Source organism: Suncus etruscus, chromosome 12, assembly GCF_024139225.1.
Source record: "Suncus etruscus isolate mSunEtr1 chromosome 12, mSunEtr1.pri.cur, whole genome shotgun sequence".
NCBI classification, from domain to species: Eukaryota; Metazoa; Chordata; class Mammalia; order Eulipotyphla; family Soricidae; genus Suncus; species Suncus etruscus.
The window spans coordinates 28,513,116-28,585,204 of NC_064859.1; the positions used below are offsets into that span (position 1 = coordinate 28,513,116).

The 72,089-nt window shown below is 37.2% G+C and overlaps 1 protein-coding gene and 1 pseudogene across 1 annotated transcript; one reads left to right on the forward strand and one right to left on the reverse strand.

Moving 5' to 3' along the window:
* Window positions 1–19,556: 19,556 nt before the first annotated feature.
* Window positions 19,557–20,227, reverse strand: LOC126024690 (retinol-binding protein 1-like). The gene has a single exon (XM_049785134.1). It carries the CDS (start codon window positions 20,186–20,188, stop codon window positions 19,775–19,777), a length of 414 nt encoding a protein of 137 aa, XP_049641091.1. The 5' UTR covers window positions 20,189–20,227; the 3' UTR covers window positions 19,557–19,774.
* A 15,619-nt stretch (window positions 20,228–35,846) lies between these two features.
* LOC126024132 (grpE protein homolog 1, mitochondrial-like) lies at window positions 35,847–36,528 on the forward strand (annotated as a pseudogene).
* The last annotated feature ends 35,561 nt before the right edge of the window (window positions 36,529–72,089 follow it).

Here is a 72,089-nt window from a genome sequence, read left to right on the forward strand (position 1 = left end):
AAATAAGAGAGATCTAAACTGGAAAGGAGTAAGTCAAATTATTTCTATTTGCCCATAACATGCATTGAAGACACACAAGATTCTAAGAAAAGCTTTTAGAAACAAATACAGCAAAGTGACTAGTTACAAGTCAATACACAAAAAATCAGAAAATATAACAAAAAAATCAAAATCAAAATATAAAATATAAAAATCAAAATATAACAAGATGTTATATATATTATATACAAATGATGAATCAAAGGAGAAAGAGGTAATAGAATCTACCCTATTTTAAATAGTGTTCAAAAACCTTTGTTCACAAGATTGTATAGAGATGGTAGACATGTGAACTCTGTCTTCTCTGCTGTCCTGTGCCCTGGACATTTTTTTTAACATCCCTGAGCAGATCGTTCCCTGAGGGCAATTCTTCAGAGGTGAGCTGTGCCCATCCATAAAGAGCAGAGCCAGAGCAGCTTCCCTGTGCAAGTTCTAGCCAATGAACCACACCATAACATATAGGAAAAAACCACACTTCAAGCATGATTAGACTCAGAAAAGTTATAAGGGACAAAAATGGACATGTCATAAAAATCAAGGGATATCAAAGTCAATGACAACAGAATCGATACCCAAACTACAACAAGCTGTACAAGTTGGAACAAGTTACAAAGGAGGAAAATATGGGATGCATGTTGAAAATAGGGTGAAGGGAGGACAGCACTGGTGTTGAGATTGCCCCTCATTTATTGTCACTATGTACCTTAAATATTATTGTAAAATATTTTTAATTTACTTTGGCCACAATAAAATTAAAAAAATATCAGGGGATATATAAACAGGAATCTACTACATGCTGGCCAATAATATATATCTCCATAAAATTAAGAGAATAGAAAACTTAAAGACTACCTTCTCAGATTACAATGCACTGAAATTAGAAGTGAACTACAAGGACACAGAAAAAAATTACAAATCTTTCACAGTAATATTTAAGGTACATAGTTCAATTTGAATTGGGGTATTCCCACTACCAGTGTTGTCCTCCCTCCACCCCTGTTCTCTGCATCTCCCTCCTTTACCTGCCTCCTCCCCCCACTGCTAGTATAACTGGTCCCCTCTGTGTATAGCTTGTTGAAGATTAGGCATCAATTCTGTTGTCGTTGATGTTGGGATTGGTGTTTAAGTTTGATCCTTTCTTATTTCTACTCAATGTTTATACGACTGTTTGATTCTGGTACATCCATCCCCCCCCCCCCGATTTCTAAGGCAGAACAAGATCATTCAAGTTATGTGGTTCTATTTGAAAAAATAGAAAAGAACAAAAAACAAACAACAATAACAAAAACCAGGAGTCATCTGTCTAGAGGTAGAACATTTGCCTTGCACGCACTTACCTAGGATGGGCAGCGATTCAATCCCCTAGTGTCCCATATGGCCACCCAAGCCAGGAGCAATTTCCGACTGCATAGCCAGGAGTAACCCCAGAAGAAAGAAGAAGAAGAAGAAGAAGAAGAAGAAGAAGAAGAAGAAGAAGAAGAAGAAGAAGAAGAAGAAGAAGAAGAAGAAGAAGAAGAAGAAGAAGAAGAAGAAGAAGAAGAAGAAAAAGAAGAAGAAGAAGAAGAGGAAGAAGAAGAAAAGAAGAAGAAGAAGAAGGAGAAGAAGGAGAAGAAGGAGAAGGAGAAGAAAGAAAAAGAAGAAAGGAGAAGAAGAAGAAGAAGAAGAAGAAGAAGAAGAAGAAGAAGAAGAAGAAGAAGAAGAAGAAGAAGAAGAAGAAGAAGAAGAAGAAGAAGAAAAGAAGGAGGAGGAGGAGGAGAAGAAGAAGAAGAAGAAGAAGAAGAAGAAGAAGAAGAAGAAGAAGAAGAAGAATGAGAAGGAGAAGAAGGAGAAGGAAAAGGAAGGGAAAGAGAAGGAGGAGGAGGAGAAGAACATAACCAAAAAAAAACCCACAAAAATAAAAACCAACAACAAAACAAAATAAGCAAACAAACAAAAAAAAATCCAAAAATATCAAACAATAGACCAAAACCAGCAACTACAAAAAAGCGCCACAGCAACAAATACAATAACCAAACAATAACCACGAGAATGAAAGAAAAAAAGAAAAGAACAGAGGAAGAAATGTTGATATGGCACGGATTTTTTTGTTTTTGTTTTTGCATAGGCACAGTAAATAATTGGGAAATTAGAAAGGGAATTCCCTTGGCCTAAAAGATACAGGGTTTCTCTGCCCTTGAAACATACTACATATGGAACAACTACAGTCTCTTTACAAGCTCCTTTTCACATCCCAAGGACTTTTTATGGTTCCAGGGAACTTTCTACTTAGTGGTGGATGATAGAATCAGGCCTCTAACTAGAGATCTTGGTATTTTCAAAAGTTATAAGATGAAGCCTAGGATAACGTCTTTCTTTATGGTTCTAGCAGTTCTGTTCCATCACTTTTGTTGTTGTAATCAGTCTTCTATAATTGGTGGTTTTGGTTTTTGCACATATGCTAGGAAGTAACCTAGGATAGTCTTTCATTATATTTCCAGAGAATCTGATCTGTTGGAATTATCAAAGTCAGACTACTATGAGGAAATTATTTAGCTTTGCAAGCACACATCAGGAAGGAAAAAGGGACCTACATAAATAACTTAATGACACACCTTGTAAAATTAGAAAATGATCAACAAAAAATAAAAAATGAAGTGAAAATCTGAAAAACAATCTGAAAGATGAACAAAATCAAAAGCTGGATCTTTGAAAAAATAAACAAGATTTATAAAGCTCTAGCAAAACTCACAAAGAAAATGAGAGAGAGAGAGGTTTAATAAACCGGATTAAAGATGAAAATGGGGAGATCACTACAGATACTGCAGAGCTTCAAAAGGATAATCAGAGGCTACTTTGAAAAACTCTATGCCACAAAACTTGAGAACCTGAAAGAAATTGATAATTTTTTTTGACTCTTCTAATCTTCCATGATTAAACCAGGATGATATAGCATATCTAAACAGACCCATCGCTACTGAGGAAGTTAAAATGGTAATTAAAAGTCTTCCCAAATACAAAAGCCCTAGCCCAGATGTATTCACCATCAAATTTTTTCAAACCTTTCAAGAGGAACTACTATCAATACTTGCCAGGCTCTTTCATGAAATTGAAGAAACAGGAACACTCCCAAATAGTTTTTATGAAGCTAACACCACTCTGATAGCAAAACCAGACAGAGATGTTGCAAAAAAAAAAAAGAAAACTATAGACAAATATTCCTGATGAACACAGATACAAAGATCCTCAACAAAATCCTGGCAAATATGATCCAACGCCTAATCAAGAATGTCATACTCAATGATCAAGTGATTTCATTCCAGGAATGCAAGGATAGTTTAACATATGTAAGTCAGGGTTGGAGAGATAGCACAGGAGTAGGGCATTTGCTTTGCCAGGGGCCCACCCAGGACCAATAGTGGTTCAAGTCCCAGCATGCATATGGTCCCCCATGCCTGCCAGGAGCGATTTCTGAGCACAGAGCCAGGAGAAAGCCCTGAGAGCTGCCAGGTGTGACCCAACCTTCCCTCCAAACAAAAAAAACTCCAATCCCCCAAACATATATAAATCAATCAAAATAATACACAGTATTAATAAAAAGAAAAATAAAAACATATTATCATAACAATAAATGGAGAGAAAGCATTTGATATGGTCCAACAACCATTTTTGATAAAAACTCATCTAGAAGGAAATGGAAGGAACTTTTTTCAATATAGTCAAGGTCATCTACCACAAGCCAATGGTAAATATTATTCTCAATGGAAATAAACTAAAGCCGTTTCTCTAAAATCTGGGATAAGACAAGGCTGCCTTGTTTCACCATTTCTATTCAATAGAGTGCTGGAAGTTCTTGCCATATAGATTAGGCAAGAAAAAGATATCAAGGGCATCCAGAGAGGAAAGGAAGTAGTCAAGCTCTCACTGTTTGCAGATGACATGATACTATATTTAGAAAAACCTGGGGCCAGAGAGATAGCATGGAGGTAAAGCGTTTGCCTTGCATGCAGAAGGTCAGTGGTTCAAATCCTGGCATCCCATATGGTCCCCTGAGCCTGCCAGGAGCAATTTCTGAGCATAGAGGTAACAGTAAGCCCTAAGCGCTGCCAGGTGTGACCCAAAAATTAAAAAAAAAAAACCCTAAAGACTCTACCAAAAAGCTTCTAGAAACACTAAATTTATATAGCAATGTGACATGCTACAAAATTAATATGCAAAAATTAATGGCCTTCTAATACAGCAATAATTATAGAGAAGAAATGGAGATTAAAAAACATGTGAGAATTCACATCAGTGTCACATAAATTCAAATATCTTGGAGTCAACTTAACTAAAGATGTGAAGGACTTATACAAAGGAAACTAAAAAACCTGTTTCAAAAAATAAAAGAGGACATACGGAAAAGGAGACACAAACCCTGATCATGGATTAGGAGGATTAACATAATTAAAATTGCAATACTCCCCAAAGCATTGTACGAAGTTAATGCAATTCCTCTAATAATACCTATGACATTCGTCAAAGAAGTGGATCAAACATTCCAGAAATTCAATTGGAAAAATAAACACCCACGAATAGGTAGACAAATAAATAGAATATTATATAGAAAATAGAATATGAGAGTCATCACTTCCCCTTTCTTTAAATTGTATTACAAAGCAATAATTATTAAAACAGCATGGTACTGTAATAAAAACAGACCCTCAGATTAAAAGAATAGACTTGAGTATTCATAGAATGCTCCTCAGATATGCAATCAATTAATCTTTGATAAAGGGTCAAGAAATGCAAAATGGAGCAAGGAAAGCATCTTCAATAAATGAGTGGTGTTGGGACAACTGGGCAGCCACATGCAAAAAAGTGAACTCAGACCTCCATATAACACCATGCACAATGGTCAAATCCAAATGGAATAAAGATCTTGATATTAGACCCCAAACTATAAGGTATATATAACAACACATATTTAAAACACTCCATGACATTGAGACTAAAGGCATCTTTAAGGATGAAACATCACTCTCCAAATAAGTGGAAGCAGAGATAAACAGATGGGACTAGTTTGACCTGAGAAGCGTCTACACCTCCAATAAAATAGTGACTAGGATACAAAAGCCTTCCGCAGAATGAAATAAATGATTCAGTCCATACCAATCATCTCAGGGACTAATATCTAAGATATACATGGTACTGATAGAACGTAACTGGATAAACACATCTAACCCCATCAACAAATGGGGAGAAGAAATGAAGAGACACTTCCTAAAAGAGAAATACAAATGGCCAAAAAGACACATGAAAAAAATGCTCACTAATCATCAGGGAGATGCAAATCAAAGCAATGATGAGGTACCATTTCACTCCACAGAGACTGGCACACATCACAAACAACAAGAACAAAAACAAGTAGTGCTAGCAGGCATGTAGGGAGAAAGGAACTCTCATTCATTGCTGGTGAGAATGCCATCTAGTCTAGCTTTATGAAAAACAGTATGGAGATTGCTCAAAAATACTGGAAATTGAGCTCTCCTATGATCTAGCTATACCACTCTTAGGGATATACCTTGGGAACACAATACAAAACACAATACAAAAGTGCCTTCTGCAAACCTGTATTAATTGCAGCACTATTTATAATAGCAAGACTCTGCAAACAACCAAGATGCTCTTCAACAGTTGAATGGCTAAAGAAACTATGGTACATATACACAATAAAATATTACACAACTGTCAGGAGAGATGAAGTCATGAAATTTTCTTATACATACTGTACATGTAATCTATTATGCTGAGTGAAATAAGTCAGAGGCAGAGAGATTGACATAGATTGTCTCACTCATATGTGAGATTTAAGAAATAGTAGAGATGAGGGCTGGAAGAACCTGCTCACAATATGAAGCTCACCACAAAGAGTGGTGAGTTTAGTTAGAGAAATAAGTACACTGACATCGATCATCACAATGGTAGTGAATGAGAGAAACAGAATGCCTGTCTTGATTACAGGCAAGGGGTGCGGGAGGCGGGGGAGATGGAGGGCATTGGTGGTGGGAATGTTGCACTGGTGAATGTGGTGTTCTTTTTTATGACTAAAACACAACTACAAACATGTTTGTAATTATGGTGCTTAAATAAAGATATTATTTAAAAAAACCAAAAGTATGTATTCACACCATTATTTATTGCAATAATCAGCACAATTAGCTAAGATTTGAAATAGACTTAGATGTTCAAATAAAATTAAGTGGATCGTGAAGATACAGCACATTTATGTACAGACATGTATGTGCATACATATAAATGAAAGGTGCATATGTACACACATGTATATATTTATGCATGCAAGTTATGTGTATATGCACATATCCAATATATAGTGTATATACATCACATATATAGTATATGCAGTGTGTATATACACTACATTGTATATGTGCATGTTTACATGTATGTATATAAATAATACACCACTGTAAGGAATGATAAAATAATTTTTTGCAATATGGATTGAAGTAGAAGATAGATGTAGAAATAGAGATATTATGTTAAATGATAGCAGCAGCAGAAGAAGGATAAGCACTGGATGATATTATTTATGTCTGGTATTTAGAAAAACTAAAGGGGGACTGCAATAGGTTAAAGGTAGCATTCTTAGAACACCCAGAGGAGAGAAATGGAATGGAGAGGAGGAGGAGAAGTGACAGGTGAGAAATAATACAGGGGCAGAGTCAAGGGTATTCAGGTGCATCCTTGCGAAATATCTTGTATTGTAAATATCCAAACCACAGAGTCAGAAATACCAAAGTCTTGAGACCCAAACTTTATTGTCAAGTATAAAAAGGTGCCTTTCAAGCTTGCTGACTGGGGAAGTTAGGGGAGGGAACCTGGGAACATTGGTGAAGTGATTTGACACTGGTGGTGGGATGGATGCTGGAACATTGTATGTCTAAAATTAAGCTATGAATAATTTTATAAATAGTGCTGCCTTAATAAAAAATAATGCCATACATTTGAATCATTTTTAGAGCTCACTTTTTAAAATTTTAATTTATCTTATGATAGTAGATGTATATTTAGCATACACTATAAATAGAAAAGTATGTGATTAGAAATTTAAGAAAAAATATGGTTCCATGTGTTTGATGAAGGTTAAACAGAGCTATCCAGTTCAGCCCTATAAGTCACAGCTGCCTTTACACATACTGACATTTTAGATACAAATAGAAATGATGTGTCATTTCTCAATCATGTTAGAGTAAGGGGCATAGCTTTGCTCCCTGTTCAAATAGTTTGAAGAGAGATCTTGGGTTAGGCAAATTTAATTGTCACAGTGACTTTGCTTTAAAATGTTGCTTATTCTCACTTCATCACCTCATCTGTTGTCTAACTCCAACACATAATATTCAGGCTGGAGCTTCACTCTTTCTGTAAACACTGAGTTATTGACAGTAGTCATGACTCATTTTATGAAAGAAGTGATGGTGGTACTGCTGTGCATCACAATAAGTTTAATGAGGAATGGCAGATCTTTGAGAGACTGAAAGACTCAGTATTCAGACAGTAAAAAAAAATGCCAAATTAACAGTGAAAAAAAAAAAACTCTCATCTTAATTATTTGTCTTGGCCAGCCCTCCAAATATAAGTGACAACTAATTCAAAATAGGTAGGCTGGCCTTGGTTTAGATATTCTGAATAAAAGCCACAGTAGCTGAGAGAAGGAAGGAGTATCAAGGAAAGCACACAGTGTTTCAAAATAATAAATGAAGAATTAGGAAGAGTAATTGTTTAATGTCCAAGTTGAACCTAAATCAAATCTGAAGTGGAAAATTACATACATGAGAAATATTTCGACTGAAGCAATAACTTTCTAAACTTTTGCTAGTGATTTATCTATGATATATTATTTTTACATGGCTAAGAGAAAATAAAATCTAATTGCAAATTTATTAAGAAGATTAGCAATGTTTCAGGTGTATATGAGACATAATGCACATAACAAATGCATAAAATGCCTGACAGTAACTGCAGGAACCAAGATATCTACTGTCTACATTTTTCTTTATTGAAGGATTTCACAGAATTTAAAATATGAGGGAATATAAGGAAGGTTTCAGTTAGACTTACCCTTTCTTAAAAAAATAAATAGGGCAGATGATCAGATTTCCCGAAATGTCCTTTAAACAGACTGATCCTCTTGTCCAAGAAGATTTATCCTATAATACTGCCATTATGGTGAATTAGAGCTAAGAAGGGCATGTTTTTCTGGTTTCTCTAGTCTGAAAACCTCTCTGCACTTACCATCCTGTACCCATGACTGCATTTTGAGTGTTGTTTTTCTCAACAATTCTTTCAGAATTACCTTCTTCTGTTTAACTCTCTGACTCTTCAGTTCTCATGCCATCCTTAAAAACTTTTTTTAAAGCATATCTTCTACCCCTATGTATGCTATTTTAATACTCAGAGGATGTCATACCTCGAGTCCATCTGACCCTGCAATGTGAAGTGAATAGGGTGGACATTGGATGATTTTTATATTCTGTTCTCCTCGCTTTCCCTCTGTAGCTCAAACCCAGGGCATCATCCATGTGAAGTCAGTGGTCTGCCCCTGAGCTACAACTCATTGCCACTTTTTAGGTTGCTTTTAGTGACAAAACTGGGGGCTGTGAGTTTGAGCTATCATCATCATCCTGTTTTGATGCTCTCCAACAATTACTCTGCAAATGGATGAAAAAACTTTCTTGTGAAGCTTCTACGTTTTTTGTAACCAAAATTTTTAAAAAATATTTTTTTATTTAAGCACCAAAGTTACAAACATTTTTGTAATTCGGTTTCAGCCACAAAATACATACCCTCCTTCACCAGTATAACTTCCCCATCACCATTGTTCCCCCATTTCCTATCTCCCCCACTCCTTGCCTGTCTTTGAGACAGGCATTATATTTCTCTTTCTATTGTTGTCATGGTAACTGTTAATGGAATTATTTCTCTAATGCACTTACCACTCTTGGACTGGTCCTTCCAACCCTCATCTCTATTGTCTCTGGGTGTTATTATTATACTGTCTTTATTTTTCTTAAATCCTACATATGAGTGAAACTATTCTGTGCTTATCTCTTTTCCTCTGACTCAACATAATAGTCTCCAAATCCATCCTTGTATAAGCAATTTTTTTCCCTAACAGCTGCATAGTATTCCATTGTATAGATGTAACACTGTTTCTTTTTTTTTTTTTTTTTTTTTTTGGTTTTTTGGGCCACACCCGTTTGACGCTCAGGGGTTACTCCTGGCTATGTGCTCAGAAATCGCCCCTGGCTTGGGGGGACCATATGGGACGCCGGGGGATCGAACCGCGGTCCTTCCTTGGCTAGCGCTTGCAAGGCAGACACCTTACCTCCAGCGCCACCTACCCGGCCCCTGTAACACTGTTTCTTTAGCATTCATTTGTCGTTGGGCATCTGAATTGTTTCCAGATTCTGGCTATTGCAAATAGTACTGCTATGAACATAGAAGTGCAGAGGGCATTATTGTATTGTGTTTTTGTGGTCCTAAGATATATCCCTAGGAACTTCTTTCATGGTTTATCAATCTTTGTTTTTTTATGGGTTTTCTAAAACTTGTAAGTTGTCTGTGTTCAGAGTCAATACTATAAGATTAACCCTTATGCATATCTGGCTTATATTGATTAGGTTGTTTCAACTATATGCTTAAAGGCAGAAATAAAATCATGCTCAACTCCTTTATTTACTAGGATTTAAATATCTTTTGGATAAATAGAAAATGCTTAATTAAAATAGAGCAGTGCTTCTCCATTATTTTCTGTCATGCTCCCCTAGGAAGAAGAAAACATTTTTCACGTCCTCCGCACAACTGTAAATATCTGTAAAGTATCTTTATTAAAAAAACTTTAACCTGCAAATCAAAATATATAAAAAAAGTTTGAGCTGATTTTTTTAATCAGAGGTGATGTCTGGATTAATGGCTACAATGAGCATATTTTGCAATGCATAGCTCTTCGAAGCGGGGTTTGAAGCAGGACACAGCAACTCTCAGCTCCAAAGACATACAGAGACATAAACACAGGGCTTAGCTTGTTATGACAGTGTTTGCCGAGGTCAGACGCGCCCCCCTTTATGGAGCCTCACGCCCCCCCCCCCCGGGAGGCACGCCTCACTATTTGAGAACCACAGATATAGAGTAATAGTTGTCACCTTGAATTGATGTATTGATTATAGTAAAAGTTTGAAGTATCATTTATTTTCTCTACATTAAATTTTTATCTCAGCTTTGTGAGTTTGCATGAGTACATATAAAACATATTTGTTCAGTCAATGCACTTATTGAATACTTATCATTTGTGGCTATTGGTGGGAAATAACAGAATGTGATAATATCATGGTTTACTTTGTTTTGGGTAATTGAAGAAATAAAGATAAATAAAGAACAATTCAGGATGAGAAGCTAACTTAAGCAGAACCGAGATGATATGTTGTGCCTAGATATGACAAAGACATCTAGATGGTGACTAGATATTGATTTAGAAAATAACTAAGTATGATTTGGATGTGGATTTCTGGGGGACATTTGCCTGGAGATGGCAGTTAGAGTCCTTGGTCTAATTAAGTTTTCTAGAGAAGATAAGAAGAAAGGACTAAACAGTATTATATGATAAGTGATGTGAGAGGTGACATTTTAGGAGGTGACCTCAAGAAACATATTTAATGTATAAAAAACAACTATTGTATAGAATTGAGAAAGTGTGGGCCTTTGGAGAAATGTGGGGTAACAGCTGAAATTAATTTTTGTTCTTTATTTTTTGAATGCTTTAAACTACAACTTTATGAGATTGGGGACAAATTAATCAAAGAAGAAAGACTAATTTAGAATTGTATGGCTACCAAGGAAGTAGACAAATGAGAACTTTAGGATCCTGAATGACCACATACCTGAAGCTCAGAGTGAGGGTTTCACACCTTTTTCTTTCCTTTTGAAGTAGCATGAAATGAATGAATTGGTCCTACATCCATCTACAAGTTAATGGGTAGCCATCAGTGAAGTTTTTAGCACACTGAAACATAGATTTTAAAAAATGTATTAAATATTCTTTATAATAAATTAGTCCTGAAAAATTCTATGAGCAAGGGATTTCAGATATGTGATACTACTGAGTGATCTTTAGATGACTCAGTTTAGGCACAAAAATAACACAGATCCATGTATCCCCAGGTAGTTATTGGTAGGAGTTATTAAGAATCTTGCATAGCTAAGAAACAGGAAATCAGGATTCTAGCCTCTGTGTCTGTATTGTGGATCTTGATAATATTTCTTTGATTACTCAATTGATAACTGAGGCTGTTACTTTTAAAAGGTTTTTGTTGCTGTTTATTGTTTAAATAGCTCTATTTTAGGACTTGAATTCCTGTATTATAATTATGTTATATGCCTGGCAGTATGGACAATTAAGATAAATTCTGTGAATACCCCATAGACTCCAATCATTTTAATCTATTTAAGTTAAATAAACATGAAAGAATAAAATAAAAACTTTCTATTAGTCTTAAAATTTTCACATGGAGGCCGGAGAGATAGTACAGTGGGTTATATTCTTTTTTATTTTATTTTATTTTTTTTATTTATCTTTTGGGGCGGGTCACACCTGGCAGCGCTCAGGGTTACTCCTGACTCTATGCTCAGAAATAACTCCTGGTAGACTTGGGGGACTATATGGGATGCTGGGATTCGAACCACCATCCATCTGCATGCAAGTCAAACATCCTAACTCCATGCTATCTCTCTGGCCCATGTTAGAAAGCCTGAAAAATTTGCAAGTGAATATCTTTGTTCAGAGGATGTACTAAGTATTTACCATTTGTCATCACCTGAGAATTAAATCACTCTTTCTTTTTCTGCATTCAGTAAATAATGGTTCACATGTGGAAAATTGTAGGTGGCACTTTGCTGATGATTTCTGTTTTTGTTTTTGTTTTTTTTTTTACCAGAGCATTTTCTTTTGGAGGAATAGAGACCACATAGCATTAAAGGGTCTAGCTCCATTAGTTATATAACATGCTCATAAAGAGTAGACATGTATGACTTCAGAAGACCTAGAATTCCTTTCAGGTCATGATATGATTATAATCTAGAAAAGGCCTAGTATCTAATCATTTGGACTTGAACTGTTGGTTTTGGTTTTGGTTTCTAAACTCCTGACCAAAAGCAATTATTTCCTAGTGTCAGAAACAAATGAACCATAGAAGAGCAGCTGTAGAACTTGTTGTAAGAAAAGATGATAATTACTAAGTTTGACATGCATATGACAATAGTCCTTTACTAATCAACAGCTTCACTTCTAAAACAGTCATTGAAAACATGTTGGGCAGCAGGTTCTCAGTTCTTCATGCCAATGGGAGAGAGTGTAATGTAGAAAATCCAGCACAACAGATAATCCCCAAATCATTGTTGTTTGGCCTCAGGAGGTATCATATTTTTAATTTTTTAAACTTTTTGGCAGCAGACTCATATCCTTTAATTAGATCCTATGCATGCTATTGTCAATATGAGCATGACTTTTCTGAATAGACACTTATTGCTGGCAGGAAAGGCGACCCTGAGCAATAGGAGAAATTCATTTGGGGATTAAAAATTACCAGGAAATAATTTTGACATGGATAATCCTCATGTTAATAATTGAGCATTAATTAGCATTTTGGAAATTGTATCTATGACATGGACAGTATATAAAGAGGAAGATTTTTTTTCATTTCTTACAGAAAGCATTGTTCCATGAATGAAAAATTCCAAAATAAACTAAAAGTCTAACTGAAAAGAAGTAGCCTGAAGACCATATTTAAAACTTTTTTAGGGGCCAGAGTAATAGCACAGCAATAGTGTGCTTATCTCCTCTAGAAAACTTAATAATAGCATGCATTTGCCTTGCATGCGGCCAACCCTAGACAGACCCCGGCTCAATTTCTGGCATTTCATATGGAGCCTGCCAGGAGCAATTTCTGAGCATAGAGCCAGGAGTAATCCCTGAGCGCTGCTTGGTATGACCCAAATACCCTACCACCGCCAAAAACAAACAAAAGACCCCAACAACTGAATTTTAAGTAAAATAGAATATCTTAATCAAGTTTGTTGTAAAGATCTTAGATTGTCAAGGAGTTGAAGTTCAATTGTTTTATGTAGTATATTGTAGCATTAAATAATTAAAGGTGGAGCTGGATAGAGGTGGATGGATAGAGGGATTTTTCTCTCCCATCCCAGGCCACGTGGCTCCGCAACCCCCATTCAGCTTTTGGGTCCCAGGCTTAGGTGAAATGCGGAATCACTCATCCAGAGACAGGCATCAGGAAGCATCAACTTTATTCATGCCCTAACCACCACATGTGAGGCCTCTATCATAACCTTTTAAACATTTGCTATTCTTAGCTAGCCCTTCATCTTAACTCCTATCAGCCATCTTCCCTTTGACCTCCATGCTGGCCAAAGACCAAAAGGGCAAAAGGCCTAATCCCCTGGGTCAAAGGCCTTATATAACCTTTCAAGACCACTCCCCAGAATGGGAGGGTCTCAGGTAGGTACACCTAAATCCAGGGTGGAGTTACAGTATATTAGCTATTTATACAGACACATATCTTTACTTTATCTAAAGATCTTTCTAGTTTCCTCCAAAAATATCTAGTCATTATTTTACAGAATACCTGTGTTTATATACCTAACGTGGCATTTGAACAATTTAATGATGAGAAAATGGAAAATGGTGTTATCTCTGTTTTTCCTTCTTTTACTTCATAAAATGGTAACACAGAGCTATATCTTGTAGTGAATTACAAGAATCAGAGAAAGTGCATGTAAAATCCTTGGTATTCTTGAATCATGAGCAACCATCTTTAATAACTAAGTCTTAAACTTATTAAAATTATCCTCAGTTTGATTAATAATGTATAAGATGATATTTATTTGTATATTAATATAATATAATATAATATTGATTAATAATATTTAATGATAATGTATCCCACAGGCACTATTTCCTTATGGTGCTGTTCAATGTAGAACAAAATAGATAATCAAAAAAGCAAGCTCTTTGAGTATATGAATTGCACGTAGAGAATTTGCTCTTAATCAAATAGACCCAGTAATAAAATTGTGAGTTAGGACAATTTTGGTGAAGAAAGTTTTTATGTTAGGGCAGGAAATGAAATTTTCAGACGGTCCTCTGAAAATTTATTTAAGAAAATGTTAACTTTCTATCCATTCCACAAAGACAAAGAATGGTTGTGACATTTGGATATCTTCTTGTCTTTGTCTTTTGTTTTTATCCTGGCTATTCCTAAGAAGACATCCACTGGAACTTGATTGCTTGAATGCTAAGTTCACTAAATACTAAATATTTTAATTGTTCACTCAACATTTATTTGGAGTAGTGAAAAATAGTTCCTTCCACATGATACTTTTTCTTAAGTATTTGTTAAAATGACTGATGAAAGTGAAACACTAAGCAAAACATGTATGACTATAGAATCTTTGTTCTGTAAGGATCAAAGGAATCTTAGAGATCATTGGTGACATTATGAATTGCCTTAAGAACAAGAGATAAGCCAAGCCAAGAAAGACAAATACTACACAATACCACTTAAATGTGGTATCAGTGTCCTTACCCATTTGAAGAAACTTGGAGAAATACCTGATTAGAAAAACATGTAACTAAATGACAGCTTAGCAATTATCAAGTCTTCCCTTTTCATATACAAGTAAGGAAACTGAGGCAAAGAAAAGTGTAGACATTATAATCAAGACTAAAGCCTGGAGAAAAGACATTGGATACACTGATGTTGAAAAAGTGTAGGTACTCAACACATGCTGTAAAATCTATTAAAACTGACTCATTCAGTTTGGATGAGGTAAGTGTTGACATTAGACAATTTGGTGGGCACCATTTATTTTCCTATTTATTAAAATGTCAGAAAGAGTACTGATGGCAACTCCTCAAAAGGTTGCAGGTGGTGATCTTCAAAGAATAATTCTCATTTCTTGAAGAGAATAAAAATTCTAGTATTCTAGGTTAAAGATACAACCAAATTTGAGATGAATGCTCTTAGGCTATTAAAACAGAAACAGTTCGTAAATACACATATATGGAATATTCACATAAATTTATAAAATATATATAATAAACCACAATTTAAAGCAACAGAATATTAAACTAGGAAAAGATTGATTTTTAAGAAATTCACACTTTAGTGAATTCTCCAGTGCTTTTTAAATAATATACTTCTCAAGTTACGTATTGTGCATGTTCCATGGAAGACAATGTTGCCTCTCAAGCTTTAAGAAAAATCCAAAATTGTTTATATACTCTTGGTTAACTTGCCTTATTAACATAAGTATATAGAGACCATATTTTGATGCAGTGAGATTGTGTTTCTTATGACACCACAAAAACATATTGTAGGTAAAAATCACTCGGGTCAGCTGAGTTGGTTCTGATCTTGCTGGCTGTGCATATGTTTTTGTCTAAGTTACATATTTTATGTAAAATTGAGACCATTTGGTGAATAGTTCAAGTCTCACATGAATATTTGTTTAATAATAAGAATATTTTGATTGTAACAGAGTAATTCTCAATTTACCCCAAATCTTCCTCTTACTCTGTCAATGCAGAACATCAAATAAACAAAGTTTATATAAGGGCTATTATCAAAAGAAAAAAATTAAAGCAGTTAAGAAAACGACATAGTGGTTTGACATAGGCATCAAAAGCAGTTCCTGTACTTGAGTCCTTTATCAGGGTCAGCATTGAGCAGATGTGTGCTGTCCACCCTGCTCTTAGGCTCTTCAATGAATTATTCCACTTGAGATGGCATTTTAAAAGAGCAGGAAAATAGAAGTCAAGAAAACCACAACATCTGGAACAGGAGGAAACATTTCACTGGAAAGAACTTGACAAAACTCTGAAAACAAAGTTCTAGACTTTACTAATTTATTTTGGCTGCAAAGCCAAGCTCAATGCAAAGCTCAAAGAGGATTTGTCTGAGTCTCCTTTCAAAGAAATAAAAAGCCAACCCGCACTAAAATTAATGCATCGACTGCATAAACAGTGGAGATAGTTATCTGATACTTAGGGAATAGAGCCTCACTAGGACTTTTTGTTATTTATGGGATTATTATTGGAGGAAACAGAAGCAATTAGATATCCCCTTACTTTCAGAACAGGGGAAGGAAAAAAGGTGTCAAACATAGTTTTTCAATTTGGTCTCTTGATCATTCCATTCTCACTACATCTTAAAATCCAAATATACATATACCCTTGTGCCCCACTCATTGGTCTCAGCTGTTCCTTTGATTATTTCTCTTTTATCCTACGAAAACTCCATGGATTTTGAATAATGTATGGCACAACAAAAAAAAAACCTTAAAATGTACCTTTAAAAATAAAGTGCACATATATGATCAAAAAAAGCGATGTGCATCCATGTGTTTGTATGTATGTACATAGTAGGAAAAGATAGAAAAAGAACTTTAAAAAGGAAACAGTTTATTGTAAAACAAACAAAAAACGTCATCATTGTTTTGTCTGTTTAGTTTTTGTAGAGCCAGTCTGAAGAAGGATGCCCCACTGGACAAGTTTTTTTAGGAGTCAAATTAGGATTGTCAGAGATACATTCCTGGTTAGATGTTTGAGTAAAATACAAATTCAGGTCAATGATGATTCAGATTTAACTGTATATCAATGTCTAAAATTATGTGATGTTGACAGTGGTCAAAATGCATACTCCTATGTCAGATGGCAGAGACATCAGTGTTTTTATCAGGACACCATATGGTGTGACTTTGATGGTAGATTAGGCTACAGAGATTGTCCCTAGTATCTCTGTTTTCTAGCCTTCTCCAAATTGTCTAGATTACCCCAAATCCATTTAGTAAAAATTTTTTCTAAGACAGGCAGAGGAAGTTTCTATTACTTATAATTTATTATGCTGAAGGGCAGTCTTTAATCCCTTAATCAGAGAAACCTTTCTATTTCAGTGAGTAGTGCTCTGCCTTTTGTTTTGTACATGTTTATAAACCAGTGTATTTTATATTGCCATGGATGGGGCTGATAGTGGTAGTGAAGAGTTTTTGATACTTCTATTTTGATGTCAATATGCATTTGGGAGTTCTGTTTCCCACTTCTTCAACAGTACTCAGGTATATTTGTAACTTATCTTAGATTTTGCAAATGTCCAAAATAGATTTCCACTTGAAGAATGTGCTATGTGATAATGATGATAAAAATTATTTGAGTTTGATTTCATACTGAGTGCCTGCTATTTATTGGGTCTCTTACTGCTGTTCACAGAGGTCAGCCCATTTGTTCTTTATAAAATGTGAATGCAGTCACTATTGCTTCACACAATCCTTACAATATTATACAAGGTAGACTTGGTTACTATTTCCATTCTGCAGATGTGTAAATCCAGGTTTAGAAACATTGAATTACTTGTCTCAGTTCATAAGTAGGAGATTGTAGTTAGAGAACCTCTACACAAGTTAGATGACTTCACACATTTCTTTCCAAATCTGCTTCACTGCAAAATTTGCTTGACATATCAGTATTCTTACTTGCTTTTACATGACTGACTAGTTAATACAGATTGTTCACTGTAATCCTTCTCTGTACAGATGCTGCTTTAATGCTGATATATAATGAAGAAATGAAAGGCACTTTCTTTTATTGTATTTTTGGTTGTAGGGGGCACACCTGGCTGTTTCAGAGTTTATTCCTAGCTCTATGCTCAGCGATCACTCCTGGTAAAGCCTAGAGGAACACATACAATGCTGGAAATCGAGACTGTTCAGCTAATCCTTACCACTGAACTGTCTCTGCTCCTGAGCATACTTTATTAATTTGAGTCCCAACAATGAAATAACATGCTTCAAATTGTGCTTATAGATCACACAATATTCCAACAAATAATCTTACTTAATGCCGTAAATTGATTACAAAAATTATAAAATATACAATATTATATGGAACTTAGCAAAAAGTTAAGAAAGCGAAGAGAAGTACATGGAGAAATTTGTAAGGTAAAATAAGTTTTAAGAAATTTCTTGAATGTAAATCTTGTGCTTGAAGGCAAACCAAGACTTAAGCTGCGTTTCACTACCATGTTATTAGTTTATATAAATGGTTTAAATTTTGCAGACAAATTTTCAAATATGAGGTGAATTTTTATTTATTGATTCTTATTTAAACTGGTATCTGGGGCCTCAGAGAGAGTACAGCAGGTAGGACACTTGCAAGTCGCTGACTTGGCTTTGAATACCAACATCACATATGGTCTCATGAACCTGACAGAAAAAATATTCAAGCAGAGAGCCTTAGAATAGCAGAATGTGCTCCAAACCTAAATAATAGTAATAGTAGTAACTATTATAATTAAAAAAAACTGATGCAAGTATTTTTTTCAATGAGGACTGATAAGATAGTTTTAATAATAAGTCTTCCAGAGCCATGGCTTTCTGGGATCAACTATTCAACCATAATCTGCAGTATTTTGCAGGCTGATGGGTGCCATGGTAAACATAATTTTTTTTGTATTTTAGATAGAATAAAAGAAAGAGAGAAATGAAAAAACGGGGTAAGACTGAGGTGGTCTCACTTTGAAGCAAGCTTCCTGGAAGACGTGTGATAGGAACCTTTTCTAGAGCCTAGAGCAACCAATCACCTTGCAAACACTCATATTCTGGCAACTTTGATGTCTTGCAATTAATGTATTAAGGTTCTCTTGTATGAGTGTAAATAGAATATAAGATATGGTTGAAGTTTTGTGTGCTACAATTTCCAAAAGTATAATCCAAGTATTTCAGAATAAAGGAATTTCTTGCTAAAGCACAGATGGCAAAATGTTGGCCTTGTCTCCATTTTTTCCCTTCAAAATTGCTTTATTTTCCTCCAAATAATTAAACACGAATTACTGAGACTAGTCAGAAGGTGGTATGTGTCACAAACCTCCTTTTTCTTTCTTTCCTCATAATGAGTTGGCATTTTCTTCATGAAAATATTTGAAAATCATGTTTTTCTGGCTTTGAGATATGAATCAAAATGTGAACATATCAGTGTGACAGAAGCGCACTGGTGAATTGGTAAAGAGTGTTGGTTTCAAGGGTAACTGTAAGGTATCTCTTCCCCGGATGCCCTAAACTTTCTGTTGAAATGTTAATCCCTCCTGGTTGGTCAGATTTGCCCACACCTGGAATGGGCGGGTGATTTGGAATAAAGAATAAGAGAGTCTGCCTGGGGAGGGAGGGGAGGGTAAGAAAAAAAGGTGGAGAGCCAGAGGAAAAGGAGCAAGAAGCCGCTAGACAAAAGGCTTAGCATAGAAGCCATGTGAGGAAATGCACATGGTGGATAGGGTTATACAATAAACCGAGCTGACTCTGATGAAAGTTTAACTGACTTCTGTGAATTAATTTCTTTGTCATTACCTTGCAATCTTCAGACCCACTGTTGGAGTGGCTACGGGCGCCAAGCCGAGAGAGTCCTCACCCAACATGTGGACTTTATTTTTTTTTTAATTTATAGTTTTTATTGGGCTGCTTTGTTTAAAGGGAAGGAAAAAAAATCCAAGAATCAGCCTCTAGTAACAGGGCGGACTGAGGAGGGCAGGAGTTGGGGTTGGGCTGGGTAATTATCTCATGCAGCACAAACAAGGGTGTTGGGGGGATTCTGGCCTACGTGTCCATGCCGCTTACTGCTGGATAAGCAGGTGCCCAGGCCTCAGTGCACCTTCTTGAACACTTGCTTGCAGACCACACCCTGCACTCTCATTTCCAGGTGCAGCTCATCCCCCTCGATCCACTGCGTCCAGCCACGTCCCTCCTTCTCGCCTTTCTGCACGCACTCCTGCTTGTCCCCTTCCCCTTCCCAGCTCACCGTGGTCATGCACTTGCGGTCATCGATGCCGGTCAGGTCCTCCTCAAACTCCGTCCCGACCTGGAAGTCCATGATATAGTTGCGGAAAGTGCTCAGTGTGCGGATGATCATGTGCTCACCCTCCTGCACGATCTCTTTGTCTGGCTTCAGCAAGTTGGCGATTTTGCGCAAAGCCACGTTGACATCGAGCGCGCGCAGGTACTCCTCGAAATTCTCGTTGCTCTGCATCTTCCAGTACCCGGAGAAGTCGACCGGCATTTCGGGGTGCTCCTGGACAGGACGGGACGGGACGGGACGCGACGGGGCCAACATGTGGACTTTAGACTTTTTATTTATTTATTTATTTATTTATTTTTGGTTTTGGGGTCACACCCGTTGGTGCTCAGGGGTTACTCCTGACTCTATACTCAAAAATCACTCCTGGCAGGCTCAGGGGACCATATTGGATGCTGGGATTCGAACCACTGTCTTGCATGCAAGGCAAAAGCCTTACCTCCATGCTCTCTCTCCGGACCTTATATTTTATTTTGAATTAACAGGTAAGCTCTGGAGAGTGACCCCTGATGCTTGTCCCATCAGCAGTTTCCTCCTTTGGCATAAAAGTAGCAGCCAAGAAGTACAAAAGCCATTTTGAGCATCAATCCAGGTACCAGCCAACTTTGCATACATAGTTTTACTTAGATTCAAACTAAGACATTCCCAAAGGAAATACTTAATGGTGATGATTCTACTGTCAATAACCAGGATCATATAAATTCAGCACAAGAGCTTTGATTTTGGAGATAGAAAATACTCTATGAAACAAACAGCACACTGAAGTCTACTCCCCGTAATGACTGTGCAGAAAAATAAGAATATCTTTTCCCACAACAACTACCATTCTGTGATACAGTTCTTACTGGCTCTATCATGAAGGACTGGAAGATTTTTCCCATGACCAGAAAAATTTCAGAGGATGAGGTCTTTCCTTCATCTTACTTGTTGAAGTGTAATGCCTATTCGGCTTACATGATCATCCTATGTCTTGTGACTTTATCTGCCATATGGAAGATCCCAAGTGTTCTTTAGGTCTTCTGAAACATAGAGTATTCAATTTAAAACAGAAGAGAGCTTTGAATGTCTCAATAACAAAAGAGAGTTTCCCTGCAAAGTCCTGGATTCATAGCAGAGAAGGTGGGATACATATTCTCTTTACTGGAGATTTTTAGCAGGAGTCAAGAGAACCTGCTTTTTCATGAGGGAAAGGAATTCTGGGTACAGCTTCCTTGAGTTGAAGGTAAGAGTGAGAGATGTGCCCAATGATTTTTCACTTGCACCTCAATATCACCTTGTGGTGTCAATGAAGAGAAACGGTGCCTATGCCCTGACCCTCTTTCCAGGACTACTTCCTGCACCACATCTTTTAGATATTTCTCTGAAACCTCACATTTCTTTTGAATAACTCTAAAGGAAAATGTCATTTGTGGCTATAAAATGTTATTCATCTCTCTATCACCTCAGCTTTTTAAAAGCAAACACTCATTGTGGTGATTTTTTTTTTTTGACCGAAGAGCTGAAAAACCTAAGATCTGGTAACATGATTACCCGAGTTCTATTTTTTTTTATGTTGTTTCCATCTCCAACTGTTTTTCAAAGTAGCAGATATTTGGTATTCTTAGTTCCAGTAGATTTTTCTATCATAAAATGTTTTTGCTGTTGTTCTGTAAGTTTCTATTCTTTTTTAAAAAATAACAGTGAAATACTGTAATTGTAAGTGTATTGCCCAATGTGTTTTATGTGTACATATAGTCTACAAACTCCACCTAGACCAGTAGTGCCAACACCATTGGGAATTTAAATATTTTTTAAAAAATATTAATCTCAATGTCATGGAGTGTTTTACATACGTGTTGTTCTATATACCTTATGATTTCAGGTCTGATATCAAGGTCTTTAATCCATTTGGATTTTACCTTCCTACATGATGTTAGCAGGGGGTCTAAGTTTGCTTTTTTGCAAGTGGCTAACCAGTTGTGCCAACACCACTTGTTAAAGAGGCTTTCCCTGCTCGATTTAGAATTTCTTGCTCCTTTATCAAAAATTAGATGATTGTATGTCTGGGAATCATTCTCTGAGTACTCAAGCCTAGTCCACTGATCTGAGGGTTTGTCTTTATTCTAATACCATGCTGTTTTGATAACTATTGCTTTGTAATACAGTTTAAAGTTGGCGAAAGTAATGCCTCCCATATTCCTTTTCCCAATGATTGCTTTATCTATTCGAGGGTATTTATTGTCCAAATGAATTTCAAAAGTGCCTGATCCACTTCTTTGAAGAATGTCATGGGTAACTTTAGAGGATCGCATTAAATTTATATAATGCTTTGAGGAGTTTTGCCATTTTAATAGTTAATGCTGCCACTTCATGAGCAGGGTATGTGTTTCCATTTCCGTGTATCCTCTCTTATTTCTTGGAGCAGGGTTTTATAGTTTTCTTTGTATAGGTCCTTCATGTCTTTGGTCAAGTTGACTCCAAGATATTTGAGTTTGTGTGGTACTAATGTGAATGGTGTTGTTTTTTTAATGTCCATTTCTTCCCTATCATTAGTGGTGTATAAAAAGGCCATTGATTTCTATGTGTTAATTTTGTAGCCTGCCATATTGCTATAGGAATCTATTGTTTCTCGAAGCTTTTTGGTAGAGTCCTTAAGGTTTTCTAAGTAGAGTATCATGTCATCTGCAAACAGTGAGAGTTTGACATTTTTCTTTTCTATCTGAATTCCCTTGATATCTTTTTCTTGCCTAATCGCTATAGCAAGTACTTCCAGTACTATGTTGAAGAGATGTGGTGATAGCAGACAGCCTTGTCTTGTACCAGAATATAGAGGGAAAGCTTTTAGTTTTTCTCCATTGAGGATAACATTTGCCATTGGCTTGTGGTAGATGGCCTTACCTATATTGAGAAAGGTTCCTTTCGTTCCCATCTTGCTGAGAGTTTTGATCAAGAATGGATGTTGGGCTTTATCAAATGCTTTCTCTGCGTCTATTGAAATAATCATGTGATTTTTATTTTTCTTGTTGTTGATGTTGTGTATTATGTTGAAAGATTTACATTGCAACTAATTGTATATTCTGATGTCCTAGCTAACCTTAGCAAAAAAATCCTGTAAATAAATAACAAATGACATAGAGACTGCAGGGTCTTGATAATCAAAATAACCATTTCTTTCCTTCATATTCAAGTTTTAATAGTTAAGGGGATGTCTTGCAAAGTATTATGCTGTACATGTTTCATGTTAAATAATGCTTTATGTTTGGCCTGACAGGAATTTGAATCTATTTGATTACAAATCCTTCCTCCTTCTCTTCTTTTATTAGATAAATGGAAATATATATTTTTTTTGCTTTTTCAAAGTTCTATATTTATGACTTGACTTTGACTGTGAAATGGGTATATATCCTCCTGGTCTATGTTATTTTCTGGGAGAAGTTTTAAGTATTAGTCTATAATTTTCCCCAATGCAGGTGTAGTGGTGGAGTCTGTGTCAATAGGGAAGGTAACAATGAAGAAAAGTAATGCAATATTCACAAGAAAAATAGCTGTTGTGACAAGCCAATTGAGACTGGTGATCATTTGTTCCTGAAACTTAAGGTTTCCTGTCCTGATTAAAACTATGTATAAAATCACCAGTGATGCAATCTAGGACTGAAACCACAGTTTTATAATAACATGATAATAAAGTTGGGATAACATTCTAGGATGAGAGAGATGTAAACATAGATCTCAATGCTTCCAAAAATAGTTTAAAATCACTAAATAGGTCATGGATCAATGCCAAAATTGCTTTCCAATAAACACATAAATTGACAGACTGTCACTCATGTTCAGTTTTTTGATCTACTGAGAATCTGAAGAAAATTACAAGTTTATCTCAGAACACTTCTAATGCTTAAAATACATCTTGAATTTCATGAACATGTTCTATTATAAATTTTGTAAATTAGTATTTATATTTCAATTTGAGGCAAAAAAAAAAAGGATTATCATGGTTTAAGATAAAAACACTAATAGATGGCTAAGACCCATTACCAAATCAGAACAGTGGTGTGCTGTATAAAGAAAAATGGTTTTGAGATATGTCAATCTAAAATGAAAAACATGTTTGTTTTAAAAATTTTGTGCCAAACAAATTTAAGATGCAAGTCTCAAATATTTCCAAAATAAGCAGAAATTTGAGAAATAACCCAGGACCATTGCACTGGTTTATGGCTCATTGTTTCAGAGACCTTATTTGCCCCTTACTGAGTCTTCCTTGATTAGTAATTTTTGTTCTTCTATCGCTCATTTTAATTCCCTTATTTCCCTGACTAATTCTATTATCATAGACTATGAAAAAGGAATGTAATGTTAGCATTAAATAGGGATTTGATAATGTTCCTCTAGAGAATTCTCATCTTATGACTTTCATTCCAAACTGGGACATGAGATTTTATTTTTTTCATGGTGCTTCTATTCTTTCAGACCTGAATAAAAATTGTTCCAATCTGTGCTTCACTTAATATAATGTATAGTTGTTAAAAGGAGAAAAAAAAAACCCTCTCTTTGTAAAGACAAGATAATGCTAAGGAATTTATTTTCCACTTTTCAAGGAAATTTTAAATCCCTTTAGAAATGAAACTTGATTTAAAATATGTAAAGCTTTTGTAGAATGTTACTTAAAACCCACAATGCTAAAAATAGTTTAAATGTGGTATTAAGTTAACCCTAGAGCCCACATATTTAAATTTATTCCCCTTTAAACTTCAATGATATTTCTATTTTTGTTTGAATTTAGTCAAACAAATGTTGATGACTTCCTTTTCTCAGAAAGTCTTTGTTTTTCTCATTGAATAGCCAGTAGGTGAAAATTTGCCAATATAAACATTAATTCCCTCCCCCCTTCTCTCTGTTTTGTGTTCTCTTCTTTCTCTTTCACACTGCTCCCATCTGCCATCCCTTTTATTTCTTTTGAAGCCTCATACCAAGTGTTGTTGATTCCAAGGGTGACATTTGCTTTGATTTCAGAGTTTTAAAATACTCATCAGTGGAGAAGACACCAGTGATGACGTTTACCAAATTGGATGGGTCAAAAAAAAAAAAAAAAGATGCATGGGGAAATTGTACAGGGAGGACTGGCTCTGAAGAAAGTTGATTTTGACTTCCATCCTGGCTCTAGCTAGACACAGCCTTGCCAGGAAGGAGTCTTACTGGCTTTTCCTCTAACTGCTCTTCCCTCTCTGTTCAATGATTACTCTTTATTTTCTTTGCAAAGTGGGAGAGGCTGCTGCTACTACTCTCAGTTCTTAGAATCTTCTCTCTAACCACAGGCTCACATTTGATCCATGAGATCCCAGATCCCACTATACCATGGTTCTCAGATCTCACACTGACTGGATAAAAATCAGCAAGTACAGACCCAGGTGCCCTAAACTATTTCCATTGGGAACATCTTGCTTAGATACTACTATAACTAGGATTGATTATAGAAACCAATTAACTAACAGTAGAACTCCAAGACCTCAGAACTCTGTACAATTGGTGCTAGTGATGGAGGCCAAGAATGAAGAAATCCATGGGAACTTCCTTGACTAAAATGATGGTTTGCTGGTTCATCTAGCTCTCATAAACCTTAGCCTTGATCCTATGCCCTCTATTTTCTCTCTTAATCATGACTTTTGAGAAGAGTTTCTTTGATCATGATAATTATTTCTAAGTTTCTAGGAAGGAAGAGTAAAAGAGACAAACCAGCAAAATATGTTTGTGAAAATCAGGAACTTTTTCACTAAGCTAATGAACAGAAAACAGGAAATACTAAAAAAAAATAAATAAAAATAAAAAAACCCTACTTCTTCAGAAAATTATAAATGATCTCTTACAATAACACTTAAATTTTTTTGTTAATATGGGGCCGGAGAGATAGCACAGCGGTGTTTGCCAGGACCTAAGGTGGTTGGTTCGAATCCCGGCATCCCATATAGTCTCCCATGCCTACCAGGAGCTATTTCTGAGCAGATAGCCAGGAGTAACCCCTGAGTACAGCCAGGTGTGGCCCCAAAACCAAAAAAAAATTTTTTTTTGTTAATAGTATTTTAGCACAAAATTGTTGCTAAACTAGATTTGGCTCAAATGTGAAACACTATAAAATGGCAACATAAAGAGTTCTGGGGGGGCCTATTTAACTACATGTAAGGCCCAGGCTTACTAAAGTTGGGGAAAATAAAAATGTTGACATTTCTTTAAACAATAAAAATTACAAATGATTGCCAAAGTACCATGAGCAGACTTTTACAGAGATTGTTCCTCGATTATATATATGAAATATCAAAAGTAATTAGCTTGTGGGCAATTACCTGACCCTCATTATTTTGCATTTAAAATATTTTTAGAGCTTAGGTTACTAAAATTTCAATAACCCTGGGATGTGCTGTCATGGTTCTTTATCCAAATGAATCATGGTCTCTTGTAAACAGACCTATGATCTGATTTCCATTGGGACAGGAGTTGTAAAAGGCCAGGGATTTTCAATGGATTTACACATATACTGTTTCAGTTAAGTCATCAAGGTTGGTTTAAGGGCCCTTTTCCTCTGAGCTTATACTTGCCACCCAGTACCTTTCTATGCCATTTGAGAGAGTGGGCATTTTTAAAAAACTGGGAGTGAAGGTGCTATGACATTTCTACTTGAATCCCTTGTACAATTGATGCTCTCAAGTTAATTGGCTTGGTAGTATTGAAGATAGAAAACAGATGCTTTCAAGTATACCAATATGGAGTTATTGAAGCACTTTCCTTTTGGAGGTCTTCAATTTTTTACAAGAAAGAGATCCTGGGAAGAAAGTTGGTTGACTGGAATTTGACTATGCATGAAGGTAGTGGAACAAGATAGCTGTATCCTCCACTGTGGTTTCTCCCCCACTTCCCCACACAAGAGGAGATGGACAGACTTTCTTAAGATTTGCTTAGCTCAGACTGGAATAATTACAAACAAATATTAGTGACAATTCATTACTGGTTACATTTTTAATGATGTTTAAATAGTCTAAGTTATGATGATTAGTGAGAATGTATGGATAATAAAGGTAAATGAGATTCATATTTAATCCCAACTCTAAATGACTGGTTTGATTGTCTCATTCACTTAGCAAACAATTTAATTTCTAAATATTATTTTAGCGATGATATAATTTCTTTAGCACAGCAGAAAGGAGATTAAAATATGAAATAGAGGCAGCACTTGTCTTTGACTGATTAATAGGTACGTGATGTTTCCCTGTTGCTCTGTATAAAAGTTTCAAGACAGACTTTGTTATCAGAACTCCCTATATATTGATACTGAGTGCCAGGAAAGTCTCTAAGATTAATCATACTGAACTACACTTAATTGTTGTGCATGCCATGCACAGACCTCCAATTTCCTTAATCATCTCATAAATTTGTAACTTTAAGAATCAGCACCCTTTACCTAAGCATATCTCCTCCCTAAAGGATGGGAGAAATCAACTTTACTGTGAATTCTTCCATTCTTAATATTGTCATCAACTACCTCATGTTCAAGTCAGAGCAATTAAAATTAAAATTTAGGGAACTTGGGCCCAGAGAGATAGCACAGTGGTGTTTGTCTTGCAAGCAGCCGATCCAGGACCAAAGGTGGTTGGTTCGAATCCAGGTGTCCCATATGGTCCCCCGTGCCTGCCAGGAGCTATTTCTGAGCAGACAGCCAGGAGTAATTCCTGAGCACTGCCAGGTGTGGCCCAAAACCCCCAAAAAAAATTTTAGGGAACTTGAGGTATATGGCTTTATGTACCTAATGACTCAGATACAAATGAGCTACAAATGCAATACCTTTGCATTGAGATTAGAAAATAGAAAAACGGGTTGAGATTTCTTAATTTTCCTGAAGTTTTAATAAAAAGTTTGCTGAAGTCACAGCCATTGTGAACATTAATTATTGTTTAAATGGTAAAACATTGGTAATGTTTTATAAAAGTATAAGTCTAATAAGTACTATAAATATAACTTCTCTTTTTTTTATTTGCTTTGGGGCCATAAACAGCAATGCTCAGGGCTTAGCCCTGTGCAAGGCAAGTGTCCTAATCATCATGGTACTGCTTTGGCCCCTCCTTTTTGTTTGTGTGTTTGTTTTTGGGCCATGCCCAGCAATGCACAGGGGTACTCCTGGCTCAGGGAACCATATGGGGTGCTAGGGATCAAACCCAGGTCATTCTGAGTCAGCCACGTGCAAAGCAAGCACCCTAGCACTGTGCTATTGCTCTGCCCCCCTCTCTTTTTTGGTTTTGGGGTCACACCCAGCATCTCTCAGGGGTTACTCTTGGTTAGGCACTCAGAAATTGCTCCTGGCAGGCTTGGAGGACCATATGGGATGCCGGGATTTGAACCACCATCCTTCTGCATGCAAGGCAAAAGCTCTACCTCCATGCTATCATTTCGGCCCCATTTCCCCCACCTTTTTTTTTTAATGAAGCAAGATGGTTTGTATTAAATGAAGCATGCTTGGAAAGATATGAAGGGAGATTAAGAAAGAATACAGACTTTACCAGAGTGGAGAAAGCCAACAAGAGACTTGTTCAAGGGAGAACATGGACTTGAAGAACAAACCTTTAATTCCTGTTTTAAGAAAAGTTCTAAATAATCTCATTCATATTTAGTGAGACATTTCTAAAGACTAGAGAGAGAAAATGTCTTTTGAAGCAATTCCTTGGAGTTTGCCTTTCCATTGAACTTCTAATCCTTAAAGTAAATCAAGAGTCAGTGAGCTTTCTCAATCTTCCCACTTCCTTGCCTTTGTTTCTCTCAAAGAAATTTTCCCATATATTTTCCTCCTGTTTGAGGGAGGGAATCTCTGAGCACCAAACATCAGCTCTGAGTAATCGTGACATGCAAATAGGGCTTTGAACTGTCTACAGGTATGGGGAACTGAGAGAACTATAAATTATTCCCCCAACCTCATGGTCAAAAAGCAACAACATTCTTTAACACTGCATGAAATTCAATCTAATTCTTCCTTTCTTATATTACAAGATCTGTCGTGTAAAATATGACATTTTTTAGCAAAAGTGCAAAGTTAGTCTATCGTAGTGCACCTCCAGGTGAGATTTATTACGGATTGCTTTCTAAAAATGGTGTGTGTTCTCTGCATATGTGCGCCAGATTCATCTTATTATTATCCAGTTGAAAAATTCTCAGCATTTGCAATGCCAGAGAAATAAGAGTGGGCAAGCATACAGAATATGACACTTATGCTAATCTGCACCCTGCTGTGGAAAAATATACACAAGGATTCCATTACCACATTCATTAGGCTGCAACACACTCCATCCTGAATAGGGATTATGAACCACAATAGACTGAGAGCAGTTGATTGAACCCACTTAGCCAAATCACTCTGACATTGGCCAAATACTTTGGCACCAGAGAGATCATCAGCTCAACTTTGCGAGGATGTTACTGATTGAACATTTGTCTTTTTGTGAGACTGTTACACCAGTCGATTCATGGCCTAATCCAGTAGTTCAAACTGAGAAGGCAGGAAACCTCAATATACTTACATTGGTGTCTGAAAGCCTTGTTTGAAAGACGCTACCTAGCTTGCTTTGTGCATTTATTGAGTAGTGCTTCCGATTTTTCCTATGCAATCTTTTTACTGACTACATCCAGAGATCCAGAGAGTCTTTTAGACTATAAAATTGTGTACCTAGAAAAGAAGTGAGGATTAGATAAAAACTTAGTTGAGTGTTCTGCTGGCCCAACTCACCTCAAATAGATTTTTCTAGATTACTTAATGCACTGGAAGTTATAATTTTGGTCTTCCTGCAGCGGCAGAAATTTTTGTGACTGATGGCATAAGAACAAAATCGAAAATATTGTCAGAAATCGTAAAGAAGAAAATAGTTTACTGTGCTGGGAATGTCATGGAATCTGGCTACATAGAAGAATGAAAAAAGAATTAAGTCACACCCATCCATATTCATTAAAAAGATAATATAAACTTGCATTAAACATATTTTCATCTTTAAATTTTATGAAATCTTCGTTAAAGCTTTTAAACTTCAGTTTATAAGTTTTACCAGAAGTTTTAAAAATATTTTAAAAAATTTTAAAAATACTTTTTAAAATTATTTTTTAATATTATTGATGTCTTTCTAAAAATTGCATATAAATAAAAATCCTTTATCGTTTTGTTTCTATGAGTTATATACATACTCGAGAACAACTTTTGCCCAAAACATTGCTCAATAAATCCTTCTGTGTTTGTTGAAGTGAAGGGCATATCTCTTCCGTTTGTTTCGTTTTGGGGGATGCACCTGGCTGTGAATATAGCTTACTTTTGCCTCTGAACTTAAGGATTACTTCTTCTTTTTTTTTTTTTTTTTTTTTTTTTTTGGTTTTTGGGCCACACCCAGCGGTGCTCAGGGGTTACTCCTGGCTGTCTTCTTAGAAATAGCTCCTGGCAGGCACGGGGGACCATATGAGACACCGGGATTCGAACCAACCACCTTTGGTCCTGGATCGGCTGCTTGCAAGGCAAATGCCGCTGTGCTATCTCTCGGGGCCCAAAGATTACTTCTGATAGGTTCAGGGGACCATATGAAATCCTGGGGATGAACCCAAGCTGGCTTGTACCAGAGAAGTGCTCTCTGCCCATTGAGCTATCTCTCTGTTGCCTGTAGGGTAAAATCTTAACCTTAAAATGCAAATAATAACTGCTGAGGTTACTGCTAGTTTGAAATGTTCCAAGTTTACCTAACTGAGCCTCTCAAAGTATAGCCTCAGCATAATAAACTAGGAATGAGGTAGGTGCTTAAAGGGAGGATTGTTGACTGAAATGATCATAGTTTAAAACAATTTTTCCCTCTTAAGAAAGTGGAAATGTCAGAGAATGAACAGCAAATCTTTTTCTTTCCCCTTTGCATACTTTGCTTGCATCACTTGTTTTGGAAAGGCAGAAAAAAAATCCCTTGAGTTTCCTAAACCCAAATGCTATCAGTGCTGGCTTATGATGTCCATAAATCCAGGGAAGGAAATGCAGATGGCACCTGGCCACCCTGTCAGCTTCCTAGTAGAGCCTATTCACTGCTGAGAAGCAGCTTGCAGGTCCCACGGTAGAAGTTTATCTCACACATGGCTCGGAAAGCAACTTTAAAGCAGAACCAGACACTTGCAGAGAGTTGGAAAGAACTCCTGGAGAGGCCTTAGGGTTTTCTCTCCCACATGCTGCAAGTGTACAGCTCTGCTTTTCTGGACCATCTTCTTAAATCGAGCCCTGCCCTGCCTCTCCAAGCTCCTTAAGATACCAAGATGCATCAAACAGGTTGAAGGAGGTTCTGTTTTCTTGCCAGGGGAACATGGCCCTTTGCACCGTGGTTGTAATACAATCTTTCCTCTCTGGGGCTGCGAATGCTACAGTGCAAAACCATGTTTGAAAACCTCTTTTATCATTCATCGTCTCCAGACTGAAATCATTTTTGACAACCTCTGCAGAAAACAAGCAGCTTTCTGGCTACTGGCGAGTCGATTAAAGGGAGGAAACACATGTTCACTGTCAGATGGAGCCCCTGGAGAAAGCACTGACAACCTTTTAACCCCTTTTCCCAGGAAAAGGGCCCAAATGTTTTTCAGGAACAAAATCACCACGTTGTCTTAAGCATAGTTTTCATTTAATGTATTTTTACTTTGTCCTAAGGCAAGGCACTTAAAAATAATAATCTTTGGCATCTTCCTCTTATTTGAGAGGTTAGATCTACTTTATACTCAAACCAGGAAGAATGGAAAGAGTGTCATTAATGAATGTCTTTGATGAACTAACCTCTCTCTATTTTTTTTTATGTCTGTCCACAGTTTAAATATCAACACACTGATGAGTTCACTCACCTCATACCATGATTCCTCGAAACCAGCCAAAAAACCATAGGAGTGAAATTTTCTAAACAGTGGGAAGGCCTGATTACTTGGGCATTATTAACAAGCTGAGTAGTAAAACTTCAGTGCCTCTCCAGGTCCTGCACCAGAGCGTCCCTCACATTACTCAGGAAAATATTGTCAAACACCATTTCTCTGGTGAGAAGTATGAGGGTGGAAAATGAAGATTCTATCAGGAATGTGGGTTTGTTTCTTAAAAGAAATAATATTTTAATGTTTTAAATGTCCGTTTCTTATTTGTCAGTTATTTCCAGCTCTCAATTCCGTTTGTGTTTTTTGTTTGGTTGGTTTTTTTGTTTGTTTGTTTTGGGGCCACACCCAGTGATGCTCAGGGGTTATTCTTGGCTCTGTGCTTAGAAATCACTCCTGGCTTGGGGGAGCATATGGGACGCTGAGGATCAAACCCAGCTTCGTCCTGGGCAGCCTAGTGCAAGGCAAACTCCCTACCGCTCTGACCTCTAGCTCTCAATTCCTTAATTTCTTTCTCTGTCTCTCTCTTTTTTTTTTTTTTTTTTTTTTTTTTTTTGGTTTTTGGGCCACACCCAGCGTTGCTCAGGGGTTACTCCTGACTGTCTGCTCAGAAATAGCTCCTGGCAGGCACGGGGGACCATATGGGACACCGGGATTCGAACCAACCACCTTTGGTCCTGGATCGGCTGCTTGCAAGGCACATGCCACTGTGCTATCTCTCCAGGCCCCAATACCTTAATTTCTAAACTGGGTATTTCACATTCAATATCACTATCAAGGATGTCTAATTCTATAATTAAAAGATGACCCACCCCATCTCCTTCCTCAAGATCATAAATGTGCTGTTATAACAAGAACTGGTGAGAAGTCCCATCAAGCTTGATTATCTTTATCTAGGAGGCTACTTGGAAGAGATATGTAGGAGCTGTTGCAGCACAGAAAGCATCTACAATGAAAGACCAGAGTGAAAGACATGGGGACTTGTCTCTGCTATAGTCTAGGAAGTCTATTGTTCATTGGTTGGTTTGTTTTTGACACACCAGGCAGAGTTCTGTGGCTCTACACACAGGATCACTGCTGGCAGTGCTTGAGAGACCGTATGAAATGCCAAGATTGAACCCGGATTGGTTACGTGCAAGGCAAATGCAGGCTTAATCAATTTATTTTAATTCTCTTTAAAATGGATTTTTACTGATGTGATTATTTTTATTGAAATGAAATGTGCATAACCCAAAACCAATATTTTAGAGAAAACAATTTAGAGACAGTTATTAACTTTATAATGTTGTGAATGATAATCCCAAAACATTTAATTAACTCCAAAATAAAATGCACTGTTCTATAAAACAGATAGTTCTCCTTTACTCCTATCTCCAACATAACCACCAATTCATTCTATTTTATTTTTGGGGGTTTTTTTGGGCCACACCCATTTGATGCTCAGGGGTTACTCCTGACTAAGCGCTCAGAAATCGCCCCTGGCTTGGGGGGACCATATGGGACGCCGGGGGATCGAACTGCAGTCCTTCCTTGGCTAGCGCTTGCAAGGCAGACACCTTACCTCTAGCGCCACCTCACCGGCCCCATTCATTTTATTTTTATTAGTTTCTCTGCTAAGAATGTTTTCTATGACTGGAATGATATACTATGTATTTTCTTGAGTCCAGTTCTTTCATTTAAATATTTTTGTGTGGCTCAATTAAATTATAGTTTGCATTTGTACTCAATACCTTTTTATTACTAAATTACTGTTCCATTGGATGCAAAACTTATTTATCCTTTCAACTAGTAGTATGATGATTAATTCAAGTTGACCAATGAACCCATTATTCAGTATGAACAAATGCTATTTAAGTAGTGTTGTCATTGTACATTCACAAGCAAGATTTATTTCAAATTTAAATAATATTTTAGGGAATAAACCTCAGAGTAAATTGCTAAGCCAGTTGGTAGGTAATTCTGCATTTCACTTTGTTGAGGCACAAAATGTTTTCTACAATAACTGAACTATCTTATATTCCAGCAATGCACATTATATTTTCACTTTCAGACCAGTGTTTTTTTATTTTAATTAAAGTCATCTTAGAGAGCTTGAGTGATATCTCACTATGGTTTTGATTTTCCTTCTCCTAACTGATAGCGTTGAGCAGCTTTTCATGTGTTTGTTGTCTTGTTTTATGTAATAGTTGCACAAATACCTATTTAAGTGCTCCACCTGTTTTGATTAGAATTTGTCTTTTAGTTATAGAGTTGTTAAATTGAAAGATTGATTTATTTAATCTAGATACTATATCCTTTTCTGATTTCCATAATATAGACAATCTTTTCATATTTTTAAAAATTATTTTATTTAGACACAGTGGTTACAAAGTGGTTCATAATACAGTAAGATTTTCTTAACAGCTACAAGTTAAGTTGTACATGATTTTCAATCAGGCAATGTAGAACATCCTTTACCAATGCATATTTCCTGACATCAATGACCCCAGTTTCTGGCCCACCCCATCCCCTGTAATTTCTCCTGTCTGCCTCTGTAGAAGACATTTTCCTTCTCTCTCTCTCTCTCTCTCTCTCTCTCTCTCTCTCTCTCTCTCTCTCTCTCTCATTCTCTCTCTCACTCTCTCTTCTTCTTTTTCCCACTTAGATATTGTGGCTTTCAATATTATTACTGAATGTGTATCATACCTATCACTTTATCTTCTTTCAGCACCCAGTTCTTGATCAGAGCGATCATTTACAACTATCATGTCAAACAGTGGTCCTGTCTCTGCACTAATTACACTCCCCTGCTATTTGTGGCATGCTTCTACCATGGACTGATCTCCTGGCCCTCATCTCTTTTGTATCTGAATATTAAAACTAAACTTTCTTTCTTTTTTTTTTTAATATGCCACAAATAGTATGAAGAGCCTGAAAAGGATTGGGAGTATGTCTTCTTTAAAGGTTTGAAATGATTCACTAGTGAAACCATCTGGGCCATTAGCTTTTGTTTTAGGGAGTTATTTAATGATCATTTCAATTTCCTCAATACTGATAAGTCTGTTCATTATTCTAGATCATTTTGGTTCAACCTTGGGAGGTTAAGTGTCCAAGAATGCATCTATTTCTTCTTGGTTCTCTCATTTTGTGACATAAGATTCTCAAAGAATCTCTGTTTACTCTTTGAATTTTTGTAGTATCTGTTGTGACAGTCACCTGTTTCATTTTTGATTTGGTTCATTACAGTTCTCTTTTTGTGTTACTAATTATTTATTAATCTTATTTATTTTTTCAAAGAACCAATTCTTACTTTCATTGGTATTTTGGATTATTTTGGGGGTTTCAAATTAATTAATTCTTGCTCTAAATTTTATTTTCTCCTGCCTGCTTTCAATTCATTTTTGGGGTCATTTTCCAATTTATTAAGCTGAGCCATTAAGTTACTTATGTAGACCCTGTCCTCTTGATAAAAGCTTACAAAGCTAGAACATTTACCTTTAACACCACATTGCTGTGTCCCACACGTCCTGGTAATCCCTGTCTTCATTCTCATTTGTTGTTTTTTTTAAATTTTTTTTATTATTATAATTATGACAACAAAGATGTAAAGAAAGAGGACAGGGTAAAGTTACAGTGGAAGCCCAATCACCCATAAACAGAATTCTCGGTAGTCCCATCGATGATATCCCAGCCTTGAACTTTCAGCCAAAGAATATTAAGAAAAACAAAACTGAACCCATGTACAATACAATTACTTTGTCCCCATTCTCATTTGTTTTTAGGAAACTTTTGATTTCTCTTTTTGATTTCCTTCCTGGCCCACTGGCTGTTCAGCAGTGAGGTGTTTAATTTCCAGCAGTAAAGTTATGTCTTCATTTCTGGTTGTAATTCACTTTTATTTTCAGTGCATGATGATCTGAGAAGATAATTGATACAACTGCTTTCTATTTGATTATATGGAGGCATGTTTTGCGTCTTATTTTGAAAAATGTGCCATGACCATTAGAGAAGAATGTGTATGCAGTCTTTGGGATATGAAAAGACCTATATAGAGTTATGGTGGCTCTGCATGAGGCTAGTGCAGTGCAGCCTGCTGGCTCTGGCATTGTCACTCGGGTTCACCCGTCAACTCCTGTGCACAACCACTAAATGGAAAAATGGTGGCCAGAAACTGGAAGAAAACTCAGGCCCAGAACAGAAGGCAGATGGTCCTGCCACCATGGAGAAGCTGCTGGTTGAGGAGAAGGTAAAGTTCAGAGAAGCAGCTGAAGGAGGCCATTGAGAAAAATGGATGTGCTTTGGCATATACTGAGAATCTGTGGCAGAAGGGCCAAAATGGTGGAGCAGGCAAAGTTATATGGTATCCAGGCCTTCTGCAAAGACCTACTACTGGAGGTGGCTGACATTTTGGAGAAGGTCACAGAGAACATGCCGCAGGCAGATCTCCAGGATGACAACCCTCACCCAATGAGCCTTTATGAGGGGCTAATGATAATGGAGGCACAGCTCCAGAAGGTCAAGTACAAACTTCTCTACCTCAATCCTCTGAATACCAATTTTGACCCATATGAACATAAAAACTCGTTCTATGAAGGCCATGAACTAGGTACATTGGTGCTGTGAGCAAGGTAGGTGACAAGCTGCATGGGCACATGCTATGGCCAATCTTTGTTGGGGTGGTGAAGGAGACCTAGTGTAGGATCCCTTTTGGGGTCCCCATGGAGCCTCATACTTCAGGCTGGCTCCTTTTCCTCACCCACACCTTCGGTTCTGCCCCTGCATCCTGTTGGAAAGCTTGAGTGACCAGAATTAGCAGAGTGAGCAGGTGACACTGTTGCACAAATGAACTTAGAGCTGGATGTCTATTCCTTGGGTTTTTCACCCACTGAATAGTTTCACATGCTCAGAGAACAGAGCATTTGTTCTCATGGACTCTCAAGTCTTTGAGTAGAGTGTGGGTATCATCAGTTTTGAAGTGATTAAAAGGTCCAGAGGAAAAATAGTAAAGTCATGTGTATATATATTCTGGAGTGTGATTTCTTCCTGATATGCATATAGATTATTAGAAATGACTCTTTCTGTCTCTAATAGCTTTCTACATCCTCTATTCTATGTCAGCTGATATTAGTATGGACACCCCAGCTTTTTTTTTTTAAGGGAAACCTTTGCTTGACAGATTCTTCTCCAACCTTTGACTTTGAGCTGTTTTCTCTGACTATTCAAATATGAGGATTTTTTGCAGGCAGCAAAATGTTGGATTAAATTTTCCAATGCATTTTGTCACTCTATGTCTCTTAATTTGTGTATTTAGTTAATAGTGAGAAAGATTATTATTATGGGATTTTGTGTCTTTTTGGGTAGAAATTTGTTGTGTTTTGGGGGTATGTCTTGCCTTACCCTTTTCAGGAGCCGGAGTGATAGCCTTACATCCAGAAGAACAGTGGTTCAAATCCTCGTATCCCATATGGTCCCCCCGTGCCTGCCAGGGGTGATTTCTGAGCACAGAGCCAGAAGTAACCCCTGAGCCCTGCAGGGTGTGACCCAAAAACCAAAATAAATAAATAAAGTACCCTTTTCAGTTCTCATAAAGTTGCTTTTGACTCTGTACATTTTTTGATCTGTTATTTATTAGTGAATCTGTATATTGTTCATTCTAATGAAAGAAAGTTTGGCTGACTGTACTAATCTTGGCAAGGCATTTGTTTCATTGAGTTTTGTTTTGTCTTCTGTAAAGAATATAAAGAAACATCAATCAACAAAACTGAGTATCACTGAGCTTGAAAACTAAAAGTGAATCTTCTGATGGAGTCACATGTGGGCTTTGTCTCCCTTACAGACAAAACTTCTCTTTGGCAAACTATTTGAGAAAGGATATTTAACTCAGCCTTCTCTGTGTTGAGCTCTTTAGAAACTTAGATCCTTGGGTTTCTCTGGAACTTATATCTTTCTCTTTGATCAGCCTGTTATGTTAACACAACATGTTACTACTGTTTTACAGCATACAGAATATGCCAGTGCTCCAGATTCCACTTCCTGAGGTGGAAGCAGAGATTGCATGTTAATTCCTCTTGGACTGTTCTCAGCCATAATCAACATTCGTTTTTCCCTAAAAATCAGTATGTTCTTGGGGCCGGAGTCATAGCACAGCGGTAGGGTACTTGCCTTGCATGTGCCTGACCCAGGACAGACCTGGGTTCAATCCCCAGCATCCCATATGTTCCCCTAAGTCAGGAGAGATTTCTGAGTTCATAACTAGGAGTAACCCTTGAGCGTCACCAGTGTAGCCCCCAAACCAAAAACAAACAAAAAAGCTAGTATGTTCTTTTTCCTAGAAGTGTGTTAAACATGTACCATGTCCTATACCTGAAGCCCTATGCACTCAGTTCCTGATTTTGATTAAGTATAATTTATGTATTTTTGTTCCTACTTTGGAGATTCCATATATGAGTCCATTTTGAAATAAAAGGTCTTGAGGTCTATATATCTATATATCTATGATAATCAAAACCCACTGAACAGTGACATAAATAAAGCATAAAAATGAAATGCATTATCTGAGGAAGAAAAAATTGACAAAAAGCAGAGTCTTTGTCATATTAATATAAAATATTGAATCCTGGTGAGGTGGGGGAGATGGTGAGGCCTTTTTCAGCTCAGCCCAACATCTGTAGCCCCTTTTCCCGGTGGGTCTGTAGGTTCCAGGGTAACGGTGGAGAAATGATCCACAAGCAGTCAGATGAAGTTTCTGTAGATATTCAGCTTTACTTTATGACCCTAGCCGCCATGTACATATACTTCACATGGTCTCCGTCCTAAGCCTTTTCTTGCAACCTCCTATCACTGCCCTCCAAGCACCCTTCCTGCTTCTCCTCTCTCTCTACCCATTATCTTTTATCCCAAACAACAGCCCTTCAATTGTGGGTGGGTCTGACCATCCAGGTGACATTAGCATATGGAATTGAGGGAGGGGTAACATTTGTTTAACTAATATCATTAATATATACTCACTACAAAAATTTTTTAAATGGAGGGAAAATGATGGATTAAAAGTCAATAATACCAACTTACCAACTGTAAATATATTAAATAATCTATTGAACAAGATATATAGATTTTTTTTGAGCACCTAGATTTTTTAAGCACTCAGATGCCTAAGCAATAGCAAATTCATGTATAGTCTTTTTTGTAATGCCTTTGAGTTTGGAGGTTTTATATTTTCTTTTATGTTGCCCTTCCTTCCTTCCTTCCTTCCTTCCTTCCTTCCTTCCTTCCTTCCTTCCTTCCTTCCTTCCTTCCTTCCTTTCATTAGGGACTGGAGAGTGGGTAGTGAGGAGAGAGGAGTTTGTATGTTTTTAGCATTTAATTTTATGGTGTCAGGGAAGAAACCTAGGGTTGCAGGAGTAGAAGGCATGTCCTCTGCCACTGAGCCACATTGTTGGCCTGTTTTTCTTTATTTTGTTCCCAAGGTTTATATTTTATATTCTGCATTTTCTATCTCTTTTCTCTAAATTTTGGCTAAAGCTGTAAGAAATGCAGAAAATGCAATGTGTTCTAACATGGATGAAACTAGAAAGTATTATGCTGAATGAAGTCAGTCAGAAGGAACGTCAGTATAGACTTATGTGAAATTTATAGACACTGTAAAGTAACAACAAAAGGCCAATGGCAGCAGAGCTAGAGGGTTGGACCACAAAACTGAGCCTATGGGGAAGGGCCAAAGGAGGAACTTTTCAGGCTTTGTGGAAGAAAAGTGGATACCTCAATAAGGATTTAAAAAGTGGGAGCTGAGGTAGAAGTCTGTCTTGCATGTAGACTTGATCTCTGATATTCCATATGGTTCCTTGAGCTAAACCATGATTGATCCCTGAGCACAGAGCCAGGAGTGTACCATCCAAAAAAACTCTAAAAGACCCCCCAAACCAAAAATAGTTGGAACTAATGTGTGGGTTCTCAATAGACGACAAGAAAAACACACTTTTCTTAACTTTACACTTCAGAGATTCTTTTCTAGCTTCAAAATAACTACTCCCAGTGCTTTCTGTCTTGGATCCTCTGTTGATCAATGTCATGTAGACTCTCCAGAATGAATAGACAGGGATGTGCCTAAGTGTTTACAAGTAACAGACAGTGGAAGTAAACACAGCCAAACCATCTTTCATCCACAGCACATATTATTGATCTTTTCCTAATTAAAACAGTCACAACAGTCATTGTTGTCATACCCATGTTTCTCATCTTTTATATTTTAAATAAAAAACAGCTTGTCTGTTTGGAATACAGCAATCATCTTTCTTTTATCCCTTTCTCTTTCTCCTCATTGAAGGCCATCTCTAATTAAGCAATCTTTTGGATGATTTGGCAACTTCATGATAAGAAAATCTTTACTCTTGTCAATCTCCATTGAGTCTTCAAACCGTTAGCTTTCTCATTAAACAAAGAATGACTCATGGAATCAAGATGCCTTGAATCTCTTCACAGTCACCATAACTGGGAGCTTGTTACCTCTATTTCTGTGATCTTTTCAGGTTGACTATAATTTATATTAATAGCTGGACTTGTGATTTGGGAGAGTCTTTTACCAGTCAGGATGCCACAGGATTTTCTGTCATTCTTGTTTCCTAGGGAAGTGGGAGGGGTAGTCAGAGAGTTTCTGGAGAGCAGAAGTGAATTAGGGGGCCTCTAGCTTCCTTGGGGTTTGGCTGGAGATCTGGAAAAGGCAAATGATTCCATATACTTATATGAGTCTGGAGCTAATGATTATTTGGAACTCTGGGCTAGCAATCAATGAGAAAAACGTGGGGGAAAAAAACAAGTAATTTCCTTGATGGAACTGAAGCAACTGTGGATAGGCAGGTAGGATATTTTTCTTGTATCTGACACGACCTGGGTTCAATCCCAAGAATCTAATATGGTCCCCACGCACTAAAAGAAATAATTTCTGAGGCCAGAGACAGGAACAATCCCTGAGTATTGCTGGTCCCCCAAACAAAATCAAACTCCTTGTTGAAGCATCAACAAATAGAAGGAGTCACAGAGAAATGGATGTATGTTGAGTGAAGTTTCTCTGTGGTTTGGCAGAGAGGAAAACATTCCTTGTGTTCCTCAATGAATTGACTTTGTGACCTTGACCACTTTTTAAAAAAATTTAATTGAATCACTACGAGATAACAGTCAAAAACTTATTCATGGTTTAGTTTTAGTCATACAATGTTCAAAATCCATTCCTTTGCCTATGCACATTTCCTGCATCCATGTCCTCAGTTTCCCTCCTGTTCTCTTTGCCTTCCCCTGCTTTCATCTATGGCAGACATTTTTCTTCTCTCTTTGCATCTCTCGCTCTCAGTTTTCCTTTTAGACACTGGGGTTTGCAATATTGTTACTGAAGGGTTATCATGTATATATCATTTTACTTTCTTTCAGTACCTAGTTCTTGTTCAAAGTGATCATTTTCAATTATCATTGTCATAGTGGTCTCTTCACTGCCCTAACTGTATTCCCCAGCTCTTTGGTTTTAGTTTTTCCTTTCCAAAATGGAAATATTTGGGAGTATTTTCAGTATTCCATGTAGTATGAGAAAGATGGATAAAATAAAACAAAAGGATCAGATTTCTGTAATTATATAACCAGCAATCTTTTCATATATCCTTTGGAGACCTTGGGCATTTATTTATGAATAAGAGAAATAAAACCCTTAATTTATAAAAATTTACATCTTAGTATATGCAGACAATAGGCAAAAAAATATAAGAGTAGGGGCTGAAGAGATAGCACAGTGGTATAGGCATTTGCCTTGCATGAAGAAGGACTGTGGTTCGAATCCCTCCCCCCAGAAAAAGAATACAAGGGTATGAATGTGGCTCAAGTGGTAGAGTACATGGCTTGCATGCGTGAGCTCCTGACTTATATACACATATACACAATACTGACCTAGCCCCATAAATACTTCCAGGTGTTGTCCCCACACAATTTAACAAAGAAACAATAGATCTCTAATATAATTTCAGGAAGTCATAAGTGATATGCAAAGAGAAATGTTAGTAAGTTGGACTACTTCTAAGGGACAAGTTCTTGGAAGTCATTCCTGGGTCTTTTAGTGTTCTGAAAAAAAAAAATGTATGTCCTTATTTTTATACCTACCACTCAAAGGCATCTTTCTAAGTAAAAGATAAACTTGATAGTCCAAATGCAATGTATAAAAGTTGTATGCAAGAAGAGCTTGTTAGAAAAAAACCATTTTCTTTTAATTTATTTTTTGACCACAGCTGAACATGTTTAGGGTCTATTCCTGGCTCTGTACTCAGAAGTAATTACTGATAGTGTTCAGGGAACTATATGTAGTTCCAGGGTTTGAATCAATGTTTCACTTAATGTAGCCACATGTATAGAAAATGTATTTACTACTGCACTGTCTCTCCTGTTCAATAAAGTGTAACTGATCTATTCCTTTTGCTTTGAGTAATCAGAGGGAGAAGGTAATAGTGGTTTCAGGAGGAAGATACAAAACATTCAAATGTCAGCAGTTGGATATCTTTCCTTTTTGCGAAGCAGTGTTTCTCTGAACTACTATTTTCTATAAGATGCAAATATTTGGATTCTGAGGTAATTCTCTGATAGTTTATTATTTTGAGTTAGATTAACAAGTGTTAGTAGCTGATGTGTAGTTACTAAATATAAATAGAAATCATGTATATTTTCAAAGTAAAGTGAAGATTAGAAAAGTCCTATCCTGTCCTCTAAATTTTTTCTAAGATTAGAAAAGTCCTATCCTGTCCTCTAAATTTTTTCTAAAATTAGAAAAGTCCTGTCCTGTTCTCTAAATTTGTTTTTGTTTTATTTTGTTTTGTATGCTAAAGGTTGACTCTCAGCTCTGTGTTTGGTGTATTCTATGTTGTGATAGTGATTAAATCTGGGTTGGAAGCATGCAAGGCAAGCACGTTACGGGGTGTACTAACTCTGTAGCCCTTTCTCATCCAATATTTATGTCTTAACTGAAGGCCCTGAGGGGCACAGAATATAGAAGCCAAGATTACACAGTTGCTTAGCCTTGTCAAAACTGAGTGACTCCAGACCTAACCTGCTGAGATAATTGACATAACTAAGCCATGTTCCTAGCCATTGGCTATCCATTACGCAAATCATTAGAGTCAAAGTATTTTCCTAGGTGGTTAGTCTTCTCCACCATTCAACAAGATTCAGTATCTATTCAGCCAGGTTTGGATATCTAATACTTTTCTAATTCAATTCTTTTCTGGTTATTCTCAGCTGGACTATTTGTTCCTCTTTACAATAGAATCTGAATTATATATACAGTTCCATCATATCAGAGAGAGTAAGACTGAAGCATTAAAGAATGACTTGGCAATCACCTACTATAATTGTACTATAAAGATTTTCCATTTAAATGATGCATCTGTGCGTGCGTGCGTGCGTGCGTGCGTGTGTGTGTGTGTGTGTGTGTGTGTGTGTGTGTCTAACCTGCTCCTGGATGAATCAAACATAGCTGACAACGATGATTTCAACTTTTAAGTTTATGGAACTGAACTCTTTAAATATGCAATGCAAAACAAGCCTTGTTGAGATAATCTAAGTTGGGTAGGCTCCCAATTTCATCTCCAATTGAAAAGAAGGGTTATAAATCTGTAGACACAAAGAAGTCTTCTTAGAGATTATATGGATTTCTGGGTTTAAATTTTGAAGACAATACCATATATGTTTATGATGCTTTATGATTTAGAAAAATCTGAACATGTTTTTTTAGAACTCAAAATAATCTGAGGATATTTTGGGAGGACAATAATGAATGATACACAGAAGCATCTCAAATATTTATCAGAGACACAAGAAGTATATATCAAAGATTGAGATCTAAAGACTGGAGCAGGTAGGATACCTGTTCTGCACACGGATGACCCAGGTTGATCTCAGTATTCCATCTGGTCTCCTGAGCCTGTTAGGGATGATTCCTGAGTGCAGTGCAGCCAGAAATGATTCCCCCCACCTCCAACAAAAGCAAGTTGAAGTCCCAAAACACAAAAAATACAATATAAAAATACTAAATCCAGCTACAAAGACTTTTTCATCTTATAAAAGAAAAACTAATAAAACTGTTCTCAAATCATGTCCAAAGTGTGAAAATACTATATATATATATATATATATATATATATATATATATATATATATATATATATATATATATATATGATACTTCGCACTGGGGAGAATAACACACATCAAAAAGAACAAAAACCTGGACTAGCATAGAGTTGGAAAAATAACTCTTATTCATTATTTGTAGGAATGTTAATGATTTTAGCCTCTTTGGAAAATAATATGAAAACATAAAAAGAAGACTTGAACTTTCAAACGTCCCAACAATTCACTTTTTCATAAATTCTCAATTTTGAAGTTCCAAGAGCCAAAAATACGTTATCACAAAAAGATATTTGAACCCCTATGTTCATTGCAGCAATATTAACAATAACCCAAATCTGGATGCAACTTTAGAGTCCAAAAACAGGTGACTGACTAGATAAGGAAACTAGGGTAAATACACATAATGAAATAGTATTTAACTATATGAAATGATAGTATCATGAATTTTGCCACTATAAAGAAGGAATTAGAGGGTATCATGCTGAGTGAAGTCATTCAAGAAACAGACAGATAATTAACTCTGTCATATTTTGGATCAAGAGAAAGATATTAGGGGAATAATATTTTCTGGTATTTTTGGAGACAGTCTCTAGCAAATGAGTCCTCTAGCCAGCATGGTCAGAATCTGTAGTCAGTTTGCTGGCTAGAGCATGGCAATAATCTCTGAGAAGTATAATAGGTATGGAAACATATTTTCACTTAGCGTCTCTACCTTAATTCCCCCAAGAAAAACCTTGTAGAACCTCTATTTTTTTTTAATTAAAATCAAAGGAGATCCTTAATAGAGCAGGCATAGCCTTAGGACGTCATAATAGTACATATTCTTCACATATATTTGTGTTTGTTTTATTTTTTCTAAAAAATTAACCCCCAAATTTGCTACTGGCTGGAAGAATCATAAGAGTACACATAGATACTAAATGTATAAAATATAATTTATAAAATATAGACATTTAAATAAATATTTTTAAAATACAATATCTTTATATACTAAATTATATTTAAAATACTGTCCCCCTCAGCAAAGACCCCAGTGATCTCAGCTCCCAAACTGGCATACCTATTACCTGGAGTTTTATGCAGAGATTAGTGGAAAAGCAGTGAAGATGAGTCATTGGTATGGTAGGGTTTGTGGGGTGTACATGCACTTACTACCTTTAGCAGAGCAAGGCAAAAAGTGTGTTTTTAGTTGCAAAAGTTAGATTCGTTTCTTTCTTTCTTTCTTTTTTTTTTTGGTTTTTGGTTTTTGGGTCACACCCGGCAGCATTCAGGAGTCACTCCTGGTTCTACACTTAAAAATCGCTCCTGGCAGGCTCAAAGGACCATATGGAATGTCGGGATTCAAACCACCGTCCTACATGAAAGGCAAACGCCTTACCTCCATGCTATCTCTCCAGCCCCAGATTTGTTTCTTTCTATGTTTTGTACTGTTTCCTCAAACTATTGATTTATTTTAAATGCTATGTCTAGCTTTTTGTATATATTTTAGCCTATATATGATTGAAAAATTTTTTATTCTGATTCAATAATTGTCTCTATGGTTTGCTTTTGATTAACTTGTTTTCTATTAAAGATGGTTACATTTTCCTTATTTATAGGAAACTGCGTACTCATAGAATTTTATTTCAGAAAACAAAATAATAGTAAAGAATTAAGTATAATTTTTGTTTCTTTATTTCCCAGAGAATGAAATCCCTTTTTGTGGTTCACAGTTCACAGTTAGGACGGAAGGTTACTGTATTAGATCCTTCCCAAACTCAAATTGAATGACAGCGTTAATTGTATTGTGTTCACCTCTGCATAGCACAATTCCTAATTTCCTTTGGTGTTATCATTAAAAAAAACTTTTTGATATTAAACCCTAGCCTTGTGGTGATAATAAAGATATATTTATTTTACCTTTTTATTAAATTCAACTGGCCTGGAAAATTCAATTACCATGAAAATGAGTATTTTTTTCATCCAGATTTCCTCCATGTTGTTTTCTTGGCCAAGAATCAAACATGTATGAGACATATTGTCAGGTTTACCAGTTTTTATTTTGCATTTAAGGGCAGTCTATCTGCTAGTACTGCCAACTCACACAGTATTCTAAGGCTCGTCTGATTTCACTTGGCCCCTGCAAAGTTTTTGATTTGGGAAGACTGTGCTTCCTTCAGATATATTCCTAATGGTTGCCCTTTAATTAGTCATGGAAAATTTATAAACCTCTTTATTTATGAAGGACTCATTCTGCTCCAGAAATTTCCTATATTCTTCTTGTTCAACTTATCAATCAACTTCCTTTGTAGTTTTTTTTTGCTAGTTGGTTAAGATAATTAAAATATGACTTTTTAATTTTGTTTTTGTTTTTTGTTTTTGTTTGTTTGTTTGTTTTGGGCCACACCCATTGACACTCAGGGGTTACTCCTGGCTATGCCCTCAGAAATCTCTCCAGGCTTCTTGTCATTCCCACAGTCAGTCCTAGGGTAGAGCTTGCAAGGCAGATGCCTTACATTTAGTGCCACCACTTTGGCCCCTAAAATATGAATTTTTATTATAACTACATCGATCTTATTACCATGGGCACAACAATCTATACATCCTTCAAGCATCTTAAACAACATAAAACTATCTTGTGGGGCCAGAGTGGTGGCACAAGGACAGACCATGGTTTGATCCTCCAAAGTCCCATTTGGTCCACCAAGCCAAGAGCGATTTCTAAGTGCATAGCCAGGAGTAACCCCTGCGTGTCACCAGGTGTGGCCAAATCACACACACACACAAACAAACAAAAATAAAACACCAACTATCTCGCATGTATTTTTGAAAAATATTTTGTTTAAATAAAGAACCCTAGATATTTTTCCTGAGCAAATTGAAGATACTGTTCCATTATTTTCTATATCCCATATATTCTGTTTAAATGTACCCATATGTTTTAATGCTGTCACTTTGAAGATAACATTTTGCCTAATCACTGTGGCAAAAATTTCCAGCACTATGTTGAATAGGTGTTGTGAGAGAGGGCAGCCTTGTCTTGTACCAGATTTTAGAATAAAGGCTTTTACTTTTTTTCCATTGAGAATAATATTTTCCACTGGCCTGTAGTAGATGGCCTTGACTATATTGAGAAAAGTTCCTTCCATTCCCATCTTGAAAAAAAATTTTTTTTTTATCAAGAATGGGTGTTGGATCTTATGAAATGCTTTCTATGCCTCTATTGATATGATCATGTGGGGTTTTTAATTGATATGGTGTATTATGTTCATTGATTTTCATATTTTAAAGCATCCTTGCATTCCTGGAATAAAACCCACTTAATCGTGATGTATGACTTCCTTGATGAGACATTGGATCCTATTTGCCAGGATTTTGTTGAGAACTTTTGCATCTGTGTTTATCAAGAATATTAGTTTATAGGGATTTTTTGGGGGGTGGGAAATACACCCAGTTATGCTCAGGGATTACTCCTGGCTATGCGCTCAGAAATCACTCCTGGCTAGGGGGATCATATGTGATCAAACCAAGGTCAGTCCTGGATCAGTCACGTGCAAGGCAAATGCCCTACTGCTGCACTTTTGCTCCAGTGTAGTTTTCTCTTTTTTTGCAGCATCTCTGTCTAGTTTTGGTTTCAGGGTGATGGTAGGTTCATAAAGCCTATTTAGGAGTGTTCCTGTTTCTTAAATTTCATGAAAAAGCCTGAAAGGAATTAGTAGTAGTTCTTTGCAGGAGTAAAATAAAATGTTAGTGAATCCATCTGGCCTGGGCTTTTGTTTTTGGGAAGCCTGTTGATTACCATTTTAATTTCCTAGTAGCGATGGGGCTGTTTTTATATGCTACACTATCCTTATTCAACTGTGGAAGATTATAAGAGTCCAAGAATTTATTCATTTCTTCCAGGTTCTCATGTTTTGTGGCATAGAGTTTCTCAATGTAGTCTCTGATTATCCTTTTAATCTCTGCAGTATCTGTAGTGAACTCCCCTCTTTTCATTTCTTAAATTGGTTTATTAAATTTCTCTCTCCTTTTCTTTGTGAATTTTGCTAGTGCTTTAATAATATTGTTTCTTTATTCAAAGAACTAACTTCTGCTTTCCTTGATCTTTTGTATTTTTTTATTTCCACTTCATTGATTTCTACCCTAAGCTTTGTTATTCCCTTCTGCCTGCCTATTTTTGGTTTGTTGATCATTTTCTAATTTTTTTTTTATTTTTGGGCCACACCTGGCGGTGCTCAGGGGTTACTCCTGGCTGTCTGCTCAGAAATAGCTCCTGGCAGGCACGAGGGGACCATGTGGAACACCAGGATTAGAACCAACCACCTTTGGTCCTGGATCGGCTGCTTGCAAGGCAAACGCCGCTGTGCTATCTCTCCAGGTCATTTTCTAATTTTATAAGTTGTGCCATTAAGCTATTTATGTAGGCCCTTTCTTCTTTACTGATGTGTGCTTGTAAACTATAAATTTTCCTATTAGTACCACATTTTTTGTGCCCTATAAATTCTCATAATTAGTTTCTTCATTGTCACATGTTTCCAGGAATGTTTTGATTTCCTCTTTAACCCACTGGTTACTGAATTGTGCATTGTTTAATTTTCAGGAGTTTTTCTTCTGCATCCCTGTGTAGTTCACTTCTAATTTCAGTGACTTGAGATCTCAGAAAGTAGTAAGTACAATTTCTATCTTCTTGATTTTATGGAGATATGTTTTATTGGCAAACCTGTGGTCTAGCCTAAAGAATGACCCATGTGCATGATAAGCATGTGTATCCAGTTTTCTGTGAGTGGAGAACCCTAAATATATTTACTAGTTCACTTTCTTCCATTTATCATTTTAGAGCTAGTATTTTCTTATTGGGTTTCAGCCTGGTTGACCTATTAAGGGGAGGCAAGACAGTGATCAGGTCTCCCATTATTATTGTGTTGCTATTGATGTCTTCTTTCATATTTGTCATTATTGTACTTAATATTTTGTCTCTCATTGGATGCGTATATGTTTAGGAGTATGATTTATTCCTGTTGTACATATTCCTTGTTTAATATGAAATGTTCATCTTGTCCCTTATGACTTTTTTGAGTCTAAAGTTTGTGTCATCTGTCATTAATATGTCCACTCCAGCTTTTTTAAGGGAGTTGTTTGCTTGGATGATTTTTCTCCAACCTTTGATTTTGAGTTTATGTTTTTTCTGACTAGTCAGATGTTGGATTCGGCTTTTTGATCCATTTTTTTTACTCTGTTTCTTTTAAGTGGTGCATTTAGTCCTTTGACACTTAGAGAAATAATTGTCATGAGATTTAGTTTAATTTTTCTGTAGAAGTTTAATGTGCCTATTGGACTGTCTTGTCTTAAAGTAGACCTTCAGTTTTTCTTTTAAGGCTGGTTTTGAGTCTGTAAATTTTCTGAGCTGTTGTTTATGTGTGAAGCTATATACACTTTTCTTCAAACCTGGAAATGAGTCTTGTTGGGTGCAGTATTCTAGGTGAAATATTCATTTTGTTAAGTTTTATCACTATATTCCATCACTGCTTTCTGGCCTTGAGGGTTTCTTCTGACAGTTCTGCTGTAAATCTTAAGGATGCTCCTTTGAATGTAATTTCCCTTTTTGATCTTATTGTTTTCCATATTCTATCCCTATCTGTGGGATTCGTCATTGTGTCTGGGATGTGTCTAGGGATGCTTTTTTTCAAATCTCTTTTAGCTGGTACTTTTTTTTTTTTTGGATCACACCCAGCTGTGCTCTAGGGTTACTCCTGGCTCTATGCTCAGAAATCGCTCCTGGCAGGCTCAGGGGACTATATGAGATGCCAGGATTTGAACAACTGTCATACTGCATGCAAGGCAAACACCTTACCTCCATGCTATCTCTCCGGTCCCTTACTGGTAATCCTTAGGCATGCAGGATTTGGTTGCATGCTGTCTTTAGCTCTGGGACTTTCTCTTCAGTGATGTCTTTGACTGTTTATTCTTCATGGGAATTTTCTTCCTGGGTCTCTGGGACTCCAATATTTTTTATGTAGTTTCTTTTGAGTTTATCAAAGACTTCTATTTTCATCTGGTCACATTCTTTAAGTACTTTTTCCATTGTCTGACCATTTACTTTAAGGTTCTTTTCTAATATCTTCTGTTATATGGAGTTATGCATCTAATCTTCCAGTTTATTGATTCTATCCTCAGATGCTGTTACTTTATTGGAGAGACTTTTCATTGAGGTTTTCCAGACCTGTTATTTCAGTTTGGAGTTTCCTGATTTCTATCTTCATGTCTTCCTGATTATATTAATGTTCTGTTCAACTTGATCAATGCTTTCTTTGATTTCTATGAGAATATTCCATATTTCTTAAAATCCTCTGAGAGGCTAATTAGGTGGTTGGCACTTTTGGGGTTATCAGAGCTGCCATTCACATTCTCTATGCCTGGTGTTGTCTTGAGTTGTTTCACCATTGTCAAACTTGTGTGTTTTTTTTTTTCCTATGTGCCATGATCAAGCTCCCTGGCTCCACTCTGCTTGGTCATTTCTAGGTCATCTCTGTCACCAGCTTCAGCAGGGGTTTCTGAGTTAGGCTTGGTTTCAAATGCCATAGCAATATTCAGGCTGCTGACTCTTGCAATGGTGATGGCAGCAACCTGAAATCTTCCTTAAATATGATCATCATTAAACTTTTCTAACTTCCTGTATGTACTCAAGTATAAGACAGGTTTTTCAGGCACAATATTTGTGCCAAAAAAACCCAAACTGAGCTTATACTCGGGTCATACAGGTTATTTGATTTATTGCACATGCACCAAATCAAATGCCCATAGTCTTTAGTCATCTTTTGCCGTCTGCTGGAGGGGGCAGTGCTTCAGCTCAGTCCACAAGTTGTGACTGAGCTAAAGAGGTAGGTGGCTGAAATGAACTGTATGACAATGAACTATTTATCCCCAATATTCCTCACTTTGTATGAGACTGACAGCAATGATGATGACATCTGCGAACTTAGTGATGATACCCTCACATCAGACACAATTGAATCTCTGTTTAGACATACAGATGATGATGAGGAGAAATCCAGTTTTGAAGGATTTTAACCTTTGTGATTTAGCTTGATTACCTGTTAAACTATAGTTTTCTGCACTTTATTTAAAGTTTTAAAGTTATTGTTGCTAGTTTACAGTTTTTCTTTAACAATAAATATTGAAAAACATTTAACCTACTGATTCCTCAGTTATTGTAATATTTGGTAATATTGTAATATTTGGTAAATATTTTTTTGAAATGTACTAGTGATAATATTGCATTTAATATTATTTAATATTAAATAATATTGTATTTCATATTATTTAATAATATTTACTAGTGGTAATATTTGGTAAATATTTTTACTTTTGAAATTTACTAGTGGCTGCTGTATTTTCTACCTCAGCTTATACTCGAGTCACTAAGTTTTTCCAGATTTTAGAGTAAAATTAGGGGAGCTGACTTATACTTTGGTCTGCTTATATTCAAGTATATACAGCATTTACATTTATTTGGAATGCTTTCCCAAGTTGCTACTGCCTTTCTTCCTCTATACCTCTATTCAAGTCAGATGGCCTCAATATAGACATGTTTATTAATCAATGAACATTTACTTAGTTATTACTTTATGCTGAGTTCTGTTCTGATAGTAGAGACACTGTATTATCAATATATATTATAAAATTAGTTCTCAAGTGTTGTATTAAATAATTAATTATGGACCTGGATGGTGATGGATGGTGAAAGATGGAGGCCTTTGTCCTTAGGCCCCAGCCAAGTGGCTTCAACACCCATGAACCGGCGGGTCTGGGGTCCAGGAAAGCGACGGGTATTGAACTCACTCACAGGCAGGCATCAGAAAGCATCATCTTTATTCATGCCCTATTCACCACATGTGTGTGGCCTACATCATAACCTTTTAAGCACTCAGCCATTCTTAGCTAGCCCTGCCTCTTAACTTCTTTCAGCCTTTCTCCTTTGACCTCCATGCTGGTCAAAGACCAAAAGAGGCAAAGCCCCAAAAGCCAGAGAGCCCAGCAGGGCAGAAGCCCCTAATCCCCTGGCTCAAAGGCTTATCTACCTTTTCCAAGACCCCTCCCAGGAATGGGCGGGGTCTTGCAGGTAAGGTCACACATAATATCTGGTTCCCAAGACCCCTCCCAGAAAAGGGTGGGTCTCACCCTAAATCCAGGGTGGAGTTACACTCAAGGGGTCCAATTTTCAGTTATTCTCATTGTTATTTACTTAGTGGTAGCAATAATGATAAAATAATGATATGATCATTGTCATCATAACTACAATAAACATTTTTCCAGGAAATTTTCCTTCATATTACGAATGTAAGAGCTCTTATGTAGCACATCAATCTTAGAAGACAGTTATTATTTTAACCTATAGAAAAATATATAATTTATTGTGAGGAAATTAAGGTATAAAAAACTAATGCTTGAATAAATGTTTCCTAATACTTTCAACAGTAAAGAGGAAGTAGAGTCTCTGTAAGTTTAAATTTCAAGCATTTGATAATCTGTTCTCTTTTAGTGAATTACACAATTTTTCCTGTATTTACCTTAATCTTTGAATTTTCTGAACAAGTCAAGGGGCTAAGAAAGAGTAAAATATCTCTAACTCCTCAATTATCTGATCACTTTGGTTGATTCTCTACAGCAACCATATCAGCTATGGCTATAGATATAGAGAACTCCATAAATTAAGATGCATATAAATATTGTTGATTGTTAATATTAGAAAATGATTTGGAATGTATATAAATGACAAGAGCAGTCTGAATATTTATTTCTCTTTTTTGAATATTTCTGTAGTATTATGTATCTGGTATTAGGGTGTTTTTCTAATACAGTTACAAACTACATTATACCCCTCTTCACAGTACTCAGAATGTATAGAATAATCAAAATTAGGTTATTGAAAACTAAGGAAATAATTAGATGTAGTTAAATCTACATTGTTTTATATTTCATTGTCTATCATTATAAACTTCAAAGTTGTAATATTTCAGCTAACCAGTAGGACAAGATATACTTCAGAAGCTCAAACCAAAGTAGTAAGTCTAGTCTCCCTTTATCATTCTGTAGTTCTAAGTGGTCTTGGGAACAAGCTCCACTTTCCTCAACTTTCCTCTCTTTAAGATAAGCTTGCCCAGTTCACATGATCTGCACTATGGTCATTCTGTTGAGATGACAATCTGACTTGAATTCCATCTTATTTGGCTGAGAGATGAATATCTTACCTTGTTCTTAATTTTGTACCCATATGCCAGAAACAATTCTGGTTCTTGCAAGTTTTTTTTTTCCTAAAAGCTGGGCTATGTTTCTGGAAATTCCAGCTGCTAGCTGGGGTCTTATTCCAAAGCAGATGGACCACCCAGAACCATGACATCGTTGGCTTCCTGACTTCAAGCATCACTGCTGTTTGGATACTGCTGCTGTTGCTGTGCTTTGTCCTCTAGCCCCAGTCTTCCCTAAATGTTAGCAAGAGCTGCTAGGAGAATGTTCACCACACTTCTTTGTCCTGTTGTCCACTCCCCCATAAGACCAACTCTTTAGAACCAATGAAGCTTCCAACACCGGTCTGGTTTTTTTTTACACCTTTTCCTAGTCCCTGACAGCCAGCTGCTAAGTCCCAGCATGCCTCTCATCAAAGACCTCCAGAGACAAGCTTTTGTTCCTGGTTATTATTCCTAGTTTTTTTTCTGTCCTGGGATCTCCTATGCTAATGTCAGGGACTTTATCGTTTTAGCACTTCTTTTTTACTCAGGAACACAAAGATTTTTTTTCATTAGTACTTTCTTAATTCTTGCTGAGTGTCACCTTTGAGAGAATGCTTTCTACCAATTCCAGGGGTGAAGGCTGATGTCAGTATTGGGAGAACTGAATTTCCTTCCTATAACATCACCTGGCCTTGTGACCTTGGGTAGTTCAATCCCCTTTGTTTGAATGTAGTTTAGTAGTCAGTAAAATGAAACAACTCCAGCAACTTAGACAAAATATAAAATGTAGGAGCTGGAGCAGTGGCGCAAACAGTAGGGCTATGTACTAATCTAGGATGGACAGTGGTTTGATACCCATACATCCCCTATGAACCCCAAGCCAGGAGTGATTTCTGAGCACCAGGAGTAACCACTGGGTGTGGCCCTCCAAATTTAAATGTACATATTTAAACTTAAATATTTCCAATTTTTAATATAATTTTTATTTTGATCATAGTGGCTTACATATTGTTGACAATAATATTTTAGGTACATATTTACATACAATTAGGGGGATTCCCATCACTGATTTGTCCTCCCTACTCCTCCGTTCTCGTCCTACTTCCCATATTCTCCTCCCTCATCCCCGGGGCTGCTAGAATATGTGGTACCCTCTGTACCTAGCTTACTACTTAGTAGTCTTACACCTGTTTGGTCTTCGTACCTCCCTTATTTCCCCCTCTAACTGGGAGGCAGGACTAGATAGTTCAAGTTATGTGGTTTTGTTTAAAGAGGAGAAAAGTAATAAACTGGGGTAAAAATCAAATACGCCGAAAATGGGTGGAAACCTTCTAGAGGCTCTCATCATCGATTTGAGAGACGAAGGGGAAAAAAAGGTGAAACACCCCAACAGTACAAAAAGAAGTGGCAAATAAAATATCCAGTGAGCACTCCAACAATAAAGATAAGCACTACAAAAAAGCCATGGTCTTGAGATAAAAACATGGCAGAGCACATAAAGAAAGGAAAGAAGAAGAAAAAATAAATGGAGACAACAACTTCAATAACCACACCAAAACAAAGAAATCGACAAAAAGTAGATAAGTAAATAAAAAATAAATAAAAATAAAAAAATGTTTTGTGCTTTTTGCCTTTTTTCCCCCTCCTGCAAAGGCACAGTAAATATTGGGGTTATTCAAAAAGGAATTCTCTTGGCCTTAGAGATATGGGGTTTCTCCACCCTTGGAGTCTATTGTCATGGGATTAAACTATAGACTCCTTTCAGGTTCATTTACTCTCCCCTTGGTGCTTTCGTGGTGTTTGGAAGACTTCTGCTCCATCCTGGGTGATAAAATCAGACCTCTGTATCTAGAGATCTCAGTATCTGCACAGGTCCAGGAGTAGAACTTACGATGAAGTCTTTCTTTGTGGTTCTAGAAGTTCTGTTCCCTCAGTGTCATTTTAATTCGACTTCTGTGGTTGGTTGTCTTGGTCTTGGCACTGATCCTAGGATGGGATCTAGGATAGCGTCTTTCGTTGTCTTTCCAGAAAACCCATTTCATTGCAATTGTCTCAGCTAGACCTTTGGAACTGTTGATCATGGTTGTTGTGCAGGTCGTAGCTCAAACCCTAGACTAGGACTTTTTTTATTGGTCCCAGGATACATACAGTCCCGTCATGGTTCTAGCAGCCAGTCTGTAAATAGCGATCTTAGCTTTTGGACAGACCAAAGGGTGACAAGTCTTCTGATTTTGTCTTATCGTTAGCTGGTGAGGTAGGATAACCTACTCTTAGGTCAAGTTGTTCCCATTTTTCTCATTGTCAGGATATCATATTAGAGCTGGCACTTTGTTTCCTGTAGCTGTTGTGAAGAACTGTGTCATTCTATATCTGGGATCCAGGGTCAAAAGCTGGACGGATGGTGTCTAATCACCTCGGGTCTAATATATTTCCAATTTTTAAAAATTATTTCACTACTAGATCTTTATAATTACTCTTTATAATTACTCTTTACTAAAAAAAGATTTTACAATTATTATTTCTCTTCCTTTCTTTTTTCTAACGTCCACCCCCTTTGCTTCCTTTTTTAAAAGAAAGCAGCATTGAGGCATTCAACAGACCATCTCTCTCACCAGTAGGAGAGAGTGAGAGTATGGGTAAGGTGCTTGCCTTGCATGTGGCTGACCCAGGAAGCTCTGGTACTAAATAAGGTTCCTGAGCACTGCCATCAGAGATTCCTGAACACAGAGCCAGGAGTAATCCCTGAGTACAATCTGGTGCACTCCAAATCCCAACTCTTCACTACCCATTCAAAAAAGAAACAGGAATCTAGCATTTTGGGAGTTGAACTATATATTTGCTGAAGTAAAGTCTACTATTAAGTGGCAGGTCCTGAAGAACAATTCATGTCTTCCAGAACCTAGTTCAATAAATCTTTAAGTTTTCCTTTACCCCCTCCTTTCAATTTTGAACAATTTTTCAGTTATTTTATTTCACATAACATTGCTCATGTTCTTATATGAATCAGGAGAATCTGAACAGACACACAAAGAAGAAGCAAATACATTCCTTCTCTAAGTAGAAATTTTTCTCAACTAGTGTGAATTTGGTTTGCATGGTTCCTATCTTCTGGGCTGTAAATATATCCAACATATGGCTCTTTGCTCAGGTATTTTTATTTCATCACATTAAATCAACTCCATGATTTAGTGGACTTCATGCAATAGTAAGGGAAAAAGCCAAAGAAGAATTTTGGGCAAAAGCAGCATAGTTTCACTGTGCAAATCCAAAAGCTACCAAGGTTGCATAATTTAACATTTTCCCAAGAGCTAAAAGAACTGCGTGTGTTCCCTACTCTTTGGTATCAGGAAGGAGGGATTAAGTGAATGTTTTCAGTTTCACAGGAAAAAGGTAATAAAAATACAAGTATATTTTGGGCCAGGTTCAATTTCTGCTTGGTTCTTCCAAATCTCTCTGAAGAGAATAGATTATAGAACAAGAGAAACTTTAACACCTAGCAGAGAAGATTCTTTGTAACAACCCAGGTAGTTATCAGTTCCCCAGTACAAACCTAATTACATGCAAAGACTAATATAGCAAGCCTAATAAAACAGGGGAGAAAGTTAAAGATAGTTGGGTCAGGTCTGTCAGTCAGAGTAAGACCATCATTAGTTACTATTTTAATGGTTCATTTGATTAAATGCTAAGCTATTGTCTTGTAATTATGTGTATTGAAGGGAAAAATACTCAAGTTCAATTAGGAATGAGCTAGATTTAATGAAGTCGCAACATCATCATAATAAGCAAGGAATAATGAAAATTCTTTTTTTGAAATTGTTATAGAAGTATTTGCAGAAAAGTAGCTGGCATGTGTAATATGATGAGTTCTCTTAAATGGCTCAACTGTTGATCAAAAAAGCAAATTATATAAGTGGATACTGCAAGGCAGAAACATGTGGACACAGCTGGAGTGTCATGTGTCATGGTTCCAGTCATTGCCAGCTGGCGGTCACACAAAGGCAGGCCAAGCCAAACAATTACTGTTATTCATAAGAGCAAATGTGCATTCCAAACACACAGTGCAGGCTTTATGAAATAACTGAGCATTCAGATGCATCCAGACGGCCAAGCTGTTTTTTCATCAGATGTCCCTGGATGCCAGGCCAATATGGCAAACTGACTCTGCTATTCAGAAACCCTTATCTTTACCCAATTAACCAAATCACTGTGACGCTGGAGAGTTCTTCATGCACTTTGCTGAGCGCATCAAACCAGCAGGCTTACCAGGCGGCAGATGCACAGCTTCTGGAAGCAATCTGCTTTCTTTCTATTTTTTTTTCTTGAGTTGAAAATACTGCCTTATACTACTGCCCATTACAAGAGAGAGCTTGAAGTCCGAGTGAAACATCTGAACATACATTTGACAATTCAGTGATCCTTGTCCTCAATTCTATGCTCCTATCTAATAAATGTTTTCTAAAGCATTGGCTTGCGAGGGTCAAGGATGGTCAAGGAGTTGAGAGTAGGGTTTCCTTTACTTGTTTAGGGGAAAATAAATTAAATGGGATCTAGAAGAAAGTTTGGTAATAGGCTAAAACGAGAATCTCTGAATTGGTTAAATAGTGACATCAGAGAAAGGAGAAGATGAAACTGTTTCTTTTATAATTTTAACCTATTTTCTTCAAATAAAACTAAATTTTAAGTGTAAATATAAAAAAATGCTAAAAGATTGGGCCGGAGAGATAGCATGGAGGTAGGGCGTTTGCCTTGCTTGCAGAATGACGGGTGGTTCAAATTCCGCCATCCCATATGGTCCCCTGAGCCTGCGAGAGGCGATTTCTGAGCATAGAGCCAGGAATAACCCCTGAGCACCGCCCGGTGTGACACCCCCCCAACCCCCCCAAAAAATGCTAAAATAAAGGTGCATAATTGCTAAGGAAATTTCTCTGCAATAGTAAGTAAATGATTACACTTAAATAATCCATCTAAAAAAGAGATAAAATACTCTGCATAGAAAAGCACAGTTCACTAGAGATAAAAAACATCTATGACTTTAGACTTTATTTATTTACTTATTGCTTTTTCTGTGACTTTCAATTTTCTTAACTACATTTAGTAAACAAATATAATTAATTTTAATAATTAATTTATGCAACTCCAAAATACATTTTGTCTAACTTCAAATAGTTCTCATGATATTATTTCAACATATAATTATCATGAAAGAATTTCTAAGGTATTTTAAACCAATACATATATTGGTTTTGGAGTCCTACCTGGTTACTACTTGCTCTGTGCACAGGGGCTACTCCTGGAGGATCTTTAGGAACCATATTTGGTGATGGAGATAGAAACATAGTCGCTGTTTGCAAGGCAAGTGCCTGCTCCTATTATCTCTTTGGTCCAATGATTACATTTTTTACATGGGCAGACATCTCAATTTGGACTGGCTACCTTTAAGTGAGTAGAAGAGTGATCAAAATCAAAGTTACTGTAAGCAATAGATACTTTTAAGCAAAAGTTACTGTTTATGCCATAAATTTATTTTGCAGTGAGAATTTTTAGAATCACCAAGCATACTTGTCCATTACCATGGAAAGTATGCAACACACTAAGTGAAAATTCAAATATTGAATTTCTGGTTTTTGCTCCATTGTTAGTTCTGGTTCTTGTTCCATTGTTAGTTAAGCTTCTTCCTCCTCAGTTAATTCATTCATAAAATGGAAAGAAGCTCTAACCTCAATTAAGTTTCCTATAAGATTTCAAAGTAGATAATAGAGGCCTATCTATAATGTTCTATAAACATTAGATTAAGCAAATACCTAAAAACTTGTTGATAATAGCTTATTGTTCTAAGAAGTGAAGAAAATCATTTTCCCCCTAATTGTCTTTGCCCTGTTATTATTTTCACAAGATAGGCATGATTTTTAAAGACTTAAATCCCCCTCATTACCCATTAAGGTCTATAGAGGATTTAAGCAATATCAGCAACTACCAGGATTGGTTCTTTATATTTATGTACAAGGGGCTTTCCTTCAGTGACTGGTGCCATATGAGCATGCATTCTAGTTTTACTTTGAAATTTAAGACAAAACTGGCAGCACTCTGTCTAAGAGATGCCAGGCCTGTGAGGCATGCTTTCACTGTTGTTACTTATTTGTGTGATGAATATCAGCTGATATTTCTACCACCATCTTCCTCAGTAATGGCTGGTCAGGCCCACTGCCTTTCACTCCTCTTGTGCTGTCTTGGTTGTAGCAGGATAAAAGGAACTATTTGACTTTGGATTCCCCAATATCACAGAATATTTGTGAATAGGAATATGAGACACTATAGCTCAGATTCCATATTAAATCTACCAAATCAGATCATCCATGATTAAAATACCTAGCATTAAATTTTTGCTAGAACTATAATAATTCTGGTAACAATGAAAAATATCTTAGTGTGTAGAAGTCATTTCTTAATTAAATTCAAGAGTGTAATCATAAAGTGATCTTTTTGCTCCATACCTTACATTTTAAAATGATCCTCTGATTGAGCATTTTAATTCATTGCCTCTCTCTATGGCAGCCCCTGAAACAGTTCTGGTCAATAACATAATAAATAGCCACTTAGTGTATAGGAAGTCACCCTGAGCTAGAAGTAAGGAATTCACTCCCAGTTTTAGCTTGGTCATTGAGCTCTTGTATAATTATACCTTCTCTGACTAATTTCTACATTCTGTACCAAAATTCAATTACAAAATACAAAGTAAATAGCAACAGTTCTCAGGGTATCTTTAGACCTTTAGAACTTGCATAATTCTTATATTTCAAATTTTGTACCCTGTAATAACCTTACTTCATTTCTTCTACCCTCAGTCAATTGGCCAACACTTTTTTTAATTTAAATTATTTATTTAAAGAAAATGTATCACACTGTTGACATAACTGGTCATAATACATTCGTTTCAGGATAACAGAAAACAAAGTTAAATAAAAAGAGATCAGAGAATTAAAAAAAATGAAAGAAGGGGAGAGAGTTCATTAGTAGTTATATTTGTGAAATTTATTGTATCACCTATAAAGCCATTAATGCAATAGCAAAAGGGTTAGCATGATCCCATTTTTTTTTCTTCACAGATGGGAAATACATCATAAAAATGTGTGTGTGGCAACTGTCATTTGTGAAGGCACCACAAAATATGGAAGAAATTGGAAATAAACAACTTTGGCCTAAAAAAACAGGGAGATTTTACCCCTGAAGCATTTTGGCATAAGACCAACTCAAAGCTCCAGGCATACTTGGTTGTCCAACCCTAGTCATTCTCGGTGGCCAGCTCTTCAGTCTCATAGTTGTTGCTGTCAGGTTTCTGTAATTGTAGATCCTGATTTCTGTACAGGTCCTGCGTCAAAGATCGGGTGGTATGTTGTGACTTCTGGTTTCATCTCTCCAACAGTTAACATTGCAGAGAATCCTGCCCTAAAAGCAGACTATTGCTGCTGCCTGGTTGTCAGGGTGATATAAGAACTGTTTTTGGAGTAAGTCAGTGCCATGGTGGTAGTAGGGCCTTTTTTGGTAGAATTTATGTTCCTGGTGCTGTGTGAAAAAAGTTGTTTGTTTCCATAGGTGGTATCCTTGGTTCAGGGGTGATTAGTCAGTGTCGAATCAACTGGAGTCTAAGTCAAGTAATTATGTCAAGTGTCTAGGGGTAAGATCCCACTGCAGTATAAAAATTTTTGTGTTCCCATTTCTATTAGATAAGAACTTGTTTGCAACTGTTAACTTTTCCCATATTGATGTGCCTATGCAAAAAGGGACAGTATCACAGGGAGTTAATAGTGTGTATGGGGGGCTGAGGTGTCAAGACCAATAGACCCCAGTGCATTTTGTTTACATGAACTCTGAACAGAAATTTGTCTACTGTATACTAGAGTATACTAGTATATATAGAACACTAGTATATATAGTGTAGTATATAGTATAAGGCTATACTACTAGTATATTAAATGGAACCTGAGGATAGGGTAAATTGCTGCTTTATGAGATGTTTGATAATGGTTATCTATTAAAGAGGTGTATCTAAAAGTAATATTGAAAGGAAATTTATACGTCCTCTTTAACTCTTTTGAAATAGGGAAAGGGTAAGATCTGGTGCACAGCTTCAAGCTGTGCGGTCTGGGGTTTTGTGCAGTCTAGATAAGATGGTTCTCAACAGTACCCTCAAGTGAGGGATTTCTCAGAAACCATCTTTGGTAGCAAGCAAAAGTCCACGGTGCCAGAAGGTGATGGCAGAAGGGTAACCGAGAGCGAATCAATAGCAGCAGACTGTTGGTTTCTTCTCATGCTGAGAATCTGTCTTTTCAATTTGGGGGCTGGTTGGCATCTGGTTGGGCTGGGGAGAATGTTCTGCTTTGTGAGAAGTTAAGGAATAAGTAAAAAATAGGTTAAATATAGGGAATTAGGGCCAGAGTGGTGGCGCTAGAGGTAAGGCTTCTGCATTGTCCACTGTAGCCTAGGATGAACCACGATTAGATCCTCTGGGATTCCATATGGTCCCTCAAGCCAGGAGCAATTTCTGAGTGCATAGCCAGGAGTAACCACTGATTGTCACCAGGTGTGCTTCACCCAAATGGGGAATTAACATGAAGGGCTTAAAGAGGGATTGTAAGGTGTTAAGAAAGAATAAAAAAGGGAATGGAAGGGTTATCTATGATAAAGGGGACAACACTATACAACGAAGATATTATATCTATTACAGACAGAAACTAGACTGACAATGATAAGGCATTCACAGACACTACTGTGGTGCATTGGCACTCAGATAGGTTCATGGATTACATTTGAAAAGCTTTCCTAGGTGATATGGGACAGAACACTTGAAGAGTAGAAGGGAAAAAAAAAGGAAAAAAAGTATATCTGGCAAATCCGCTGTAAAATGTCACCCCCTTTTTTTTTCCCTTTTAGGCTGGTCATGTTTGGTAATGGTAAACTAGATTGGTAAAATGAAGAGCTTAGGTTGTATGTGTAGCATTCTTAAGAGAAACACACAGAATAGTCTCACTTATCTATGGGTTTTAAAGAAAATAAAAGACATTATTGTAATAATGCTCAGAGATGTGGCCCTGAAGGACCAGATCACAATAGGAAGCTCACCTCTAGGAGAGGTGAGTGCAGTTAGAACACTAACAACTACCAAGACAAAGTTAATGAGTAAGAGAAGTAGAATGCCTGTCTCGATTATAGGCATAAGATGTGGGTGAAGGAAGATGGGGTGCATTGGTGGTGGGAATGTTGCACTGGTGAAGGAGAGTGTTCTTTTTCTGACTGAAATCCAATTACAGTCATATCTGTAAACATGGTGTTTAAATATAGATAAAGATATTAAAAAAGAAAAAAATAAAAGAGACAAAAAAGAGCAATCATGGATTTCAAGTCAAAATAGCCAAGTGACATGGTAATGATTACTGTTTGGGGAGACTATACCATGCAATTAATATTACATCTATTATAGACAAACATTAAACAGCCTTTAGTATGGTAAACATATGTACTTATCAATTGATTGGTTACAGTTAAAAAGCAGGCCCAGGTGAGATGGGACATAAAAGACAAAAGACAGAGAGAAAGAAAAAAATGGTTAAAGCCAGAAAAGGTTTTCCATTTTCTGGTACAATCTGGTTTGGTGAGGGTAGACTTGACTTTACTGCGGAAAGGCTACCTGGAATAGATTGTATATAGAGCATTCTAGAAAATATGTGGTATGGTAATGAGCACTGTATAGGGAGTATATACCATGTATTATTATCCAGTGGGTCATGTGCGTCATGATTTCTTTCATGTAGGCACAGTTATGAGCATTATGGTATCATGGTAGACTAATAAGAATCTTCATGCGGGCTCACTGCCCAAGCAGTTTGAGGTAAAAGGGCTGATAAGGATGAGGGAAAATCTTGTTCATAAACCTGTGAAGGTCCTGGGCATGGGGTCCTGGCAGCAGGGCTCCCAGCCCAGTAGAAGCAATTGGCTTCCAGGTGGCAATAGATTCAAACAGTAGTGACACTGGGAGCCTGGGCCTAGGACAGGCTTAGACTACCTGAGCTTCCAGAATCTGACCGGTGGGCTGGGTTGCTGAACAGCATTCCCTTTCCCTACCCCCATTTTGGACCCAGCTTTCTGTTGCTGAGCTGGAGTGGTCTGAGTTTCCCATTGGCCAGTGAAGGTTCCGGGGCTGGAGGGAGGGTGTGGGATGGGGTTGGCTACCACTTTTTACTCTGTTTCTATGAGTTCAAACTTCCTCTCATTTTTTGAAATTCTTCATATAAGGCATATTGTGAAGAATTAGTCTTTATATGCTCTGTTTCCGTTAGCATAATGCCTTTCATTTCACCAAAGTTTTGAATTACAGGTTTCCTTTTGGAGACTATAATATTCCAGCATCTTTACAAATATACTATCTATGTATGTATCTATTATATCTATATGTATATATACCTTTATATCTGATACATGTATATTTTCATACATTTTATTGACTTATTTATCTGTTGCTAGTTGCTTAGTTTGTTTCCATACATGGAAATATATTTTCTAAATATTCCCTTGATCTACGTAAACTCAGAAATGAGATTGCTGATAGTCATTTTTATTTTCTTGAGAACATTTCATGCTATTTTTATAATGGTTTTACCAGATCCTTCTCCACCAGTCATGTACAGGGATATGTAAATGAAAGCCATAATTAAATATAAACTCACATCTATTGGGTTTTGATTTACATGTTCCTTATTGATTACCAATGTTTAGTACCTTTTCATATGTATATATCTGTTGGCTACTTAGAACTCAATTCTTTTTTTTAATAATTTTTATTGTGAACAATGAGAATTACAAGACTTTCACAGTTATATTTAAGATACATAGTGACTCACCCTCTAATTGTGAGTGAAACTAAAGGACACTCTGCATCATCCTGACTCTTATATAGGATATGGACATATTCCGAAATCCTTGGCTACAGAAACCTGACACCCACAAGAGTGACTGTGTGAAAAATAAAAGAGTATTGGCACTACAGACAATGACTTGGGTTGGACAACCTAATAAGCCTGAAGCCTTGAGTTGGTCTTATGCCAGAAAACTTAAGGGGTAAGGTCTCCTTGTATTTAGGCCAAGGTGTTTTCTTTCCATGCTCCCTATATTTTGCTGGGCCTATGCAAACAATTTCCACACTAACACAGTCTTTGCTGTGCTCCTTTGACTCATTCTTTTTTTTTTTTTATTTAACCAACTTTATTACATATATGATTGTATTTGGGTTTCAGTCATGTAGAGAACACCACCCATCACCAGTGCAACATTCCCATCACCAATGTCCCAAATCTCCCTCCTCCCCACCCAACCCCTGCCTGTACTCTAGACAGGCTTTCCATTTCCCTCGTACATTCTCTTTATTAGGATAGTTCAAAGCGTAGTGATTTCTCCAACTAAACTCACCCCTGTTTGCGGTGAGCTTCATGAAGTCAGCTGTAACTTCCAGCTCTTTTCTCTTTTGTGTCTAAAAATTATTATTGCAAGAATGTCTTTCATTTTTCTTAAAACCCATAGATGAGTGACACCATTCTGCATCTTTCTCTCTCTCTCTGACTTATTTCACTCAGCATAACAGATTCCATGTACATCATGTATAGGAAAAGTTCATGACTTCATCTCTCCTGACAGCTGCATAATATTCCATTGTGTATATGTACCACAGCTTCTTTAGCCATTCATCTGTTGAAGGGTATCTTGGCTGTTTCCAGAGTCTTGCTATTGTAAATAGTGCTGCAATGAATATAGGTGCAAGGAAGGGATTTTTGTATTGTATTTTTGTGTTCCTAGGATTTATTCCTAGGAGTGGTATAGCTGGATCATATGGAAGCTTGATTTCCAGTTTTTGGAGGAATTTCCATATCGCTTTCCATAAAGGTTGAACTAGACGGCATTCCCACCAGCAGTGGATAAGAGTTCCTTTCTCTCCACATCCCCGCCAACACTGCTTGTTCTCATTCTTTGTGATGTGTGCCAATCTCTGGGGTGTGAGGTGGTACCTCATAGTTATTTAAATTTGCATCTCCCTGATAGTTAGTGATGTGGAGCATTTTTTCATGTGTCTTTTGGCCATATGTATTTCTTCTTTGTCAAAGTGTCTGTCCATTTCTTCTCCCCATTTTTTGATGGAATTAGATGTTTTTTTCTTGTAAAGTTCTGTCAGTGTCTTGTATATTTTGGAGATTAGCCTCTTATCTGATGGGTATTGGGTGAATAGTTTCCCCACTCAGTGGGGGGCTCTTGTATCCTGGGCACTATTTTTTTTGAGGTGCAGAAGCTTCTCAGTTTAATATATTCCTATCTTTTAATTTCTGCTTTCACTTGCTTGGAGAGTGCAGTTTCCTCCTTGAAGATGCCTTTAGTCTCAATGTCCTGGAGTGTTTTACCTACATGTTGTTCTATATATCTTATGGGTTCGGGTCTGATTTCGAGGTCTTTCATTCATTTGGATTTAACCTTCGATTTAACCTTTGACTCATTCTTAATGAATTATTGTATTATGATCAATTGCATCAACAATACTATAGATTTTAATGTTAAGGGAGTTGCATAAATTTTGTGGCTTTGGATTGCTTTGTGTAAGAAATATTATAATGTACTACAATCGGGGCTCAAGGGACAAAGTAAATGTACATGTTAAAATAAAAAAAGATACATAGTGACAGTGAATTAGGGCCATCCCCACCACCGGTGTTGACCTCCTTCCACCCCTATTCCCACCATGCATCCCCAACTCCACACTTTGCCCCCTGGACTGATAGTGTAACAGACCCATTTGTGTATACCTTGTTGTAGACTGGGTCTCTTGATTCTATTGTCATTAACTTTAGGTTGGGTATTTATATCTGATCCTTTTTTTTTTTAATTTTATAAATGTTTTTTGTTTTTTGTTTTTTGTTTTTTTTTTTTTTTTTTTTTGGTTTTTGGGCCATACCTGGTGATGCTTAATTATTATTCCTGGCTATGCCATGATCTCAGAAATCACTCTTGGCTTGGGGGGGGGGCAATATTGGATGTTGGAGGTTCAAACTGCAGTTCTTCCTAGGCTAGCATGGGCAAGGCAAGATGCTTTACCACCGCTCCAGCCCCAGATCAAATCATTTTTTATTTCCATTCAATATTCATGAAACTGCTTGCCCCGGTACCATCCACTTTTTCTCCCCTCAAATTATGAGGCAGAACAAGATGCTTCATGTTCTATGGTTCTGTTGGGGGGAAAAAAATCTTGGTGGATCCCCTCTCGAGAAGCTATAAATATAAATTTAAAAGAAGAAAGTAAAAGAAAAACCAAACTAAAACAAAACAAATAACAAAGACACAACAAAACAACAAAGGGTGTTCTGGTGTGGCAAGGTTTTTTGTTTGTTTGTTTGTTTTTGAATAGATACAGTATTAGAGAAATTAGAAAAGAAATTCCCGCAGTGATTTCTGACTGTGAGTGTTGCCTGTGCATGTTTTTCCACTGTCCTGTCTCTGACACCTCTTGGGAGTGGGTGGAAAAGGGCCCAGAAAAATAGCTCTCCCAGAGGCTCATCCAAGGGCCAGAGCACCAAGGAAATGTGTCTGACCATGAAAACCGGCTATCTGCATTATTCCGCAAAAAGGAAGGTCCCCTGTTTGGGACGTCAGGCTGGGAAAATCTACGCCAGTCCTGTGATTCCCGACTGTGAGTGTTGCCTGTGCAGGTTTTTCCACTGTCCTGTGTCCGAAACCTCTTGGGAGTGGCCAAAAAGGGCCCAGAAAAATAGCTCTCCCAGAGGCTCCAGAAGAGCATGGCTGCTCAGCTTCGCTTCGCGGCCATGCACTCTTTCTAACCAATGAACCCCACCACAACACGCAGAAAAAAATCACACCACAAATGTGACAGTGGGGAAACCTAAAGGCAAATATCAGGCACAGAGAATGAAGACGATAGCTCAGATGACCTAAAAACTTTCAACAATCAGATTAACCTCTTGGATAAGGAGTTTAGAATAGCAATATAGAAGCTGTTTGTAGAACTCAAAGAAAGCATAGATCAATCTGAACAAAACGCAAAGACAGAAATTAGAAATATCAAAACTGAAATAAAAGATCTGAAAAACACGGTAGCTCAACTGAAAAACTCAGTGGATGGCCTCACCAGCAGGGTAACAGCAGCTGAGGACAGAATCAGCGTGCTAAAAGATGAGATGCAGAAAAACTCAACACAGCAGAAGAAATTGGAAAAGAACCTTAAGGCAAATGATCAGGCAATGGAAAAAGTACTCAAGGAATGTGAACAGATGAAAATAGAAGTCTTTGATAAACTCAACAGAAACAACATAAGAATCATTGGAGTCTCAGAGACCCAGGTAGGAGATCTCCAGAAAGAATCAACTGTCAAAGACATCATCAAAGAGATACTCCCAGAGTCAAAGACTACATGCAATCAAGTCCTGCATTCCTGAAGAGTACCAGCTAAAAGAGACCCAAAGAAAAACACCCAAGACACATCCTTGTTACGATGACAAATCCCACAGATAGAGATAGAATACTGAAAGCAGCAAGATCAGAAAGGGAAATCACATCCAAAGAGGCATCCCTAAGACTTACAGCAGACATGTCACAAGAAACTCTCAAAGCCAGAAGACAGTGGTGGGATATTATGACAAGACTGAATGAAATGGATGCCTCACCGAGAATACTGCACCCAGACTGACTCATGTTCAGGTTTGAAGGAAGGATACATAACTTAATAGATAAACAACAGCTCAGAAACTTCACAGATGAAAAACCAACCTTAAAGGAAAAACTGAAAGGTCTACTTTAAGACAAGAGAGACCAACAAACACAGCAAGCTTATCTACAAAGATGACATTAAATTCTATGACAATCATCTCCCTCAATGTCAATGCACTAAATTCACCAACTAAAAGACACAGAGTTGCAAAATGGGTCAAAAGGATGAATACAACCTTCTGCTGCCTACAAGAAACACACCTGAATAGTCAGAATAAATATAGATTCCAAATCAAAGGCCGGAGGAAAATCATCCAATCAAACTACACCCTTAAAAAAGCTGGGGGTGGGCCCGGAGAGATAGCACAGCGGTGTTTGCCTTGCAAGCAGCCGATCCAGGACCAAAGGTGGTTGGTTCAAATCCCGGTGTCCCATATGGTCCCCCATGCCTGCCAGGAGCTATTTCTGAGCAGAGAACCAGGAGTAACCCCTGAGCACCGCCGGGTGTGTGGCCCAAAAAACCAAAAAAAAAAAAAAAAACCAAAAAAAAAAAGCTGGGGTGGCCATATTAATATCTGATGACATGAACTTTATACTCAAAAAAGTTGTAAGGACAAAGATGGACACTATATACTAATCAAGGGATATGTGCAAAAGGAAGAAATCAGACTATTAAAAATATATGCACCCAATGCGAGAGCAGCAAATTATCTAATAAAATTACTGACAAATCTGAAAGAAGAAATAAATAATAGCACAATAATTGTGGGAGACTTCAACATGGCCCTGTCAACACTTGATAGATCAACCAGACTGAAACCCAACAAAACCATACTAGTCCTGAAAAGAGTAATGAAAGAAAGAGGACTAGTAGACTAGGACACTCCACCCCAAAAAACCTAGGATATACATTCTTCTCCAATGTACATGGGTCATTCTCCAGGATAGACCATATGCTGACACATAAAACATACCTTCATAAAATTAAGAGGATAGAAATCTTGCATGCTACCTTTGCTGACCACAAGGCTCTGAAATTAGATGTGAACTACAAAGCCACACAGAAGAAAAACTTTAACAATTGGAAAATAAACAGCCTGCTACTTAATAACCAGTGGGTCTGAGATGAAATCAAAGAGGAAATCAAAACTTTCCTGGAAACAAATGATAATGAAGACACAAACTGCCAGAATCTATGGGACACAGCAAAAGCAATCCTGAGAGGAAAATTTATAGCTTTACAACACACATCAGGAAGGAAGAAGGGGGCATACCTGAATAACTTAATGACACAGCTCATAAAATTAGAAAATGACCAACAAACGGAACCAAAAATAGGGAGAGAGAAGGAAATAACAAAACTGAAAGCAGAAGTCAATGAAGTGGAAAACCAAAAAACAATCCGAAATCAATGAAAGCAGAAGTTGGTTCTTTGAAAAAATAAACAAGATTGAAAGAGAGAGAGAAATCGGATAACCTGTATTAGAAATGAGACGGGGCTCTATCCATCCTCTCTTGAACTGGAGTCTTGCTCCTGCCGCATGGGGTTTGGGGAGACCCCATGTGGAAGGCCTTCTCCCTAACTTGGGTGCACTGGGAGCCCTGATAGGCCCCAGCCTTCCCTTCTTCTGCCCCGGGGCCTCCAGGCCTTCTGGGGTGGCAGCCCAGGCGGCCAGAAAAGGTGGGTGTCAAAGGGTCCCTCCTGGATGGGGTCCCAAGCTTTTCCCGCCCTTCCCCCAGCTCTAGGGTGGGAAGGGCACAGGGTGTAGGGTGGGCAGATCCTGGCTTCTGGCTCTCTATCCATCCTCTCTTGAGCTAAAGGCAAGCTCCTGCCACATGGGGTTTGGGGAGACCCCATGTGGAAGGCCTTCTTCCTAACTTGGGTGTGCTGGGAGCCCTGATAGGCTCCCAGCCTTCCCCTCTTCTACCCCCGGCCTCTAGGCCTTCTGGGGTGGCAGCCCAGGCAGCCAGACAAGGTGGGAGTCGGGGGTCCCTCCTGGATGGGGTGCCAAGCTTTCCCCGCCCTTCCCCCAGCTCTAGGGTGGGAAGGGCACAGGGTGTAGGGCGGGCAGATCCTGGCTCCCGGCTCTCTATCCATCCTCTCTTAGCTGGAGGCTAGCTCTAGCCACATGGGGTTTGGGGAGACCCCCATGTGGAAGGCCTTCTCCCTAACTTGGGTGCGCTGGGAGCCTTCATAGGCCCCCAGCCTTCCCCTCTTCTGCCCTCGGCCTTCAGACCTTCTGAGGTGGCAGCCCAGGAGGCCAGAAATGGTGGGTCTTAACTTGGGGTGTGCTGAGATTTGCTTGGTTGTGCTAAGTTTGTCACTGGCAATTTCTGACTAGTCCACATATGGAAAACCGCGTGGGCCCTACGCACACTGCATGTATTAAGAGTATCCCTTATCTTTATGTTTCTTTTGCGTGTCCAGAATATCCATTTTGTATTCTTCCCTTTCCCACACCCCTACAAAGCTCATTTTTACTTTTTAACTCTCTCACCCCCCCAAACATCACAAACCCACATTACTCTTTTTAACTTTAGTACTGCACAATCCTAATCACAGACCAAAGCCATGCATTGTGTGTGACAACCCCAAACTGTTTCAAAAGACATAAAATGGACACGTATTTCTTTCGAATATTTTGTTTTTTCTCTGACAGCTATAAGTATTACTAAATATTCTCTTATACAGTGACGATTCTAACCACTTTTTATCTTCTCTTTATGAGCTGTTCAACAAGGAATTTTGTTTAAAGAGTCCCCCAGTTTAATGCTTATGATTGAACCATGTCATGGGGATTATTGGACTTGTTCTTATGGCCCCCATATGCACCAATAATGCCACGTGGCATTGCTCCTTTTTTGCATAGGCACATTAAAATGGGAAAATACTATACATACAAATAAGATCCTATCTAATAGAGATTGGAACATACAAATCTTGTAGTGCAAAGGGACCTTACACCCTGAACATTGACACAATGACCTGGCACAGGACCTATAAGAAAGGGCATTTTCCATTCACCCCTGAACCAGGGAAGCCATCCATGAAGCATCCAAGTTTGTCTATAACATTACCTGGAAGCAATTCTCTACCACGGAAGACCCTACCACTGCTCAGACATCGACCTGCTAAAAAAAGAGACTTCCCTTAACACTGAGAAGACTTAACAACAACAATGACCTGCTTACAGGACAGGGCTCTCTGCATTGCTCTTTAATGGGGAGGTGAAACTAGAGGACGCTCCACATCCTGACTTCAATGTAGGATATGCAGATTCCAGGATATTTAATACAGAAACATGATACTAACAACAGAGACTGTGTGAAAAATAAAAGTGTGTTGGCACTACAGACAATGTCTTGGATTGGACAAACTAGTTTGCCTGGAGCCTAGAGTTGGTCTTATGCCAGGAAACTTCAGGGGTCGGGTCTCTTTGTATTTAGGCCAAGGTTATTCCTTTCCATTCCCCTCATATTTTGGTGGGCCTATGCAAACAACAATTGCCACTCTAACACCGTTTTCACTGTGCTCCTTTGACTCTAATCCTTAAAAAAAACACTTAAAATTTAAAGTTAACTTAAGCTAATATGCATGTACATGGAAATGTAAAAAATACTATGCCTGTAATGTTTAAGGAGTTAGTAAGTTTTATGGCTTTAGATTGCCTTGTGTGTTGTTAAGAAATACTATAATATGTTACAATCTGGGGACTTAAGGGACAAAGTAATTGTACATGGATTCTGTTTTATTTATCTTAATGTTCTTTGGCTGAAAGTTCAAAGTTAAGATATCAGCAAGGGGACTTCTGAGAATTATGTTATGAGTGATTGTCCTTCCACTGTAACTTTACCTTATCCTCTTTCTTTGCATCTTTGTTCTCATAATTAAAAATAAAAAAATTAAAAAATATACAAAAAATAAATAACTTATATTAAAAAAAGAAATGAGAATGGGGAGATCACGACAGATACTGCAGATATCCAGAGGGTAATCAGAGACTACTTTGAGAAACTTTATGCTCCTAAACATGAGAACATAGAAGAAATGGATACATAATTGGACCCTTATAACCTTCCACAGTTAAGTAAGGAGGATATAACATATATAAACACCCCCATCACTATTGATGAAATTGAAA

What these genes read in the sequence shown, in the direction of transcription:
- LOC126024690 (XM_049785134.1), bottom strand. Translation starts at nt 20,188, where the DNA reads ATGCCGGTCGACTTCTCCGGGTACTGGAAGATGCAGAGCAACGAGAAT.